At 46.5% G+C, this 69,934-nt stretch overlaps 3 protein-coding genes across 3 annotated transcripts; 2 read left to right on the top strand and 1 right to left on the bottom strand.

Moving 5' to 3' along the window:
* The first annotated feature begins 13,272 nt into the window (after positions 1 to 13,272).
* Gnl2 (G protein nucleolar 2) lies at positions 13,273 to 45,002 on the top strand. Its single transcript, XM_052715703.1, has 16 exons — positions 13,273 to 13,453; positions 19,620 to 19,704; positions 20,625 to 20,719; positions 22,438 to 22,577; positions 26,070 to 26,254; positions 31,188 to 31,254; positions 32,039 to 32,197; positions 32,677 to 32,790; positions 34,841 to 34,969; positions 36,117 to 36,221; positions 36,968 to 37,126; positions 37,287 to 37,400; positions 41,002 to 41,462; positions 41,948 to 42,027; positions 43,308 to 43,393; positions 44,807 to 45,002. The coding sequence occupies exons 1-16, from the start codon at positions 13,390 to 13,392 to the stop codon at positions 44,957 to 44,959; spliced, it is 2,196 nt and encodes a 731-aa protein (XP_052571663.1). The 5' UTR covers positions 13,273 to 13,389; the 3' UTR covers positions 44,960 to 45,002.
* Positions 44,957 to 56,325, bottom strand: Dnali1 (dynein axonemal light intermediate chain 1). The gene is made up of 6 exons (XM_052715705.1): positions 55,233 to 56,325; positions 54,575 to 54,720; positions 52,814 to 52,983; positions 49,202 to 49,380; positions 48,726 to 48,890; positions 44,957 to 46,475 (listed from the first exon to the last, which is right to left on the bottom strand). The coding sequence occupies exons 1-6, from the start codon at positions 55,311 to 55,313 to the stop codon at positions 46,440 to 46,442; spliced, it is 777 nt and encodes a 258-aa protein (XP_052571665.1). The 5' UTR covers positions 55,314 to 56,325; the 3' UTR covers positions 44,957 to 46,439.
* A 103-nt stretch (positions 56,326 to 56,428) lies between these two features.
* Snip1 (Smad nuclear interacting protein 1) lies at positions 56,429 to 64,381 on the top strand. The gene is made up of 4 exons (XM_052715704.1): positions 56,429 to 56,707; positions 58,024 to 58,126; positions 61,411 to 62,000; positions 62,957 to 64,381. The coding sequence occupies exons 1-4, from the start codon at positions 56,496 to 56,498 to the stop codon at positions 63,222 to 63,224; spliced, it is 1,173 nt and encodes a 390-aa protein (XP_052571664.1). The 5' UTR covers positions 56,429 to 56,495; the 3' UTR covers positions 63,225 to 64,381.
* The last annotated feature ends 5,553 nt before the right edge of the window (positions 64,382 to 69,934 follow it).

Here is a 69,934-nt window from a genome sequence, read left to right as displayed (position 1 = left end):
GGAAACCTTCATGGTGGTAGGGAAGGGGGAAACAGAGAACAGGTTCTATCTGGTAGGACTAAACAGATTCACTGGAAAGGGAAGGAGCAGGGTCTGTACTACAGGTGGACGTGATCAAGAACAAAAGCCTTATTATAAGAGAAGGGGGCAACATGGAGAGTGATGGCCTTGGGGGATGCTGAGATACACGCATACCAGGGTTGGGTGCACCTGCTTTGGTGTGGCCTACCTCCCCAACTCTCCCAGAGAAAGAACCAACAGAGTGAAGAATAAACACTTGGTAGAACTCCTCACTGTGGAGTCGATGACCTGCTCTGACAGGAATGAGTTCTCATCGGTGGGATGTGGGAGAACTAGCATTGTGAGCCTCTACCTACCTCCAGTGGGCATTGCCTACCAGGTTGGTGCCTGAGGAGAAGGCACTCTGGCCAGTGGCTGGAGAAGGTAGCTTGGGTTAATGCCCTAGAGCCTTCCAGAACTTAAGTAGGAAATTGCGAAACAAGGCTGCATTTTGAAAGAGAAAGTATGTGAAAAATGGTTCCTCCCTCGCCTGCCCTCCCCGGGGCTTGGTGCAGGGAGGTGGATGAGATGGATTCCTGGCTGCGCTCACTCCTATGTGGGAAAGAGGGCAGGGGCGAACTCCCAGCAGCTGCCAGCCTCTGATTATTGAGTATTGATGGTACGGTGCACTTTCCCCATCTGTTGAACCTGGTCTCCAAACAAGGCCAGCTGCTTCCTCCAGCGGAGTTTTGTGTCTTCCAAAGGATGGCTTCTAGGGGCTCCCTTTCCAACCTCATATGGACCAGAGCTGTCAACTGAGTATTTGGAATGTCTTCAGGTTGAGCCAGGCCTGTCCATAAAATGGGAGGCATTTGGCGGTTCCATTGCCTCTGGCTCCCAGTCTTGGCCCTGGCCTGGCTGTCTTCTTCAAGGAGCTGTGTGGGCCTCCTGCCAGCACGCTTCCCTGGGAAACATTGAAGTGAGTTAAAGGCAACAATGAGTTCATCTCCAAAAAGAGTAAAGCCAGCAGCCCCAGGGCATGGAGACAGAGGAGGCTGACCAGAGACTGGGGACAGAAGAGGGCTTAGGTGACGCGAGGGCAGCCCGACCAGAGCCAAGTCTGGCCAGGGAGGCGGTGGCGCGAGGGACAGCAGAAGCACTTTCTGACACCAGCCCTGGAAGGCAGACTTGGCACAAGTGCTGATGACGAGGGTGTCACATCCCCAGAGACCATGCAAAGTGTTCTTTTAAGGATTGGGTGGGGTGGGGGGGGCAGCGGCTGGGGGAAGGCAGAGAGAAAGAAAGAGGCCGGGGTGATGGGTCAGTGAGTTGTGGCCCAGCTGTCCTCAGGCCTGCCTGGAGGGATGGGCTGTGCACCACCATAGACGTTTGGGCAAGGGCAATGTCCTGCCGCCATCTTCTCTCAAGTGTTAGAACCGGGGGATAATATGACATCAGGGCCAAGGGCAGATTGGCCTCGTGCCTGTTACAAAATCTGACATTTGTGTGCATGCCAGGTGCATGTGTGTGCAGATGTACATGAACGTGTGTGTGTGTGTGTGTGTGTGTGTGTGTGTGTGTGTGTGTAGGCTAGAGGACAACCTTGGTGTTATTCCTCAGGAGTTATTTACCTTGTCTTTTCAGGCAGTCTCTTTACTGGCCTGGAATTCACTAAGCAGGTTAGCCTGGCTAGCCAGAAAGGCCCAGAGACCTGCTTGTCTCAGCCTCCCCAGGGCTGGAATCACAAGTGCGTGCCACTATGCCCGCACTCAGGTCCTCTTCCTTGCAAGGAAAGCAAGCATTTTACTGACCTAGCTGTCTCCCCAGTCCAGAACCTGACATTTAAACCTGGACATCTCTACTTACCGGATATGTCTCTGAGATCCTACCCAGGATTAGGGTTTCTGACTGTGCCAGGGCCTACTTCTGACTGGTCTTACTGAAGGGCACTGGACTGGTCTTGACTCACATGGCCGGAATCACTGTAGCATTCAGAAGTCCCAAGTGGAGAGCCTGGAGCCAGCTGAAGCTGGAGTCATTCTCTGTGGGCACCAGAGTGGCATCCTACCTCTCTCCACTAGCTCAAGGGCTGTGCTCCTACTAAAGGAGGGCGTCCATGCCTCCCTGATAAAAGCTGCTTGTGCCAGGTTGAAATATACATAAGAAACCTGGCTCAGGCCTCCACTATGCCCTGGAGGCTTGGAGACTCTGGCAACGATTGCCTTGAATACACACTTGGCCTCTCTCCCAAGGGCAGGATCGTTGCCGATAGACTATGTTTGATTTCTCTCCTGCCCTCACATTCATTCTCCCAAGATATTTTATTGTACGAGGTATTTGCCTACCACGCATATTTACAATTCTTTCCCTGCCACCAAACCAACAAAGTGTTCACAGACATTGAGTCTCGATTTCTCACAAACACATTCTCGCTGATTCCCATGGCTTACCCTTCTCTAGTTTCCACCATTTCTGTTTTTCAAACATGCTTCATCCTCTGACCCTTCTGAGCCCTCTCCAGGCTGCCTGAGCTGGGCTTCTCATCTCTTCTCAAGAGCTGTTACTGTCCCGTGCACCAGAAGTCTTAGTCTGCCTTTTAATTTTTTTTTTTTAATGTGCACTTGAAAGTTCTTCAGGTTATTTATGGTCATGACTTACCTTCTCCCTATGCCTCCTGGATATTTGACCAATGACATTTGCCTTCTGCTATCATGGACTAAAGAGTGGATGAATGAGAAAAAGGTTCCATTTGAATTGTCTTCTTGTGTACATGGTGTGTGCAGGTGTGCACACCCGCATGTGCACATGCGTGTGGATGATAGAGGTCACCCTTACATGTCATCCTTCAGGAGCCATCCTCTTGGTTTTGGAGATAAGTTCTCTCATTGGCTTGGCACTTGCTAATTAAGCTAGGCTGGCTGGCCGAAACTTCCCAGCACTGGGATGACATGCATGTGCCACCACACCCAGATTTGGGGGGGGGGGGGGCGGTTCTGGGCATTGAACTCAGGTCCTTGTGTTTGCAAGGCAAGCGCTTTATTGGCTGAGCTAGCTCTCTGGCCAGAGTTCTTTTTCTTTTATCATCTGTCACCGGAGATGATAATGGTTGGTAGTTCAGACTCCTTTTCCCTTCTGGGAATAAAGGGATGGGGAAGGAATGGATGGGCTCAGTACTGAAGATTGTTGGAACACTAGTCCCAAAGCAACCTGACTTTCCATGTCCCTGTCCTTTGGCCAGTACTGGTCCTGACAAGCCACCTTTCCGGGGGTACTGCCTGCTGCTCCCATCCCCTGCCCCATCTTCTCCTCTTCTTGTTATTTGCTGGTGCTCAGGACAAAGGGACTGCACTGGTTGGGTTTTTGTTTGTTTAGTGGGTTTTTTTGTCAACTTGACCAAAACAGACTAGAATTATCTGGGAAGAGGACGTCAGTTGAGAGGTTCCATCAGACGGGCCTACACGCAGGTCTGTGGGGGCATTCTCTTGATTAATGATTGACGTGGGAGGTCTAGTCCACTGCGGGTGATGCCACCCCTGGTCGGGTGGTCCTGGGTGCATAAGAAAGCAGGCGGAGCGAGCCCTGGAGACTACGGCAGTACGCAACGCTCTTCCATGACTTTTGCTTCAGTTTCTGCCTCCAGGTTCTTGCCCTGTTTGAGTTCCTGCCTTGATTTCCCTCAATGGACTATGATCAGGACACGTAAGCCAAATAAACCCTTTCCTTCCCAAGTTGGTTTTGATCATGGTGTTTAGCATAGCAATAAGAAAACAAATTAAGACAGGGAACATCACATGTCCATATGTTTCCATCCCATACACATCTGTAGCTAGTCCACTTCTTTTATTTTTATTTATTTTTATTTCTTTTTGAGACAGGGTTTCTCTGTGTAGTTTTGGTTCCTGTCCTGGATCTCGCTCTGTAGACCAGGCTGGCCTCGAACTCACAGAGATCCGCCTGATTCTGCCTCCCAAGTGCTGGGGTTAAACACCGCCCAGCTAGTTCATTCCTTTTTAACATGGAACAAATGATTGTCCTCTGTGAAGTACTCCTGCCCTAGGGAGTAGTCCCCTCTGCATTGCTGTGGATTATCCATCCATTTTCAATTAATCTATAGCTTCACCCTCTAGTTGAATGTCCCTTCCAGAAATCAGTGCTTGAGCCCATTCCTGTTTGGTGGGAGTGGCTTGAGGTGGCAGTCTCAGACACCCAATCTCTTGCTTTCATGGACACCTCTACTGCAAAGATTGTCAATATACCTAAAACCCAAAGGACTTTATGTAAGAACTGTGGCAAGCATCCTCTAATGAACCAGTATAAGAAGGGCTAGGGTTCCCTGTACACCCAAGGAAAGCAGCGCTCCCATTGGAAGCAGAGAGGCTATCACGGCCAACAAAGCCAAGTTTCCAAAAGAAAGCCAAAATCAAAAAGAAGATGGTGCTCAGGGGGAGTGTGCCAAGTCTAACTGAAGCTCAAAGAGGTTGCTGACCCTTAAGAGGTGCAAGCTTTTTGAACTGGGAAGAGACAGGTAGAGAAAGAGCTAAGTGATCCAGTTCTAAAACATGCTGTCTGAGAGGAAACTACCAAGGCAGTAGAAAAAATTACCTGTTAGAGAATAAAATTGTTAGTCATGGAAAGAAAGAAAGGAAGGGAGGGAGGGAGGGAAGAAAGGAAGGAAGGAAGGAAGGAAGAAAGAAAGAAAGAAAGAAAGAAAGAAAGAAAGAAAGAAAGAAAGAAAGAAAGAAAACGAAAGAAAGAGTGCTTGAGGTATTCACTGCTGCCCAGGACTCCCAAGGATATGTAACATAATTCCAACTAACATTTTTATGGTGGTTATCCCTGCTCAACCTGGCTTTACAATGCTTCGCTTAACCCTCAACTCAGCCTTGTGAGGTGGACCACTGTTGTTATGCCTGTTTTATAGATGAGGGAACTGAGACACAGAGGTGCAAAGGGTGGAACCAAAGGCACACAGCTAATGAATGGAGAGGTCAGGACTGGAGCCCAGTTAGCTTGGCCCTGCTCTTGCCTAGCTGGAGGTGATACACTTGCTCTGCCTGTCTCCCTGTCTGCATATGTTAGTATCCTACTTGTCCAGAGTCTCACTCCTTTACAGGAAGAGGGCTTCCAGGGGTTGGATTACTCATGTTCATAAACAATGCCCACAGTTCACAGGGCCTTCTACCAGCCTCCACCTCTCCACTCAAGCCCACCGACATCCATTGCTCATGACTGCTCAAGATGGGCTCACCACAGCTGTAGCTGACAAGATGATGTATTCCGGTGTCGTGTCCCAATGTCTACCTTGACCTGAAGACCCCAATGTGCCAGGACCATGTTAGATAAAACAGTCTCTCAACTTCATGCTTTGACTCAAGGTCACCAAAGTCAGTCTCAGAGAATCCAGCTAAAAGGACTTTTTGAGTCAAGTCCCTTCGTGAAGTTCCCGTCGTCTCTGAGATCAGAGGGGAAAATCCTGGGTCTCCTTGGAGGGCGGGGCACACACCTGACAGACCCTATTTGGCCTTAGGCAGCTTCTCTACCCCTCCCCAGGAAAGCTAAACCTCTACAAAGAGCCCTCTGCTGGCCCACGAAAGCATCAGCTACACTCAGATGTACAGGGGTGCCTGGTTTGAATTTCCAGCGCCTGCGCCTGCGGGGTGTGTGGCGGGGATGGGGTTGGGGTGGGGGGTTGGGGGGTGGAGAGTATTCCATATTGGAATGGGGAACACTCTCAGAGGATGATGGCAGCTGCACCATCTGTCTGTGACATGCCTAGTCAACCCTGGGAATGCACACCAGTGTCCTTGGATGGGGATGTGGGCTAGTGATCTTGTAAAGGACCAAGGAGTAAAACTATTTTTAGGCTCTGCCGACCATATGTTGTCTGTTGCAGCAATTCATCTCTCCCTCGCAGTGCCAAAGCAGCCAAAGGCCATATGTAAACAAATGGTGTGGCTGTGTTCCAGTAAAACTTTATTTATGAACCCTGAAATTTGAATTTCATATCACTTTCATGCGTCATAAAACCTTATTTTTATTTTGACTTTTTCGACCATTTAAGAAACTAAAATCCATTCTTAGCTTTAGGGCCATATAAAAATAGGCGGTGGGTGGGATTTGGCCAGTGGGGTGTAAGTCTGCCTATCCCTGTGCTGGGAAATAAACTAAATAGTTTGGTTCATGTTTTTTTTTTTTTTTTATGGGCACTGATGGTGTGGGAGGCGGGAAGCATGGTGGAAATCCAAGTCCCCAGTCCTGGACAGAGTGGAGAGGCATCCTAGGATCACAGACAACTCTCAATCCTTCCAATTTATTAAAAGTAACTAGAAAGTTCCTCTATCCTGGTTTGTAGGATATGTTGGATAGCTTTTTTTCAAAGATGGAAGAGTGATCATTTTCTAATGATGGATCTTTACCCAAATTACACAGGGGCTGGAAAGCTGTGGTGCACGTATTTTATTCTAACACCTGGGACGCAGAGGCAGGTGGATCTGTCAGTTCAAGGCCAGCCTGGTCTATAGAGTGAGATCCAGGACAGCCAGGGCTACACAGAGAAACTGTCTGACCCCCCCCCCCAAAAAAAATTACATGAGGGCTGGGGAGATGACTCAGGAGATAGAGAGCTTTCACTGTAACGGTGAGGGCCAGAGTTTAGATCCCAGCACCCACCTGAAAGCTAGGCAGGATGGTAGCCTGTGTGTAATTCCAGCTCTCAGAAGGTGGAGATGAGGCCTCTTGAACAAGCTGGCTAGCTCATGATTTTGGTGAGCTCCGGGTTCGACGGAGAGATCCTGCCTCAATATGTAAGATAGATAATGAATGAAAAAAAATGAAATAAAAGGAGGAGGACAGGACTGCTCCTGAAGTAGGGAGAAGATTTTTATTGTAGACGTCATGGAGAAAGTAGGCAGAAGGAAGAGTCCGGGCTGAACATGGCCGGCAGACTGGACTGCACCATGAGAGGACAGTGGGGGAGGGAGACCAAGAGAGGCGGCTCAGGACAAGAGGCCAGAGACCGGTGGAGCCAAAATGGCTGAGTTACACAGGGATCAGTCTGGGAGAAGGGAACCGGAAGCTCAGCCCCTGGAAGGGAGAGGTTCAGGGTAGGGTGTGGAGTGAGAAGTGCTGGGAGGGGCCACAGGTGATGCTGGGAGACCTGGGCAACATCCATTTTGATACGTCCATAGGCACCCCAGTTAGCCCTTTGTCCGGGGTTTTTCCTAAGGTCAACCCGGAGGTCTCCACAATGCATGTGCACACGTATGCAAGAGCACCCACCCCTACATATGCAAACATCCCACCCCATCCCCACACCACCCATATACACGGAAAAAATAAGTGAAAACAGTACAGATAAGGAAAGGTTGGACCACTTTTTCGTCCGCTGCTTGAGAAGTTATTCACCTTAACGTTTCGTCTACACATTGACATAAATTTCTACTTGGCACTTAAGGTTTTGCCCCTCATCTAGACCAGACCAGACACAGGAGCAAGAAGGATGGAGAGGAGGTCACAGAAATCTCAGTGTCTTCTTGGGGAGAAGCTGCCCTTCGGGTAAAATTGACCATCTAATAGTTTCCCGGGACACAATATCTTAAGAGTTGACTGACTCCTCCTACTCTTCAGTGTGACAGTATTCTTCTGGAAACAAGCCAAGGGACCTGGTGGACATTTTTAAAACATGTTTTCCTAAGGAAAAGGGGGGAGGTAGGCAGGGGAGGGGAAGAATTACACAAAGATTAGTCTAACGGCTTAAAAATAAAAAGGATCGCTGGGCAGAGAGATACCAAATATAATAAGAAACACGCTGATCCTGGGGAGATGACTTAGTATGGGCCTCCAGCCTCCTTGGAGCTTAACAGTTGTCTCCAGTTTGGAATTGGACTTTCAATTCCCACAGCAGCATGCATTCTGGATGCACTTCTCAGGATGCAGGCAGCGACGATGAGCTATCTAAACCAGGCTGAAAATGAGAGGCTGTTGACACCTCAGAAAAGCGCTTCTCGGGTGGATCTTAAGCAGCGGGCACCACAGGGACCCAGCAGCAGGAAGGAGCCAAGGCCTCTGTTTTTCCAAAGCTTAATCTAGGGACCTTCTTCTGAAGACCTTCTTAACGCTGAAATTTGAGCGATGCCGAGAGAGTCGTCTTGTCCATCACATTTCATAGGGAGCCAGGCTGGCAGCTTGCTGCGTCCTTGTCTAAAAGCTTCCTGGGCATTTCAATTGACAATGGAGGCATGGAGCTGGAGAGACGGGCCAGCAGTTGGTTAATAAGAGCCCTTGGTACTCTGGCAGAGGACTGGGGTTTGGTTCCCAGCAGCCACACCAGATAGCTCACAACCATCTGTAACTGCAGATCTGATGCCCCCTTCTGGTCTTCATGGGCACTGCATGCACTGGATATGTACATGCCGATAAACATTGATAAAGACTAGGCTGGCCTCGAACTCACAGCCTGCGTCTGCCACCCGAGTGCTGGGATTAAAGGTGTGGACCGCCATGCCCAGCTATAAATCCTATTGTTTTTTAAAGTAAGAAATGGAGGGTGATTTGACCAGTGAACCCCTAACTTAACACATCCTGTTCTTATATTTTCTGGTTAACTGCTTAGATTGTATATAATGGAGTTTTGTTTGTCTGTTTTCTACAGATGAAACAACCCTGAAGCCACACGAAGAATTCTTCGATGCTCAGCACCTCCTGCTTTGGCACTTGGACTGTTTTGCATTGGAGTGGAGCCACCCTAGAGTCCCGCTCTTTTATTTGTTGGTTGGTTGGTTGGTTTGTTTTTAAGCAGAGTCTTATGTATGCCTTGAACTCCTGCCTCTCCTTTCTCCACCTGCTAAGTGTGAGATCACAGGCATACAGTGCCACGCCAGGTTTTACGTGGTCCTGGGGGTGGAGCCTGAGGCTTTGCACACGCTAAGCAAACCCTCTACTACCTGAACTATGTATGTCTCTAGTTCTCTTTGCGAGTGTTTGTTTGATTGAAGGTAAGGTCTCCCTGCGTAGCTCGGGCTGGCTATGAATTTACAGCAATCTTCCTGCTTCAGCCTTCTTCTGATTTCTGGGGTTAGAGACCTATGGCACTCGGCTCTTCTCAGCGGGCAACTTTTGCCCCAGCAGATGGGAATCTGCTGTCGGAGAGGGACTTACAGAGAACAAGTGAGGAATCTGTGTGGCCGTTCAACTGAGGAGCAGAAGCCAGCAAGCTGGCACGAATTAAGAGCTAAGGGCCTGAGAATGCAGCACTGCCAAAGGACGAGGGCCCTGGGCTGCAGCTTAGATACGGACACCCGGACTCCGGGGGCAGAGCCCAGACATGGTTTCAGAGGGCAACAGAGCCCACTCCAGCCTTCCTCACCTTGGCTCTGCTGGAGAAAATGAGAGGATGCAAGACTGGCGAAAAGGGAACCAGGGCTTCATGGGCTAGCTTCCGGTCAGCTCATCAGAGAGCAGCAGGGTGACTTTTAGGGAAGAGTTGGATTTTCAGAGCTAAAACTTCTGTGTGGGGCTGGAGATGTAACTGTTGGCAGAGTGCTTGACCAGCACACAGCAAGTCCTGTGTTTGATTCCAGGCACTGCATACACCACTGCATGCTTCATCACAGAGCTTGGGAGGTGGAGAGGCAGGAGAACCAGAAGTTCCAGGTCATCTTCAGTTCCAGGTCATCCTCAGCTACACACCAAGTTTGAGGCCAGCCTAGGCTTTATGAGAACCAGTGTCAGTAAAATAATAACAGCAAAGAGACTGACATTTCTATGTATACAAGAATCACTAGGGGATCTGGGAATATAGCTTAGTAGTAGAGTGTTTACCTAGCATGGGAGAGCTCCTAGGTTCAATCTCTAGTGCCACCAAAACAATCCCTAGGGTCACTAAGACATGAGCATGTAGCTCGGTGGTGGAGCACTTTCCTAACATGCAGATGATCCTAGTTTGGTCCTAGTGCTGGAGGGGAAAATACATCATTAAAAGGTAGATTATTGCTGGGTGTGGTGGCGCATGCTTTTAACCCCAGAACTTGGGAGGCAGAGGCAAGGGGATCTCTGTGAGTTCTAGGCCACCTTGGTCTACAAAGTGAGTTCTAGGACAGTTCCATAGCTGTTTTCGCAGAGAAACCCTGTCTCAAAAAAAAAAAAAAAAAAAAATGTAGATTGTTTTACATTTGAGCTTCTATCTCCAATCAGGTGGAAGAGAAGGGCTGGGGAGAGGCTCAGGAGGCTGCGTTTTAGACCCACTCCCCCAAGTGAGTCTGATGCTCGTGGTCCTCAGACCACACTGAAAAATTCTTCTTTGGAAGCAAGTGCTGTTTACCCATCTGACACCCATGACAAGATGAAAATGAGGTCAGGATTCTCCGCTTCCTGTGAAGACATCAGTTCGGTATACAGCACAAGCTTTTTTCAGAAATGAGGCATTTCTAGCTGGTCTCTGGGGGACTCTCCCCCTCCACAAGAGCCGTGGCTAAGGAGCAACAGGACTGCTGGTGATGAGGCGCTAACCCTGGGTCTGGAGAAAGAGAGAGAGAGAGAGAGCATTGCATCTGCACAGATGAACTGCGTCTGCGACGTGCTCATGTACCACAACTCATGCAATCACCCTGCAAGTTTTCAGGGGAGTTAAATCATTCTGTCTGCTGTAAAGCTGAGGAATCGTACTCCTGGAGGGGTCTTGCCTCCTCTAGCTGCCATGCATTAGGGGGGGAGGCGGGGAAGAGCGAAGGAACAGTCACTGTATTACAACTGTGGGAAGCGGGACAAACAAAACGCCGCCCCGTAACTTGAGCTTAACTCACCTCCATCATCAGGCTCTGCATCTGCTGGCTGAACCGAGGGTGCTTGTCAGGCCCGGCAAATACTGTTGGGAGGGTTGATAGGTCAGACTGTAAAAGTAGATGGGAAATTTGTACAGTCAACATAAGCAGGGTGAGAGAGTAGGGGAGAAACAACACACCATATCATCTGGGAAAATGAAACTCTTTGGCAAGACTTCACAACAGCCTGATTCAAAATTTCATAATGAAATTATGTCTCTGATCAAAGCCTGCATGAGCTCATGGGCTGATTTCTGCCATTCGTGTTTATTCTGGTTTGCACCAAGTTGAGGCATCAGAAACACATTAATCTAATCTTCTCTCTGGGAGGAGGAGGCTCTTGTACCCTCATTTGGGGATCAAAGGGACAGAGTACAGCAGAAAAGACCATCTTCATTCAGCTCCTCACTGAACGTGCAGTTTTCTTTGATTGATTCTCAGGGTTGCCTTAGGTTCAGGGGTAAAGCCTTCCTAGCAAGGTTGAGAGTTTGTGACACTTGCCCTTGAGGCAATAAAAGCAAAACATAAGGGGAAGGGAGCTGGGTGGTGGTGCACACCTTTCTTCCCCGCACTCAGGAGGCAGAGACAGGCAGATCTCTGAGTTTGAGGCCAGCCTGGTCTACAGAGCGAGTTCCAGGACAGCCAAGGCTACACAGAGAAACTCTTGAAAAACAAACAAGCAAGCAAACAAACAAACAAAAAAGACAATGTCTCCTTCTATAGCCTGGCTTTTCTTTCCTTATATAGCCCAAGCTAGACTAGCCGTGAACTCATGGCAATGCTACTGCCTCAGCCTCTCAACTGCTGAGATTACAGGCTCGCATCACCATACTCAGCTTTGTTTCAGGTTCTGAAGCACAGAAGTAAATTAATGTGCAAGGCTTCCTCTTTCCCGCAGCTTCTGATCTAGATTTGGGTAAACAGCCAATACTCTTGTAAGACCACTTCAACTAGTGGCAGGTGCCGTGAAGTATGGTGGAATGGAATAGCAGGAAGGAAGTGGTTCGTTTAAAACAATAAATCAGGAAAGACTTCTACCAATAGGATAAGTTGCCAGATAAATCAAGGGCATGTAGCTCAATTTGAAAATGACAAGTGAACAATGAAAAAAAATTTTTTGAGGTAGGGTCTCTCTATGTAACTCAGGCTGTCTTTGAACTTGTGACAATCCATCTACCTTAGCCTCTCACGTGTATCATGATTCCTTAGATTCTTTAAGTTGTTCTGAACAATGCTTGAAACATAAACTAGAAAGTATATTTATTTTTTTCTAATCTGAAATTCAAATTTCAGTGTGTACTGTATTTTTCTTGATAATTTTTTGTTTGTTTGTTTGTTTGTTTGTTTTTTGTTTTTTGAAACAGGGTTTCTCTGTGTAGTTTTGGTGCCTGTCCTGGATCTTGCACTGTAGACCAGGCTGGCCTGGAACTCACAGAGATCCAGGTGTCTCTGCCTCCCAAGTGCTGGGATTAAAGGCGTGTGCCATCACCGCCCGGCTCCTCCTCCTCCTCCTCCTCCTCCTCCTCCTCCTCCTCCTCCTCCTTCTTCTTTTTGTTTTTTGAGACAAGGTCTTGCTATATAATCTGGCCTGGCCTGGAACTCATGGCAATCTTCCTTCCTCTGTCTCTGGAGTGCTGGTATTGCAGGTGTGGGCCATCATACTGATTTATTTGCTAGGGTTTGCAATCCTATGGATAGATATTTGATCAAGGAACTGACCAGAAGGAATCTGCTATGCAGATTCTGGGAAAGAGTGATTCAGGCAGAAGAATATCCAGCACAAATGCCAGGAGGGACAAGAGAGGTCAGAGGAAACAGAGCCAGATCACAAGTTTTTGTTTGTTTGTTTGTTGCTTGTTTTTTCGAGACAGGGTTTCTCTGTGTAGTTTCGGTGCCTGTCCTGGATCTCGCTCTGTGGACCAGGCTGTCCTCGAACTCGCTGAGATCCGCCTGGCTCTGCCTCCCGAGTGCTGAGATTAAAGGCGTGCGCCACCACTGCCCGGCAGATCACAAGTTTTGTAGGGATAAAAAGGAGTTTGAATCTCTCTCTCTCTCTTTGTGATAATAAGTTATTAAAGGATTGTCTCTTTTTTTAAAATTAACTAATAAATTTTGAGCTGAGGCTTGAACCCAGAATCTGGTGCGTACTAGATGGCGTGCTCTACCCCAGCCTAAAATTTCAAGGTCGGGGATGGCCTGTACTGATATTTGCCTGCTGCTGCTGGGCAGCTTTTGGAAGGGTTCAGAGAGTAAATTCCGATCAGCTCATGCACTGACCAGAGAAGAGCCCAGGGCTGCCTGGTGACCTGGATGTTGCTATGGAAGGGACGCTTGGCGGTTGCTAGGCCAGGAGGAGGAGGCGGAGACAGCGGGGCGGAGGCGGGGCTGGGCCAGCTCAAGGAAAGCGCCGCGCGCTCTCAGGAAGTCGTTCTGGGCCGCGCGTGGCGCGAGCGGAAGTGACGTCACCGGTGTGCGGGGTCCAACGTGTTTCACGTAGGTCGCTTTCCCGGCTGGGAAGTTCTGAAGTGGTTTACCTTGCGTGTAGCAGAGCGGTGTCGGTACTGTCGCCAGGATGGTGAAGCCCAGGTACAAAGGACGGAGCACCATCAACCGGTCGGCAGCCAGCACCAACCCGGGTACGGCGGGTCGGGCGGAACTAGGCCGCGGGAACCTGGGGGAGGAAGGCCCGGCCTGTGCGGCGAGCCCGGGGTGTAGGCACCTACTCTCAAGTCGGGGGGCGCGTCACGCTAGCCTCTGGCAGCCCTGCGGCCTCTCAGGCCGAGGCATAGAGAAAGGCAGGTAAAAAGTGAACTAGGATCCTGGAGTCCTGGCACACGCCTGTCATCCCAGCACTCGGGAAACTGAGGCAGGAGGATCTCGAGTTGGAGGTCACCTGGGCTACAGGGCACAGACTCTGAAAACACAAAGTGGAGTAGTTGACCCAGGGGACCTTTTACCCTTTACCATACCCTAGCTCTGACCATATAAGTGAGTGGTTAGCTCTGGCCCTTGGAATCAGATGATGTATAGGCAACCCTGCAGGTAGATTTGATGATGATTTCAGTACAGGTGTTTAACACTGGTCAGTTAGAGCGGTCAGCCTGGTCAACATAGTGAGACTGTCTCAAAGACAAAAACATACACAAAAACTTGAGATATGTTCTTGTCTCCATGGAGCTGCAAGGATAGCTGATCTCAGTGTTTTCTTTTAATTTGCATAATTAAGTTTTTAATTAGATTTATAAAAACACTCAAGGAGGCTGGAGAGACCACTCGGAGGTTAAGAGCTCACTCACACTGTTCTTGCAGGAGGAGCAGAGTTCAGTTCTCAGCACCCAGTTCAATTGGCTCTCAACTACCTGTAACTCCAGCTCCAAGGGGTTTCCAAGGTGATGCCTCCGGCCTTCAAGGCAGCTACACTACATATATGCATTTACTCACATACATCCATATAATTAAAAACAAAACAAACAAACCCCAGGCACACTGTTGAGGTAGCAATGCTAAATGAGACTATACGAAAATTTAAAGTTGCTGCATTACTTTGCTATCTTTCATAACAGTATTTAGTCATATATTTATTTGGAAAAATATACTTAGGATTGGTTGGTAATTAGTTTGATGTTGTTTTTAAGTTTATCAGCAGTTTTAAAATACAGATGTAAGTTTTGGGGATTAGTAGAAAGAGATAGTCAGGAAAAGGGCACATAGCCAGGTGGCCAGGTGTGTGTATATTTCTCAATGAAGAGTTCCAGTAATTTAGTTTTATTTTGTGTTTTAAAATTTAGATTATGAGGGGCTGGAGAGATGGCTTAGGGGTTAAGAGCGCTGACTGCTCTTGCAGCGGACCTGGATGTGATTTCCAGCACCTGTGGTGCGACAGCCTTCTGTAACTCCAGTTTCAAGGGATCTGACACCGGACATTCTGTGCATTTGTTACAGTCATTTGGTCAGGATACCCATACATAAAATATAAATAAATAGAATTATTAAAAATTTAGAATAGAAGAACTAGTTATGAGTTCACAAAGAGGGTTTCCAGGTATGCTGCTTCTAAACTCAGAAGCTTCAGGCATCAGCATGCAAGCCATAATTTGTGTGGAAGTTAACTCAGTTTTTAAAAAGCATCATTTCTTGAAAGTTCAAACTACAAATAGTTTCTTTTTTTAATTTATTTGTTTTTATTTTATGAGCATTGGTGTTTTGGCTGCATGTATGTCTGTGTGAGTGTGTCAGATCTTAAAGTTACAGACAGTTGTGAACTTCCATGTGAGTGCTGGGAATTGAACCTGGTCCTCTAGAAGAGAAGTCGGTGCTCTTAACCACCGAGCCATCTCTCCAGCCCTAATAGTTGCTCTAAAAATACTTATTTACACTCTCTCTTGTAGCTAGAGTTTTCCTGCCTGGCCCACAGTCAGGACAAATCTCTATCACCTGCCAGTCCCACAGCCACTCAGACCCAACCAAGTAAACACAGAGACTTATATTGGTTACAAACTGTATGGCCATGGCAGGCTTCTTGCTAACTGTTCTTACAGCTTAAATTAATCCATTTCCATTAATCTATACCTTGCCACATGACTCGTGGCTTACCGGCATCTTCACATGCTGTTTCTCATCATGGCGGCTGGCAGTGTCTCTCTGACTCAGCCTTCCACTTCCCAGCTTTATTCTCCTCCTTGTCCCGCCTACACTTCCTGCCTAGCCAATGGCCAATCAGTGTTTTATTTATTGACCAATCAGCAACACGTTTGCCATACAGAACATCCCACAGCACTTCTCCCCTTTTTTTTTTCAAAAAGGAAGGTTTTAACCTTAACAAAGTAAAATTACATATAATTTGGGAATTTGGGCGTAGCTTCTCTTACTACTTCCTGCTGGAGGGGGGCGCTGTATCTTATGGGGACACAGAAAATTTTAGGATTATGGAATAGTCCATGACGCTGTATTGTCTGAGCCAGTTGCCTTCAAACCATTCTGGATGTTGGATCATCTGGGCCATGGTGTCATCAGAGACCTTTCAGGGGGTCTTGGCTGGTCAAACCTGATGTATCTTAATCTGGAACAAATCCATAGCCTCTGCCTTTCTGTGGAAACAAAAGCAGAGTCTCCTTTCCAAAGCAACATATCCTTATATCCAAATTTTGAAGTCAAGGTACCTTTAAAATATACATTTTGGCATAACTCAACAGCTTTTACAATCAAATGTTTTTCTGCAGTTAAAAATCCCAAAGACAACACAATCCAGATTCTCTGTGTAATATTCATTTTTTTGTGGCTTATTTTTATGTTAATTTTACTGTCTCTTTAAAGACTTTATTTTTTTAAACTATGTATTTCTTTATATAACTGTATATATTCCTTTTTGTCTCTCTTCCAAGCCTACACATATTTTACACACATTGTAAACTATTACATCTGAATCTGTCTTATTGTGAATCTATTACTTTAAACGGCAGCAGCTGTGGCTGCTGGCTCCGCCCACCTCAGTTTCCCAACATGGCTACGTTTACCACCAGCTCTGGGAGCTATCGTGGGTCTATGCTTTTATCCAAGCAGCGTGTAGTCCAGAAACCTCTTTTTTTTGTTGTTTTGTAGTAGCAAAGGCTAAATCCACCATGCAGCTTAATGTGCCACTTGCATAGACCTCATTCCCGCCATAAGGCAGGTTGAGCGTGCACGCTGGGAACCCACCAGTAGCTCAAACCGGCAGCTTTTGCTCATTTGAGAGAGACAATTAGGAACTGTTTTTAGCTCCGTTTTAGAATCTTTTTTCTCAGTTTTTAGGTGGAAACTCTTGCCACCACATTGGACGCCATTTGTAGCTAGAGTTTTCCTGCCTGGCCCACAGTCAGGACAAATCTCTATCACCTGCCAGTCCCACAGCCGCTCAGACCCAACCAAGTAAACACAGAGACTTATATTGGTTACAAACTGTATGGCCATGGCAGGCTTCTTGCTAACTTTTCTTACAGCTTAAATTAATCCATTTCCATTAATCTATACCTTGCCACGTGGCTCGTGGCTTACCGGCATCTTCACATGCTGCTTGTCATCATGGCGGCTGGCAGTGTCTCTCTCTCACTCAGCCTTCCACTTCCCAGCTTTATTCTCCTCCTTGTCCCGCCTACACTTCCTGCCTAGCCAATGGCCAATCAATGTTTTATTTATTGACCAATCAGCAACACATTTGCCATACAGAACATCCCACAGCACTCTCTGTACTTTCCCTCTGCACGGCATCTGTCTCCCTCTGCGTCTCTTTGGCGCTCTCTCTCTCTCTCTCTCTCTCTCTCTCTCTCTCTCTCTCTCTCTCTCTCTCTCTCCTTTTCCTAAAAAAGCTCTAAAAAGGTAAAAAAAAAAAAATACTTATTTACACTGGGCAGTGGTGGCATGCCTTTAAGCCCAGCATTTGGGAGGCAGAGGCAGGTGAATCTCTTGAGTTCCAGGGCAGTGTGGTCTACAGAGCAAATTCCAGGACAGCCAGGGCTACACAAAGAAACTGTCCCCAAAAAATAAGTAAATAAATAAAAAGAAAAATTACTTACTTTATGTATGAGTTTTGCCTACATATACCTGTAACACCTTGTTCATCCCTATAGATGCTTGTGGGTACTGGGAACTAAACCCAGGTCCTGTGCAAAAAATATCAAGTTCTCTTAACTGCTGAACTCTCTCTCTGACCCAGCTCCTTTATTTATTTTTAGACGGGATCTCCAAGCATCATCACTGACTCACTGTGTAGCCAAGGATATCTCTGAATGTTTAGTTCTCCTGGTTCTCTAGTGCTGGAATTACAGGCTGTGCCACAATGGCCGGTTTGTGCAGTACTCGGGATCAAACCCAGGGCTTTGTGTTCGCTAGGCAACCATTTTACCAATTGAGCTACATATCTGTTGTGGACATGGTAGTGTTTGGTCAGACTTGTTAAAGGTGGGTACTGATGCCACCAATGTAGAGTGTGATTGAGGATTAAAGATCAAATGGCTGCCAGGGCATGCTGGTGCACACCTTTGATCTCAGCACTCAGCAGCAGCAAGCGGATCCTTGTGAGCTGAAGGTCAGCCAGTGTTAAATTGTGAAACCCTGTCTCAAACACTTATTAAGAAGACAGAGCCGGGCAGTGGTGGCGCACGCCTTTAATCCCAGCACTTGGGAGGCAGAGCCAGGCGGATCTCTGTGAGTTCGAGGCCAGCCTGGGCTACAGAGTGAGTTCCAGGAAAGGCACAAAGCTACACAGAGAAACCCTGTCTCGAAAAACCTAAAAAAAAAAAAAAAAAAAAAAAAAAAGAAGAAGAAGACAGAGGGTCTGGAGAGTGCATGCTAACCCTGTCTCAAAAAACCAAATCAAATGGCCAACACAATCAGTTCCTCCCACAGTGGCGCTTCCCAAGTTCTTGTCAATTTTTTCATTTTCACTTACATATTCTTTTCTTTAGAGAAATTTTTAAAAAATTCTAGAAAAATTAGTTTGTATAAAGCTGAATGAGAGCTTTGATGTTTGATAGTCCCTTTTATCACAGATATTTTCTTTATTCTGGGGCAAGGCAAGGTGAAACAGGAGGAATAAAATTCCCAGATTGAAGTCTTGAGTTATGAAGTGTCTAGATGCGTGTGCCTGAGCATGCTGTAAAGTTGCCTGGTGGGCTGCTCTGTGTTGCTGCTCATTTTGGTCCTCGAGGTCCTTATTTAAGAGAGGTGGAGCTGAGTGTTATGGCGCATGCTTTTAATCCCAGCAGAGGAGGCAGAGGCAGGAGGATCTCTGTGATTTTTGAGACCAGCCTAGTCTACAGAGTTCCAGGACAAAGAAGCCCAGTCTTGAAAAAAAGGGGGGGGGAGGTCTAGGGATCTGGTAGTACACTGTTTTAATTCCTGTACTTGAGAGACAGAGGCAGGATGATCTCCATGAGTTTGAGGCCAGCGAGACTACATTGTGAGACCCTGTTTCAAACAAACAAAAAGACAGAGGGTCTGAAGAATGCATGCTAGCTGCAGGACGATCCTTTGAGGATTGGCTCTGTGTAGTTTTTTGCTCTCTTTTTCTTTTTTCAGTTTTGCTAATATTGCAACTCTGTTTTTTAAAATTATTTTATGTGTATTTGTGTTTTGCCTGCACACACACACACACACACACACACACACACACACACACACACACATATATGATCTTTGTGTGCCTGGTCCCTACAGAAGCCAGAAGAAAGTGTTGGATCCCCTAGAACTGGAATTACAGACGGTTGTCAATTGTCACTTGGGTGTTGGGAACTGAACCCTAATCCTCTGTAAGAAAAGCCAATATTCTTAACTATGAGCCATCTTTCCTATTGTTCTGTTGTTGTTGTTCTATTTTATTTATTTGTTAAACTGAGACCTAGATTGGTATCCTTTGTGGTTGAGAACACAGACTGTGATCAGATGCTTGTGTTTAAATTCTGACTCTGCCGATTAGCAACCATATGACTCTGGCACAATATGACCACTCAATGTGTCTCAGTTTCTTAGTCTGTAGCACATAACGTAGGCATGTATGACTGTTATGTGAATTGAGATGGTGCCGGTGCTGGAGTTAAAACTGGTGATATTAGCATCCCGTTGTCAATCCCATTCTTTTGGAAGTTTGGTGGTGGACTCCAGCTTTGTCATAGCACATTCTCATAGTCATTTGTTGGAGCAGCATATGGAGAGAACAGACATTCTTTGGTGAGGTTAGCTTGGCTAGTTGAGTAAGCTGGTAGGTGCATTTTAAACAGTGACCGTACTTGCCAATTGTTGATTATCAAATGGTTTATTGTCTGTTTCTAGATCGAGTACAGGGAGCTGGAGGCCAAAACATGAGGGACCGGGCCACAATTCGGCGCCTGAATATGTACAGGCAAAAGGAGCGCAGGTGAGCGTTGGGCACAGCCAGCCTTCCTTTTCCTTCATGCCCTGGATTTAAAACGGAGACTTGGTTATCCCTTGTTCCCACCCCCACTTTCTCCCAATGGGAGTAGGATGCCATTTCCTGTGGGGGTTGCTGTGGTAATACAGCGAATACAGTTCAAGGCTGGGCAGTAGATAGTGAAGCAGTGGTTGTTCCCTAACACTTCCCAGCAAGTGATCATCCTATTTCTCACACACTGATCTCCAACAGTGTACTGTCAAACTCAATTAAATCCCCATCAGATTCAAGTACAGAGTGTATAGACCACTTACGAAAACTGCCAGGAAACTTGACTTTGAGAGCCAGACTTGAGATCACAGCTTTGTGGCACTAGGGCTCATCATAGCCCGGAGTTCTGCTGAGGCAGCCTCCACTCCAGGGACTTGCTGAGAGTGGCATTTTGCTAGCTGGTTTTAATTTGTTTGGTAATTAGATTCATTTCTTCTAAAAGTTGTGTGTAAAACACAAACGTCAGTAACCTAACCTGCCTTGGTCGCCTACTTTGCAGTTTGTTTTAGAATTTTGAGTTCCAGGATAAATCACCCTCTACTTAAAATTCATTTAAACCAGCCTTTAAATAATTACCAAAAAAACTCAAGTATGTGATTTTTTTAAAAAAGCAAACAAACAGTAAATGGATTTTTAAACATCAGCGTTGTTACTCATCTAGCAGAAATCATTACGTGCTCTGTTGCAAGAGGTTAAACGGCTTTTGGGCAATCTGTTTCAAATGTAGAAGGACTTTTTGTTTATTGAAGTCTGTATTTCATGATCATCTTAAATCCCCCAAAGTCCTTTTGATGGAAAGCATGCTCTGTACGCAGCCTGGGCTGTTGCTGCCTTTCTTCTGTCGTCAACCCAAATCTGTTATTTCCTCAACTCAGGAACAGTCGTGGTAAAGTGATTAAGCCGCTGCAGTATCAGTCAACTGTGGCTTCTGGCACAGTGGCGCGAGTAGAGCCGAATATCAAATGGTTTGGTGAGTATCGTCTTATATCTTCTTCTTCTTTTTCTTCTTCTTCTTCTTCTTCTTCTCCTTCTTTTTCTTTTTTTTTTTTGGTTTTTCGAGACAGGGTGTAGCTTTGAAGCCTGTCCTGGATCTCACTCTGTAGCCCAGACTGGCCTCGAACTCACAAAGATCCACCTGCCTCTGCCTCCCGAGTGCTGGGATTAAAGGTGTGCACCACCACCGCCTGGCATCCTGTATCTTCTCTGCACATGTATGTTGAATGGACTCAGACGTTGACATGTCCAAAAGAAGGTTTTAGTGAGTGAGACTGCCAAGGGTTATGAAAAGGAAATACAAAGTACCCACAGAGGGAAAGAAAGGGGCTGCAAAAGTGGTGGGCTCCTCACACTGTTCCTTTGGAAGAGAGCTCATTCTTAGTTGGAAGTGAGCCATCGTGTCCACAGAGGCAGACAGGACCTTCCTCATAAAAGCATCTGTAGACCTTGGACCATTTACCTCTTCATTTCTAGTTGGCTGCAGAGATGGTTGTACGAGAAGTGGCCATGTAGGTGCTCTGGTCCCTTTACCTTGCAGCTGGTTGGATGTCCTTTTTTTTTGGATGTTTATTGGTCCTTGCAGGAGTGAAGAGAGTTTCTCCAGTCACAGAGGGAAGGAGCTAGGACTCTAGGCCTAGAGTATCTGAATTTGGAAGCAAGTTGTATGTGTGGCTAGAGGCAAGTTATTAAGGCTCTGTCCCTTAATTTCCTAATTTCTAAAATGGGAATAAGAATGGTATAGTTTCAAGATGGTCGTGGTGGGGCACACCTATACTCCTAACGCTTGGGAGATGGAGGCAGGAGAATCAGAAATTCAAGGCTAGCCTGGACTGTATGAAACCTTGTCTCCAAAAAAAAGGAGACCAGTGAGATAGTTAGCTCAGTGGTAAAGATGGCTACGCTCCAAGATGGCTTACTTGAGTTTTGTCTCTGGAACCCACATAGTGGGAGGAGGAAAGGAGGTAACTCCAGCAAGTTGTCCTCTAATCTCCACACAAGAGCTGTGGCGCTCCAGAGGTCGTAAGTAAAATTGAAAAGAAATCCATGTATGTGCAGTGCTTAGCATCGTGCCTGGCAAGTAGTGGGTGTACGTCCTTGACTCTGTGTCTGCACGTGCTCTTGTTGACTTGAATGCTTTCTTAGCATCAGAAGTCTGACATTCGCAGGTGCAGTTATCTTCTTAGAGGTGTCCTGAATACCTTAGGAGTCCCTTCAAGCTCTCTTAACTCTGAGTTTTGGGCTTCCCTCTCTGAATGATCAGCTGTGATTGGCTCCATGTTTCTTTGCTGGGACTGGCAGGAACTAAGACATTTGTCAAATCTCAGTTCTATTCAGTGATGTTTAATTTTTTGTTTCATCTAATCAGGAAGTTGGGCTCAGAAAACTGTTGAAACCCATTATGTGTCTGAGTTGGTGGGTGAATCCTAGTGTGTGAGTGCAAGAGAGGCATGTGTCCCCCTTTTCCTAAGTTTGCAGAGTTACAAGGAGTAGATGGATGTGCAGGCACTTAGGGAGTGGAGAATGACCTTGCCTTCCCCTGTCAGTGAAAAGATGAGTGCAGAAGCAAAACCAGTCCCTTAATGAATGGCAATGTTCTTTATCTGTGAAATAGGAAACACTCTTGAGATCAAGCAGGCATCATTACAAAACCAGTCCCTTATTGAATGGCAATGTTCTTTATCTGTGAAATAGGAAACACTCGTGTGATCAAGCAGGCATCATTACAGAAGTTTCAAGAGGAAATGGATAAAGTGATGAAGGACCCATACAAAGTTGTCATGAAACAAAGCAAGTTACCCATGTCTCTTCTGCACGATCGAATCCAGCCTCATGTAAGGGGAAGCGCCGTGTTGGTGGTAGGGTTCTGTGGGCCAGCTTTGGGCAGATACCACTGTTTGTCTTTGGCTTTAGTAGCAGTGGGAGTTTTATGAGACTTGGTTCTTTCCTCTGTCACCCTTTGTATGAATTGAGTTTGGCTCAGGAGGTGCAGCACTGGGTGGATCCAACAAAGCTTTGCAGTGAGACCTGAGTTTTGGTCTTCACTCCTCCCCTCCTCTGTCCTTAGTTGGCTTTCTCCATGATCCATAACTTCCCTGACATAAAGAGAACTTTCCTCTTCGTGTTTGGATACAGCTGAAGCACCTGTGCATGCTGGGCCCAGTAAGCATGCAGCACTCTGCCTATTAAGGTTGAAGAGATGATAGCTCTTCGGAATGTCATTTCTATGTGAACATGCATGTCTTCACGTGTGTGTGTGGAGACTGGAGGACAGCCTTGCTGTCCTTCTCCAGGCACTGTCTACCTTCCCTTCTTTTCTTTTTGAGGCAGGCTCTCTCACTGGCTGGAACCTATTAAGTAGGCCAGACTGGCTAGGAAGCCCCCGGGGAGAGGAGAGTGAAGGTTGGGATGGAAGGAGCCCTTCAGTGTTGTATTATCCCAGGCTCTGGGAGATGCTTGGAGGTTGTGAGCTGAAGGAAAGGATGCTGTTCAGGTTGTCATTGGCTGCAGTTGTGCAGTGCAGTGGGGACTGAGTCTGGCTAGAGTGGAAAGAGTTCACACGGAATAAAGACGGGCCCTAATGTCTGCCTGCACGTTTTTAACTTGCATTGAAGAATTCCCAGAAGCCCCAGTGCAGGGCTTCAGTGCCAGTCTGAGGAGGGGAGGAGACACTGACAAGCATACAAGGATTAAACAGTTCAAAGAAAAGTGTTTACTTAGAGAACAGAAATCAAAAGCAAAGCTGCCTATTGCCTCAGGTTCTGTCAATTATGTCCTGTTTTATGACGGATAGAAGGACGGCACCTATTAGCGCAGCGGCTGTTTTCTTTCAGGGAAGCATGAGCGTCATTCCTGAACCACAGACAAGTTGCTCATTTCCCTCGTCCCTTTGTCTCTTCTCCCTGAAGCCATCCTCTGACCGACTATTGCATGCGTTTCTGGGAAGAACAGAGGCTCCTCTATTGTGGATTTATTGCTTTGTTGCCTCTCCCAGTTGTTCCGAGCTCAGCCATCTGATGTGTGGAGTGAAGGAACCTCCAGTCACAGGAGTCAGCTTGGGTTGTTGTTGTTGGATTTTTGTTTTTGTTTTTGTTTTTTGAGACAGGGTTTCTTTATGTAGCCCTGGATGTCCTGGAACTCGCTCTATAGACCAGGCTGCCCTTGAACTTACAGAGATCTGCCTGCCTCTACCTCCCAAGTGCTAGGATTAAAGGTGTGTGACACCACCACTCAGCCTAGCTTGTGTTTTAATGCAGGAAAATATTCAGAATAATTGGTGGGCTTTCTGCTTTGTCTTTGAAAACCCTTCCTATTTGAATCTGGTGGCTGTGGCATGGTATGGAGTCCAGTTCTGAAATGGTTCTGCACGGGGAAGTTAAATCAGATACGTTTTAACTTTTGCACATTCAGTTCTGTGTGTTAGATGTATTTCTGTAGCAATGTAGTCAAAGTAGTTAACTAACTTTGCATGTACACTGTGTGTAGTATGATAGTAAGCCTATAGGTTCAAAACCATGTGCTTCATAGGTAATGAGATTTTTTTAAAGATTTGATGTGTGTGTGTGTGTGTGTGTGTGTGTGTGCGCGCGCGCGCGCCCTCTGAGGCTAGAGGTGTCAGATCCCTTGGAATTGGAGTTCTGAGCCACGTGATATGGGTGCTGGAAATTGAACTCAGGTCCTCTGGAAGAGTAGTATGTGTTCTTAGTTGCTGAGCCATCTCTCCAGCCCAGTTCTGAGATTTCCAAGGGTAATTTTCTCTCATACTGATTTGTAAAATTGACAGATTGATTTTGTGTGTGTTGTGTGTACTTGCGCATGTGCCGTGAGGCAACTTTTAGAAATGGAGTCTCACTTTCATTCAGCCTTGCTGAAGCGGGGTCTCTCTTGTTTCTCTGTACTGTGTACTCTAGGCCAGCTGACCTGCAGACTTCCCAGGCAAGTCACTTGTCTCACCTGACATCTCCCTGGGATTATAGATTCACACCACTGCCTCTTTTTTTTGTTTGTTTGTTTGTTCGTTTGTTTGTTTTTCAAGACAGGGTTTCTCTGTGTAGCTTAGCTTTGCGCCTTTCCTGGAACTCGCTTTGTAGACCAGGCTGGCCTTGAACTCACAGAGATTCGCCTGCCTCTGCCTCCCGAGTGATGGGATTAAAGGCATGCGCAACCAATGCCCGGCTTCACTGCCTCTTTTTATGTATGTCTTACATGCCTTTCGGGGATAAACTGGCCTTCACTGAGCCATCTCCCCAGCCCAGGCATACTTATTGACTTCAGAACACAGTGCTACAGAAAATGCTGTTTTCCTTGTGGATGTTCCCCCAGTTAGACGATAGCAAGGGAAAATGAACTAAGACCGTTGTGAGTCCAAGTAAATGATGGCCACTTGATACCTTAAAAACCTGAGGAAGTTGGAGGAGCAGTGGACGTTGGGAAGGCATGGGGCTGCCCCATCACTCATGGCTTTCCTAGCTGGTACTTACCTAGGGCTCTGTGCTAAGGGGAGGAAGGTGTGGTTTTTGTTTTGTTTTGTTTTGTTTTAAAGGAGTCTCTGCAGACTCTTAACATTCTGTTACGTGGTAGATCCTAACTCAAACTTTGACTTTTATCTTGCTTCAAGAATTCCTATGCCTGTAACTCCTTTACAGGCGCATCAAGTTCTAGTTAGTATCAGGTTCCTTTATCACATCTAACCTATTATTTTGGACTTTTGCTAGATGTTTTTCATCTGAAGAGTTTCCATGTGCATTTAATAAAAACGTTACCTAAATTAGGGAGAATGTTATCTGAAACTAAAATGCATCTTATAAAACAAGCAGTTCTTTTAGCCATGAGAGAAATTAACTTCCAAGAAAAAGTTGGCATTTACAGTTGGTTTAAAAAAGAAAAAAACACACACACATTTGACTGATTGTCCTTGACAAAACCTGTGAATTTGGCAAATTTTATGCACTTTGTTTGAAAGCTCCCAAGAAGGGTCAGAAAAGATAAGTTAATTTGCATCCTTGTAGTCCTGATTACATTTGACTGGAATCTACGATGAGTGAAGGAAAGCAGAGTTTGGCAAGTCTCACATGGCTGTTCATACTTGGTGTCTGTATTACCTTGAGATTCCTGCAGTGAAGCTCATAGCGTTGCAGAACAGAAGAAGCCCTGTGCGTTTAAACATGCATTGCAGCTGTGAAACCAGTCTTGGTTTGTGCTCTCGTGGGTTTGGTGTAGTCTGGAAAAAATAAGTACAGACACCTTTCCCCAGGTGGTTTTAGCTTTTTTGCTTTGCCTCAGTGTTTTCCTTTCCTAAGTCTTACCTACACTTCTCCTTTCTTTAGAATGCAAAGGTCCACATTCTTGATACCGAAAGTTTTGAAAGTACATTTGGCCCAAAGTCACAGAGAAAGAGGCCAAACTTGTTTGCAAGTGATATGCAGTCCCTTCTGGAAAACGCTGAAATGTCCACTGAGAGCTATGACCAGGGCAAGGACCGTGATTTGGTGACGGAGGACACTGGTGTAAGGTACGCATCTGAGGTTCTCATCTTTGCTGCTGTGCTACAGAATGTTCTCTCTGAGTCCTTTGTGTTGATGTGGGGCATAGTGATTGCACTCAGACTCGAGGCATCAGTGCAATGGAGGACAGACCAAAAATAATTCTACATGGCTTCATCACCGCATACCTCTCTTCATTACTAAAGAAAAGGGAGTAATGTTTTCTTCTTCCGTATGTCAGTGGTGTACACTGTCATTCGAAAATTACAGAATGTAGTTAAGTCGGAAATTGACACTGGCTTCCTGGGTCTCTAGACCACTGTGGTTTATGGTTGATCTTTTTTTATGACCCTCCAAAGACAATATGAAAGAGTGATGAACCTGCATAAAGGTTATGGGGTTGGTTGTCTGTTAAAATTTGTATCATTTTATTTTGTGTCTATATATGTGTGGGTACATGAGGGCCACCATGCTTATATGGAGGTCAGAGGAGTTGATTCCCTCCTTCTCCTACATGGGTCCTGGGATCTGACTCAGGTTGTTGGGCTTAGAGCAAGCCATCTTGCCGCCCTCAGCTTCTTTTTTAAATGATTACACAGAAGAATAGTTTTCATTATGGCATTTTCATATGTGTGTGTCCTACTTCGTGTAGGTAGTTGTTTTAGTTTCATTTTATAATGTTAGAAAGGGAGAGGAAGGATCATAAGCTTTCTTCATTCTCATGGGGATTCATATGCTGAAGTTGACAGATTGCCAGTAGGGATTCCCTGCAACCCCTCTTTTGTGAGATAGGGTCTACTCTTGAGCTCTGGCTAGCCTGGAATTCGATATGTAGAGTTATTATATAGCCTCAAACTCACAGATATCCTCCAGTCTCTGCCTCCTAAGTGCTAGGCTTAAAGGCATGTGCTACCACACCTAGCTATAGTAATTTTTTATTTACAAATACACCTTTTTCAGTAGACTTTCATTGTGGTGAGCTTTGCTATTGGATAGTTGTGCTATTTGTAGGTTTTCCTGTGTTTATCAGTATCACTGAATCTTCCTCATCCTCAAGGATTACTGAGAGGCAAGCTGGGTGGTGTCGTACACTTTTAATCCCAGTACCTGGGAGGCAGAGGCAGGTGGATCTCTGTGAGTTTGAGCTGTCTGGCCTGTATAATGAGTTCCAGAACAGTCAGAGCTACATAGTGAGACCTATCTCACAAAACAAACAAACAAACAAAAACAAGAAAGGATTACTAAGAGGCAAGTCATGATACCCAACCAAAGGGTCTGCCTACTTTTGATAGGCAGCTGCTACCCTGTCCTGCAGAAAGGCTTAGCTTCTCTTGGGCAGTGCTGGAACTCCTGTTCTCGCACGTTCAGCTAATGACGTGCAGGCAGGTTTGACTGTCTTACAGAAACATGTGGACTGAAGACCACAGTGGTGTTACCTCATTGCTAATGCCGCCCCGTCTCACTGGAGATGAGAACGCTTATCACTTGAGACCGAACAGAAAGAAGTAGCATGTTTGTTTATTTTTAGAATCATGTGAATGTTTGTGTGTTTGTGTTCATGTGGAGGAGGTGTGCGTGTGCATATGAAGAGAGGTCAGCCTTCAAAAAAAAATGTTTTTTACCATGTATGGGTATTTTGCATGCCTGTATGTCTGTACCAGGTGTGTGCTTGGCACCCATAGAGGCTGGAAGAGGGCATTGGATCCCCTAGAACTGAAGTTTAAAGATAGTTGTGAGCTGCCATGTGGATACTAGGAATTGAACCTGTGTCCTCTGGAAGAGCAGCCAATGCTCTTAATCTCTGAACCATCCTTCTAGCTTCTGGGTGTCTTCTTCAATTGCTCTCCACTTTGTTTGTTTGTTTGTTTGTTTGTTTGTTTGTTTTGAGACAGTATCTCTTGTACTTGGAGCTTGCTGATTGCTTAGACTAGCTGGCTAGCAAGCTCCAGGGATCTTCCTGTCTATGCTTCCCCTGTGCTGAGGTTATAGGCACACCCACCATGCCCAGCTTTTTACATGTTTTCTGGGGATCTGAACTCAGATCCTCCATGCTTGCGTGGTAAGCACTTTACTGGTAAGCCATCACACTTAACCCTCTATTTGAGCTTTTTTTTTTAATGATTTATTTTATTTTTAACTATGTGTATGTGTGTTAGAGATGGTATGTGAGTACAGGTGCCCGAGAAGGCCAGAGAGAGCATTGGGCCGCCTGGATCAGGAATTACAGGCAGATGTGAGCCACTCAACATAGGTTCTGGGAACCGAATGAACTTGGGTCTTCTGCAGGAGTGGTACACACTCTTAAACCACTGAGCTGTCTCTCCAGCCCCAAAATTAATCTTCCTTAGTTTTGTTTTGCTGAGACAGGGTCTCTCTATGTAACCTTGGCTGGCCTAAAATTCACTATGTAGACCAAGCTGCCTTTGAACTCACAGAGATCCACCTGCTGCTGCCTCCCAGGTGCTGGGATAAAAGGTGTGTGCCACCATCACCTGGCACACTTAATTTCTGCCTTCCTTCCTTCCTTCCTTCCTTCCTTCCTTCCTTCCTTCCTTCCTTCCTTCCTTCCTTCCTCTTTTCTTTTTTTCTTATAAATAGGGTCTCACTGTGTAGACCAGCAGGCTGGACTTGAATTCACAGAGATCAGCCTGAGTCTGCCTTCCAAGAACTAGGATTACAGTTGCTCACCATCAAGCCCAGCTCACTCCCCACTCTCCAAGAGCAATGACTCTGAGAGGCATCCATCTTGCTGTCTACTCAACTGCGGAAGTCACACCTTTGCTGTAGTTCCCCAGTACATTCATTCTCCTGCTCATGACCAGCTGAAACTGCCACCAAATATCTGAAGTCATAGACTGCCACTGAAACAGTTGCTTGTTTAGACCCCAAAACAGGATCAGTCATTTGTTATCATTATCTATCATCCTTTTTAACTAGTTCTTTGGCTTACCAATCAACTTCTGTAACCTGAACTTTTCTCTCTACAAAGGTAGTCTAATTCAGCTATTACTCAATATTTCAATATTGCCTTTTGTTTGTTTGGGTTTTTTTTTTTTTTTTTTTTTGGTTTTTTTTTTTTGTTTGTTTCTTTGCTTTTTCAAGATAGGGTTTTCTCTGTGTAGCCCTGGCTGTCCTGGAACTTGCTCTGTAGACCAGGCTGGCCTGGAACTCACAGAGATCCACCTACCTCTGCCTCCTGGGTGCTGGGATTAAAGGTGTGTGCCACCACCTGGCTAACTTCTTTTATATTTAATGACTATTTGTTTGTATGTACATATGCATATGTGCCGCAGTATACATGTGTGGTCAGAGGACAACTTGGGGGAGTCAGTTTACCTTCCGTCATGTGGGTTCCAGGGTCAAACTCGGGTTGTCAGGCTTGCTTGGCAGCAGGCACCTTTACTGGGCCGTCTCACTGGCCACTATTTGAACTGTGTTGTTGGCTTTGTTGTCATTTGTCGTCTTCCTTCAAAAGGTAAAGCAGATAATTGGGGAAGACAGACTGTTTTTGTTTATTGTTCCTTCAGTAAATGCCCTTGAGGCTAGTAAGTAAGCAATTAGAAACTTTATCCAAAAAAGTGCCTCTCTTGAGAGCCGTGAAGCGTGGATTGTGACACAGGTCCTGCCTGTGCCCTTCTTAATTCTTGGTGACAATGGCTGACGACAGCCCTTTTATGTACTTGTTTTTTTAATTGTAGTAGCATACATGTGGCACAAGATTTGCATTGGTGCACAGCCGTCAGCACTGTCGCTCTAAGAGTCTCATCACCTTGGTTTGATAAGACAAGGGATGGATGCAGGAAACCCCATACTGTTTTTCCTTCTGTGTCTGGCTTATTTCATGTGGCATGATACCTTCAAGGTTCATCAGTGTCGTGGCAGTGTGTCATAATGTCCTTCCTTTTACTTATTTTTTAGTAGCATTCTTTTTGTGCTTTTAAATTTTTATTTATATTATTTTTTAATTATGTGTATATGTGTGTGTTTAGGGTTTGGGGGAGGTTGTTTGTTTTGTTTTTATTGATTGATTATATTATCTTAGTGTGTTTTGCTGGCACATGCGTGTATGGACCACATGTGCACAGTGCCTGCAGAGGCCAGAAAAAGATTTCAGATCTTCCAGGACTAGAGTAACAGACAGTTGTGAACCAGCCGTGTGAGTATTAGGAAATGAACTTAGGTCCTCTGCAAGAGCAGTAAGCACTCTTAACTGTTGCATCATCTCCAGCCCCCTACCTCCCCACTTTTTGATGCAGGGTCTCACTGTGCAACCCTGGCTGGCCCGAAACTCGGAGATCTGCCTGCCTCTGCTTTTCATGGTGCTAGAATTAAAGGCGTGGGTCACCACTCCCGGCAATGTCCTTCCTTTTTAAAGCCGACTTTGCAAATTCACTTAGATATTTGAAGCATGATCCTAATTAGTTTTAGCAGTAAAAACCCGGAGTCAAGGTGAAAGCTGAAAGAGAGAAGCAGAGCCTAGTGCTGGGCGTAAAGGTGTGCGCCACCACTGCCCGGCTCTGTTTCTCTGTTACACTGGTTCAGTCTTGTGTAGCCCAGGGTGGGCCTGAACTCCTCATCTTCCTGCTTCCTCCTCTCCAAGTGCTGGGAGTAAAGGTGTGTGCCACCACTGCCTGGCCTCTACAGTTAACTAGTGGCTAGCTCCGTCCTCTGATCACAAACAAAATACCACACAACAAATATTCTTCCCTTTGTACATTTGTGTGTGTGTGTGTGTGTGTGTGTGTGTGTGTGTGTGTGTGTGTGTCTTTTCATTTTTGAGACAGAGTCTTATTATATAGTCCTTGCTGGCTTGGAAATTAAACTGTGTAGACCAGGCTGTCTTAACTCTCAGAGCTCCATCTACTGGCTCTTGAGTGCTGGGATTATAGGCGTGAACCACCATCGTTTCCTTTTAATCTTGATAGTGCGTCAGTTGCTCATTTCTGGTCCTTTCTTCCTTAGAAATGAAGCTCAAGAAGAGATATATAAGAAGGGGCAGTCGAAGAGAATATGGGGAGAGCTCTACAAGGTAAGACCCATGCCGTTCACTGAGCAGCTCCTCCGACCTTGTGAACTTGGAGGTAGTGACCAACTGAAACTCTCAGAGGACATAACACTCAGCTCCTGGCTTCATCCTCTTTACTCCATGAAGGAACTGATGGAGCCTCACGCATGCTACCACAGTGCTTGAAAGGAAGAGCACTTGTGTTCTGTGTTGCCTGTGAGTCTTGTGTAGACCACCTGTTAGGGTGATGCTCCACATGGTAGTGCTGCGTAAGAATTGTAGGGTATTCAGCCTCGCTATCTCATCCTGTAAATGAGAGCATGTGTCTGGGATGGATTCCTACTTTAGCCAGCTGCCTAGCTCCATGGGGAAGGGAAGGAGGGTTTTCTGTATACTCTTGAGTGCTGGCCTGCTGCTTTTGAACTGGCTGAGCTTTATGTCTGGTAGGGAATAATATCATTAGGAGTTCCAAACATAGCCATGTAATTAAACAGTCACAATAGGAAACTAGTACCATAAAGGTAAACTAGGCAGATTTAATTTTCTGTAAAATACACAAACCCATATGTAATATCTAGTACCTATGAATCTGGTGGCTTTGAAATCTGACAAGTTTTCTATATTCTTGGAATGAAAAGCTTTGGAATTCTGATTATTGGACATTGAGACTGGATGCTACACACCCACTCTCCTCACTAGACTGTTGGCAGTTGCCTCTAAATGCCATTTTGTTCCTTTGAGCTCCCTTAAATGTCCCCTTCATTTTGTATGTGCTGTAGCAAACCATTTCTGCCTCTTCGATTTGCAGGTGATAGACTCATCAGACGTCGTAGTTCAAGTTCTTGACGCTAGAGATCCAATGGGGACTCGTTCCCCTCACATCGAAGCTTACTTGAAAAAGGAAAAACCCTGGAAACACCTCATTTTTGTACTCAATAAGTGTGACCTTGTTCCAACTTGGGCAACAGTAAGTTCAGCATATGACCTAAAACCCACTGTGGAGGCCACTGGGACAAACCTTTGACTGCACATCAGTGCATAGGTTCTCAACACAGCATCGAAGGGTCACACTCTTGGGATTGTAGTCACTGGCATTGTGTGCACTGATGGTGGGCAAACACCTTCTGTCCTCTGCTGGGGACAACTGCAGGATTTTGTGTCCCCTCTGTGGAGGCAGCTGCCCGTCACTAGCTGCTTCTCCATTGTGTTCCATTAACTGCAGTTAGCAGTCATGATAGCTTTTTTGGAATATTGTTTTGCAGTCATTTATTAGACGGAAGACAAAGCACTAACTGTCATACTTGAAAGAACATCTCAAAGAATTACAGCTGGTGTTTCCCTTAGGCAACACTATTTGAAGCCATCCAGTAATTCCAACTCAGAGTCTTCTGGATATTGTAAACAAAGAAGCTGTAATTTACCAGCATGTTTTCTTTTCTCCTTTAGAAACGATGGGTTGCTGTGCTTTCCCAGGACTACCCAACCCTGGCTTTCCACGCGAGTCTCACTAACCCCTTTGGAAAAGGAGCATTCATTCAGCTTCTTCGGCAGTTTGGGAAGGTAGGGAGGCTGCTTCTGCTGGAGTTGTGGAGCTGAGTTTATATAAGGGGCTGGCTTGTGTGTCCAAAGTTGCTAACTTCAGGTCAGCACCTGAGAGGTTGAGGCAGGAGGATCAAAAGTTTGAAGCCAGTATGGACTTCATAATGATATCTGTCTCAAAACAACTTGTTGACTTTACTTCTCACTGATTTCTAAAGGTATAAAAACCCACAGGCCCTCTGGAGTTTGAGGAATCTGAAATGTTTTCTCATTTCTCTTTTGCCCTTCTTTCTGCCATATCCCTGACACCTACTGATTCAGCCTTTGCCAGAGGATATATGCCCAGCCTCACACTCTGTAATCCCCATCACTTCAGGGACATCCTGGAACCAGATCCCCCTCTTTCTGCCTGGCTCTAACAAAAGACTCCTGTCCCACCCTTCCTCATTTCCCAGAAGCAATTTTTGACTCTTAGCAATCATTTCTGGTATTTCCTACATGCTGTTAGAATATACTTATGATTTATTTCTTTATTTCCCCAACTCTTCCCCATAGTTTTACATACTTATTAAATGTTTCCTGCTTTAAAAATTTAGGGCTAAGTTTTTTGTTGGGTGTGTCTTTGTTTTTTGTTTTGCTTTGTGTGTGTGTGTGTGTGTGTGTGTGTGTGCGCGCGTGTGCATGCGCGCACGAGCTAGGCATTGAACCCAGAGCCTTGAACATTCTAATAAATACCTGTTACTACTGAGTTACAAGCTCGGTTAGAAGTAGTGCTCGTGCATGCTCCCTGTCTCTTTCTCTCTCGAGCTCCTTGTTTTATGGGGGAGGGCTGTTTTATTTTATGGCGTTTTGAGACCAGATCTCAGTGTGATCCAGGCTGACTTCATATTCACTGTGTAACCAAGGCTGGCCTGGAATTTGCAGCGGTCTTCCTACCTCAGCATCCTGTTGTCTCCTGACGCTGGGCACAGTTGGGTGACATCTGTTCATGTTCCCTGCACACACCTTTCACTCCCTCTGCTTCCTCTGTACTGTGGGCAGCAGTGTTGGGCTGATTGTACTTGCTCGTCACAGTGTTCTGACTGAAATGCCGTTCCCAGCAGTCCACCCAGGTCCTGTCACTGCAGCTCTCTGATAGAGGTGTTTGTCTCCTCTCCTGCTGATTTTCTCAGTTGTTTCTTTGTGTGTTTGATATGCGGGCAGACCCCTGATAGAGAGAGTAATCGGGCAGGCAAGTAGGTAGTCCACTTTGCAGCCAGCCCTCTCCCCATGGGACCTGGCTGCTCCCAGCCTGTGGTCTGTACTTCAAGTACTATGTTGGGCACCATGGCACAAGCTTGTAATCTCAGCTACTCAAAGACAGGGACCCTCCCCCGCAAAATCACTTTAGCTCTGGAATTTGAAACTGACCTGGGCAACATAAAACTGGTATCAGATTGAAAGCAAAAGTCACCACAACCTTGATAGACTCTCGGTGTCTCTTTTGGTGTGGGGACTGCTGGATTGTTTGGTGGCAGATTTCACTGAAGGATAATACTATTAATTAGGGACACGGGAAGTTTCCTTGGGTTTGTGAGTATCTCCAGAAGAGAGTCTTCCAGTTTCTAGATTGAGCTCTGGGAGCTCTGGGGGAGCAGGGTGCTAGAGGGCTGGTTTCACCATCTGGGTTAGAGTTGGATGGGACTGTGGTCAGACATGCATGTCTGGGGTGAGGATCTGTGAGTTTCCTTCCCTGAAGTTGTCTCTCCAGTGGCTGGTGATGCACTGAGAATACAAGGTGCCCAAGCTACCTCTTCCCAGTTTTGCTCTCCATGCTGTTAACCGAAAGCAAGGATGCTTTATCTGGGTGCCCGAGGACATGGCTCACTCATGACCTGTAAATGCACATGTGGCTGGCTCACTCGGGCTGTGTAGCTGGCTTGTGTATAGCTTCACATCAGGTTGTGTTGTGCTCTGCACTGTAGTAAATAATCTTCCCATTAGCCAAGTAACACAGTCTGACCCAAGGGGATTTTATGGCTGTATGTATGTGATGGATAGTCTTGTCTTGTCTTTTCTTTTTTTTCCACAGTTGCACACAGACAAGAAACAAATCAGTGTTGGGTTCATTGGCTATCCAAATGTAGGCAAGAGCTCTGTGATAAACACATTACGATCCAAAAAAGTTTGCAATGTGGCCCCCATTGCAGGAGAAACAAAGGTGCGTATGGATTCTGCTCTGCGTTTGATTTCTGTGGAGACTTGACTGTTCAAGATGTGGAGGTCTTCCTTCCCTCTCTCCTTCCCTTCCTCCTGTCCTCTTTCTTTCTCTAACAGTACTGGGGATCAAACCCAGGACATCACACACATGCAAGGGAAGTGTCCTGTAGTGAACTTGGCACCCAGTCCTTGTCTGCTTCTCAAGACTGAGCGTGCCTTGTGTGCTAGCTACTAAGTGGCTGTGGTTTGGTTTGGTTGATGTTGTCCTTCATATTTAAGTCTTCTGTAAATTGCCACTCCCACCTTTTTTTTTTTTATATTTTTTTAAGATTTACTTATTTTTATGTGTATAAGTGTTTGGCCTACATGTGTACATGTTCACTATGTGCATGTCTTTTGCCAACAGAGGCCAGAGAGGGCACCAGATCCCCTAGAACTAGAGTGACTGATGGTTGTGAACTGCCATGTGGATGCTGGGAACTGACCCTGGGTCATCTATAGGAGCAGCCAGTGCTTCAAACCACAGAGCCATCCCTCCAGCCCCATCTCCAATCTGTTGCTTTGATAAAATCAACCCAAGAATATTTGGTGTCTGGGTTAAAAAGGAAAGAAAACTTACCTATTTATTTATTTTTGGTTTTTTGAGACAGGGTTTCTCCGTGTAGTTTTGATGCCTGTCCTGGATCTCGCTCTGTAGACCAGGCTGGCCTCGAACTCACAGAGATCCACCTAGCTCTGCCTCCCAAGTGCTGGGATTAAAGAAGAATGCCACCACCGCCACCGGCAGAAAAGTTAGTCTTCAGGTAGATTCTGGTATTTGGAAGTCAGTGACAAAGGCTAACAGCTCTGTGCTTCTGAGCACTTTTAAGACTTAGAGTGGTTCACTGCTGGTTTTGCACAATACTGAATGGAAATCCTGCCTCTGCCTTATTCTTAGACTCTTAGTGATTGAGTTCTAGTTTGTGCTTGGTGGGAATATGTCATGTGTGGCTTAGGTAAAGGATAGAATCTGGCCCTGTTGGTCAGCGGGTTGCTTTTCTTTGGCTCTCCCTTCTTCCCTTTCTAGCTTAATACTGTAACATCACAGATTAGTGAAGTTAAGCTTCCAGTATTTGACTCTGGCAACACATAGAATTTTTTGTCTGCAGGTCTGGCAGTATATTACCTTGATGCGTCGTATATTCCTGATTGACTGCCCTGGCGTGGTTTACCCCTCTGAGGACTCAGAGACCGACATAGTGCTCAAAGGAGTGGTGAGTATTTGGTCTTAACAATCCTGTTTTCTTTTGGGGGAACCCCAAGAGCCTTTGCTACTCCTCATTCAGAAGGCAGTCTGGGGTCAGCCTGTCTAGCCAGACGCAGAAACATGATGCTGAACAGAACAGACTCCCTTCCACTCAGCCTGCCTCAGGAGGTCGAGGGGCTGTGGGCTATCTGGTCAGTGTCATCCTACAATAGTATGTAGTTTCCACATGGGATCCAAAGGGAAGCAGGGCTTGTTTATGCTTAGTGATAATTCATCTCTGTGGGTTTATGGATTGAGTCATCTTGGAACCCAGTCATTTCCTCACTTGTTTCTGAATATGACTGAAAACTTTAAATGATTCCCCTTAACCATAACCATGCTTCTAGCATACATCCTTGGCACATTCCTCCCCTTCCTTCTGAAATTCTTAGATTCTTTTTTGTGTTCTGGGTTGGCAGTTTGCAGACATTTTAACCATTCCTGCCAGTGGGAAACACAAAGCATTCCAACTTCAAGCTGCCTGTGGAGGCCACAGTCAGTTTGTGGTAAAGTAGGATTAGAGTTGATCTCTGGGCTCCATGGCTGTGGTCAGCTCTCAGTGGTGCTCCTAGCTCCTGCCTAGCTAGCTCAGACACAGACTCCAGCAAGGCCCCACTCACCCTGTGATATTGAAATCCATTTCACTTTATAAAGATTACTGAGTTTTCCTGTCTGTTCAGAAGAGTTGAACAGAGCATTTCTATTACTCTCTAGGTTCAAGTTGAAAAAATTAAGGCTCCTCAAGACCACATTGGTGCTGTCCTTGAACGAGCAAAGCCAGAATATATCAGCAAAACATACAAAATTGACTCCTGGGAGAATGCTGAGGACTTTCTTGAGAAGCTCGCTTTCCGCACCGGGAAGTTACTGAAGGTGAGCCAGTAGCTTTGGTGATTGGGACACAGACCTGCCGTCCTGAGAGCAGCAGGAACTGTGTCAGCTGGTGATGAGCAGCCAGGACAGCTGAAGTGGCCCTCGTTGGGAAGTACTCTTGCTCTTTTGGTTTAACTTGGAGTCTATCCTGTCTTCTCAGGGCGGAGAGCCTGACTTGCAGACTGTGGGTAAGATGGTTCTCAACGACTGGCAGAGAGGTCGGATCCCTTTCTTTGTCAAGCCGCCCAATGCGGAGCCCCCAACAGCTCCCCAGGTAAGAACAGGGTGAACACAGCGCCTGGAAAGTGAGTTCTCATGACCTCGCTGTGGTGTAACTTTTGATTGTCTCCCTTCGTGGAACATCGTCTTCATTCTGCTGTGTGTGTATCACTCCAGAGAGCCATTGGGTAGACTTGTTGAGGAGCATTAGAAACAGAAACAGAAGAAAGACCGAGCAGTGAGTGCAGACGCCAGCCTTGGGATGGGAAGAAAACATGACTGTGTGTTAAATGTCGGTCTTCTATGGGAGCATAGGTGTTGCCAAAGTTCGTTCCTGAAGAAACCTTTATGCACACCAGCCCCAGCGTCAGGAACAAGGCAGTGAATAGGAGTCCTTGAACGCTGAGAGCACACGGGAATGGAAGCCCTAGAGGTGGGGATGTTCTGGCCAGGAGGCCTTGGGCTTGGGGACTGCACTGAGACAGGAACAGGAAGCTCTCTGCTGCCCATGGATCTTACCCTGACAGTGGCTTGGCCTAAGGCTCAACCTTAACACTTGACTTCCATGTTTCTAGGGTACCAGAGGGCTTCAGTGAGAATAAGGAGGGTCCCTTCTCTGATGAACTTAGATTCTAGTGGGGGGTGGTAGAGTTCAGGTATGTAAGTGCATATTCATGTATGCAGTGGGTGCCAAGTATGGGCTGTTTTTCCACTCCACTTCTGCAGTTCTCTGACTATTGAGGTTCTGATTTTAACTTCTGGAATTAGTGGAGACCCCACAAGTCAAGTTGGAGGCCCACAGCCTGGTATGGGGCTGTAGCATCACAGTTACACTCAGCCAACTACAAATTCAGGGCCTGTGGGGTGTGATTTGCTAGAGGAATAACACAACTCAGGAAAATACTTCATCTGTGATTACTAGTTCATTACAGAGGCTAACGGTCAGAAGAGCCCAATGGAAGCCATGCCTAGGCCAGGTAGGAATATATAGTGACTACTCCAATAGTTGTCCTTCCCTGAAGAATCTAAGTTTCTTAGCTAACATTCAGGAGGGTTGTAACTGTAACTATCTAGTCTTCAACCCCATCCAAGACCTGAAAAGGAAAGTAATATTACCTGAGTAAGCAGGAAGTGCAAACAAGCGACTTCCAAAAAATATAAGAAATGACAGAAACAGCTGGCTGCCTGGACAGTCACCCAAGGTTCCTCTGCAACATTGGGGCATCCATCTTTGGCCTGCAGGCCTAGCCTATCTGATAGACCTTTTTCAGAAGCAGGAAATGAAGGACTGTCCTACCCTGTCTTGGCAAAGTTTGACAGTTGCTTTTTTGTGTGTCCTACTTGTCCAGATTGGACAGCATACTTCCTGTCAGCACTCAAGGCAAGGTCAGTTTCTTGCCCAATAGGCCAGTTTTGCCAAAAGGAAAACAAACTCCATATGGAGTGTCTTTGGTGCCCATCATCCTTTCTGAAGAAGATTGGTGCTGACAGGGGCAAACGTGTCTCACATCAGAAACATTCTAAGTTATTAAAACATTTTAGCCAGGTGGTGGTGGCACATGCCTTTAATCCCAGCACTTGGGAGGCAGAGGCAGGTGGATCTCTGTGAGTACAAGGCCAGCCTGGGCTACAGAGTGAGTTCCAGGAAAGGTGCAAAGCTACACAGAGAAACCCTGTCTTGAAAAACCAAAAAAAAAAAAAAAAACAACAACCAACTATTTTAAATGCCATATCCTGAAGGTCTTTGAAGTGTTTGAAGATTACCTATCTATTTGGAACATATCTCTGCACACCTAGAAAACCTAACTAACATACCTATAAGTTTGACAAATATGGGTGACTATTAACCTGTAATTCTTTTTTTTTTTTTTTTTAAGATTTATTTATTTATTATGTATATAGAAGAGGGTGCCAGATCTCATTACAGATGGTTATGAGACACCATGTGTGTGCTGGGAATTGAACTCAGGACCTGTGGAAGAGCAGTTGGTGTTCTTAACCTCTGAGCCGTATCTCCAGCCCCTAACCTGTAATTCTTTATAAATCTATATAACTTTAAGGACTAAAATTTCACATTATATAAATAAATAAGCTGTATAGGTAATACCTTATGCAAAAATGCAAACAGATGTACAGTATAAGAACAATAACCTTAAAATTGTGACTATACAAAAATAAATTAAATGGAAGTAGAAAAGCATATACAGTGACAAAAATAACCTTAATTTGTATCAATATGCAAAATTATCTTAAACAGAAGTAGAAACATACACAGTATAACAAAAATAACTACATTTGTATCAATATACAGAAATGTCTTAAACAGAAGTGGGAACTTACATACAATGTAACCAAAATAATTTTGAATTCGTATCAATATATAAAATTATCTTAAACAGAAAAAAAACATATACAGTATAACAAAAATAACTTTGAATTTGTATCAATGGATAAGCATTCATACCAATGTAACTTATTTAAAACTGATAGTTGCAGAGATCTAACTCAATCCCCTACTGGTGTTTGTCCTTTTTTTTTGGTTCATCCTCCTTTTCCTATTGGTGAAGTAGTAATTTCTTGAAGGTCTGAAGGCTAGAAATTGCCAGATGTGATGGCTCATACCTTTAATCTCAGCACTCAGGAGGCAGAGGCAGGTAGATTTCTGAGTTTGAGACCAGCTTGGTCTACAGAGAGAGTTCTAGGACAGCCAAGGCTACACAGAGAAACCCTGTCTCAAAAGAAAAAAAAAGAAATCTAGAAATCACCTCACTACAAAATGTACAAACTTTTAAAGTGTGTGTGTGTGTGTGTGTGTGTGTGTGTGTGTGTGTGTGTGTGTGTGTGCCTATATGCACATGCTTGTACACACATGTACCATGGTGTACATGTGGAGATCTAAGAACTGCTTTGGGGAGCTAGTTCTTGCCTTTACCGTGTGGGTTCTGAGCATTGAACTCAGGGCGTCAGGTTGGACAGCAAGTGCTTTACCTGCTGCGCCAACTTGCCAGCTCAAAATGTACAAACTTTTGTACAGTTTCTTCTGTTTCATGGATTCTGGACTCGTTTAGCATTTTACCCAGCTACTCTTGACTCTGGAGAGTCATTATATGAGTCTAGTCACAGAGATAAAATGATCCACATGAGAAATGCTGTGGAAAGCTTGGCACATGCTGTCTGTGTATGGATACCTATAATAGGCCAGTCATCTCAATGTTTCTAGACTCAGTGCTCATTCAGAATTTGGCTTGGGACTCTTTGAAAAGATGCCTCCTCACATCTCTCCTTACACTTCCTGGTCCTCATTTAACCTGGCTTCCACTTCCTTGGACTTGTGTCTTCCATTTTTTTTACGTGCGTCCTCTGCTCCCTGTTCCTGATACCCAAGGAGGACACTCACTGGTTAGCTGGTTTCCTCGGCATGGTACCTTCCCTCTGGAACCACAGCTCTGTCCCTGTGATCCTTTATAGTACTGCCTGTGGTGTTGAGTTTCGCTGGCTCAGCGTAGATGGACGATGCAGTTCCAGTGTGAGGGTCTTCCCTTCTTTGCCTAGATCGGAGAGGAGGACTGCCCGCCTGAGAGCCGGGTAGGAGCTAAAGCATGGGCTCCTCTTCTGGTTCCCTTGTCTCCTTCTCATGCCTCTTTTGTCCTCACTAGCTTCCACCTCCCTCACCATTGGAAGGTCCCACAGAAACAACCCAGAACAACCCAGAAGAAGAGATCTCGGAGGCCGTCATTAAAAAGTCAGACTCTGTCACTGAACAGGAACCAGAAGCAGACCGTTGCCAGGACTCAAACTCAGAGATGCAACAGATCCTCGCACGTGTTCGCCAGAACTTTGGCAAAATCAATGTGGGGCCTCAGTTTTCTGAGGATGACCTGGTTCCTGTGGAGCTGTCAGACATGGAAGATCTGGAAAGCCTTTCTGCAGAAGAGGAGGAACAGGAGCAGGAAATACCAGGAGAGGATGCTGAGGAAGAGCCTTCCCAGGACTCTCAGGAAGAACCTGACACCAAAGACAAAGACACCAAAGCTGTGATTAGAGCCTTAGATGAAAAGATCGCCAAGTACCAGAAGTTTCTAAATAAAGCCAAAGCTAAAAAGTTCTCAGCCATCAGGTAAGATCATCTTCGTCGTCTTCCTCTTCGTCTTCTTCCTTCTTCTTTCTCTCCTCCCTTCCTCCTTCCTTCTTTCTTTCTTCTCTCTTCTTTCCTCTTCCTGATTAGCATACCTGTTCCTTTCCCACTTGCCGTGAACACTGGCTTTGCTATTAGAGTTTTAAAGTACTCAGGGTGGAAGCCAGGGCCTGTGTCTGCCAGGCAGGTGCTCTACCACTTAGCTGCAATCCCAATCTGAACACTCTTGTTTAAGAAACAAGCTGTAATTTGACATTTTCAGACACCTGAAGTACAAGGACCTTGGTGATCTAGTATTTTAGCCCAGGAGCTGCACAAACTGCTGGGCACTGACTCTGTCACCCAGCGATGACCAAACATCGTGGAATTTGCTTTTCTTCAAGAGTGTTGCACCTCTCCAAGGCAGCCTGCTTAGAGCAGTTAAAGGGAGTGCTGGGCAGCTTTGTGACTTTGCTTTTATTTTTCAGAATATCCAAGGACTTAAGTGAAAAGGTTTTTGCAAAATATGAAGAGGAGAAGAAAAAGTCTGCAGAAGTCAGTGATGCAGGTGAGGTCGATTCTTTGAACCATTTAGACATGTTTTGTAGCTTTAGAATCATTTCCTCCATCCAGGCAGATGCTAGGTGTCTGGTTCCATATCCTACTTACCATGCAAATTGGACTCTCCACTTGAAATCTGCACATTTGTTAAGATAAAAGTTGACAGCTAGGGAAAATTGCTTTTCAAAAGTGCCTATTACAGCCGGGCGGTGGTGGCGCACGCCTTTAATCCCAGCACTCGGGAGGCAGAGGCAGGCGGATCTCTGTGAGTTCGAGGCCAGCCTGGGCTACCAAGTGAGTTCCAGGAAAGGCGCAAAGCTACACAGAGAAACCCTGTCTCGGAAAAACCAAAAAAAAAAAAAAAAAAAAAAGAAAAGTGCCTATTACAGACAGTTGTGGTGCATGCCTTTAATCCCAACATTCGGGCAGCCTATCTCTGTGAGTTCGAGGCCAGCCTAGTCTACAAAGTGAGTTCCAGGGTATCTAGAGCTGTTACACAAAGAAACCCTGTCTTGAAAAAAAAACAAAAAAAGAGAAAGCCTCATTTTTGCCAGGCAATGGTGGTGCATGCCTTTAATCCCAGGACTTGGAAAGTAGAGGCAAGCAGATCTCTGTGAGTTCCAGGCCAGCCTTGTTTACAGAGCTAGTTCCAACAGCCACAGCAACATAGAGAAACCCTGTCTCAAACAAAAACAAAGTGTACATTAATAACTTCACAGTCGAAGAAGAGTCTGCAGACAAATTGAGGCAGGAGGTCTGTCTTAGTTACTTTTCTATTGCTGTGATAAATCACATGACCAAAGCAACTAATAGAAAGAAGGGCTTAATTGGGGCTCACACTTCTAGAGGATAGGAGTTCATCACGGAAGGGACCATGGCAGCAGGCAGGCAGGCATGACACTTACTGGAGCAACAGCTGAGAATTCATGTCCCATCCCACAAACAGGAAGCAGATACCACATTGAGAATGGCTGGACGCTTTTTTAACCTCAGAGTTCACCTCTGTGATACATGTCACCTTTTCCAAGCTGTTCCACCAACTGGGGACCAAGTATTCAAACATTATGAGCCCATGGGGCCATTCTCATTCAAACCACCACAAATGTTTCATAAACTTACTGATAGTTTCTAAGTGATGTAAGTCAGACCCACTGTGACCCTGGCTTCCTGCTGTGACCCTGCTCCTCTCTGCCTCCTTACACAGGGCTTGTACCCACTGTAGTCCTCCAGGTTTTGAAATGGTCTATTTTTAATCTCCTTTGTGTTTTATGTATCATTTGTATCCAGCGCCCACCAAAAAGGGAAGGAAGCGGAATGCACAGATGGAAGAAGAACCTTCAAATAAAACTCAGAGGATGCTGACATGTAAGGAAGTAAGTATTCTGCTTCTTTTAATGAGACAGGGGCATAGACAGCAGAAGTCCAGCCGGGCATGGTGACACATCCCACCATGCCCATCATGCCTTTAGTCTCAGCATTGGGAGGCAGAGGCAGGTGGATATCTGAGTTTGAGGTCAGCCCGGCTTTCATAGTGAGTTCTTGGACAGCCAGAGCTGCATAGTGAAACCTTCTCACAGGGGAAAAAAAAACAAAACAAAAATCAGAAGTTCATTTTGAGGTTGTTTTTTACATTTATTTTGTGTGCGTGCATGTGTGCAGGCACCTCATGACATGGTGAGCACCTGGAGATCAGAGGACAACTTGTCTGTTCTCCATCACATAGGTCCTGGGAATGGAGCTTTAGTCAGGCTTGGCAGCAAACATCTTTACCCCTGAGCCATCCCTTCGGCTTGTTGTTTATTATATTATATTATATTATTATTATTATTATTATTATTATTATTATTTCCTTTGAGGCAGGGTCTTGCTATGCAGGCCCTGGTTACCTTCAAACTCAGGCAGTCCCCTTATCTTAGTCTCTCAAATGCTGAAGTTAGAGCTATCACATCCAACTAGAAGTCCAGTTCTCAAGACCCATTCTTTCTGAAACAAATAAGAATTTAGAGCTAGGCATTCTAGAAACCCCACTTTTTAATGACCTGTGTAGTTGGACGTTTCTCTCCCGCCCACCAGTTTCAAAATAACCAACACAGAGGCTTAATATTATTTATAAATGCTCGGCCGATAGCTCATACTTGTTACTAGCTAACTCTTACACTTAACCCATATTTCTTATCTATGCTTTGCCATGTGGCTCATGGCTTGTTACCTCATTTTCTACACTTCCTGCTGCCTGGCTTCTCTCTTGACTCTTCCCTTCTTCATCCCAGCATCCTCCGTTTGATTGTCCCCCCTAACTTTATCTTGCCTTGCTATAGGCCAGTCAGCTTCTCTATTAACCAATGAGAGTAATACACATTCACAGTGTACTGAAGGATTATTCCACAGCAGACCTGATATAATTTAATTTTGGTCAAGAAGTGGCCCCTTGAGTCTGAGTCTTAGTTTCAGGAGTTCTAGGTTACCATCTTCAAGCCTGTGTCCTGTTGGTCAGAAGAATTGGTTTGTCTGGTTCCAGGGAGGTGACATAGAGTACAGCTGATGAGGCAGGCAGGTACCTGACCTCTGTGAAGGACAGCTTTGCAGAGCTGAAGCAGGCTCCCCGGGTAGAGGGATGAGGGCTCGGCCCAGTGAGTCTGCTGCTGGCCATCAGTCTGGGGTTGACAGTCCCTCAGCTTTGCTTCCCTTGCTGTGGTAGCTGCACAGGCATGGAGAGGCTGGGAAGTGGGCTCCTGTTTCACGACCTTCAGTGTTTGACTGGTTTGCTTTGCTGTTGTGTTTTGCAGCGGAGGAGAGCAGCCCGGCAGCAACAATCCAAAAAAGTTGGTGTGCGCTACTATGAAACACACAATGTGAAAAACAGAAACAGGAACAAAAAGAAGACGGACGACTCGGAGGGACAGAAACACAAACACAAGAAATTCAGACAGAAGCAGTAACATCTAGAACGTTGTTTATTAAATTATACAAAAATGTGCCTTAGGAATTGTGTTCATTTTTCTCGTGCCCAGTTGGCATCTGTAAGACACAACACACTTGGGAAGCTTAGCAGTTGGGGCTGTACCCCAGTGCTAGTGACAAGAGTAAATCCTCAGCCAGAGAGTTTTTCCAGCACTTGACCTGGCCCTCAGTTCCTCCAGAGTGGGACCCTTCTGTGTGTGTCTACTGCAGACGTGTATTTTTTCTCCTGCTCTACTCAGCAGCGCTGGGAACCGAGCCTCCAGGGCGGGAAGGGCACAAGTGCTTCAGAGACGTTCGTGGTGAGGCTGGCAGGAATGATGAGTGCTCAGCAACTGTGATGAGTTTACTTGGGCTTATGAGGGTACAGATGCTTTGCTGTGCAGGCCACAAAGCCAGCACACCACAGGGACCAGGCTCTTCCGGGAAGGTGGCAGCACAGCAGCTTGCTCTAATGGAGACCTAGTTCCTCAGGATACTGGGTGAGAGTCAAAGATGTGACTTGTACTATAAGGTCACAGTGTTGGGATATGGTCAACTCAGAACAGCTCTTGGTATCAGAAGCCTTGCAGTAAGCCTTGACTGGGCTGGAGGGCAAAGCCTCCAGGGAGTGAGTCCTTTCTGGCACCCCTGCAGGGGTGCTGTGTACTTGAGGCAGTCGCACCAAATGGAAGGAAATGTTAGTGCTGCCTTAACTGCCCTTCTGACACCTGACTGAATGATGGGTGTCACCAAGCTCCCTGTCCTCTCCCACCCTGGGCTTCCCTGAGTGGAAATTTGTCTGTAATTTGAGTCTTCTGGATCTACAAACTGTCTAGGCCATAACCTGACTAGAACTGCGTGTGAGATGTGGCTACCTCCCTGGCTGTTCATTATGACTTGTTAGGGGTGGAGTCAGGCTTTGACATCCTTCCTGCAGAAGGCGCAATGGGAGGACCTGGGTGCACACAGCTCTCAGATCCTGGGACTTCGATACCTCTCATCGAGCATGGGTTGTCTGTTTCCTCACGGAGCCAGGCAGACTGAGGACGGGGTCTTATGTCTTGGTGGGTGGGAATGGAGACTAAAAGCAAACTCGGAAATAAGTTGCTAAGTTACACTAGCGAAGTGATGAAGTGGAAGGATGTCCCAGGGAAGCCCAAGAGACAAGGGGAACGTGAACTGAACTTGATGCAAGAGTAGTTTCTCTGGGGAAACACTTGCTTCCTGAGTTGTTGAGATGACACATTCCCCAGGCCAATCTGTAAGATGCACATGGACGCGGAGTTACACCACCTTCCATTGCCCAACCAGGAGCCTGGCTGCTAGACCGTAGGTGTTTCGTGGCACTGGGCAACAGTTCTAACAATTACGTGAGTGGTGATCAGGGGAGGGGATGGGTTGTTCACTCAGGAAACTGGCTTTTTATTACAATGGGCTTAGGATGGGGTGGAGTGCCTGCTGAGACCCATATGGAAATTATCACTTCTTTGGTGCGATAATGCCTTCCAGTTGGGCCTGAAAAACAAAAACAAAACTCCATTAATATTTGCATCTTGCCTGGGAGGAATAGCCCAAAGGCTGCCACTCTGAGCGCCCCCCCACCCCCTTCTGACTCAGCTCCACATTTTCTAGATTAGCTGGATTCAAGCTTGGCATGCTTTTGTTACATGAGCAGAAAACAGAGCTGTCCTGGTTTCCATACAATAATAGTTCAGTGTATAATAGGAAGCACAGAAGGGGACATGGAATAAAAGTTGTTGAAACAGTGGTTTCCCGTTGCTCCTGCTTTAAGTCTGAGTGTGTCCCCAAGTTAAACACTGGGCTCCCTGGCTTAGTATGGTGGAGCTCCCTTGGACCAGAGGTCTAGGAAACGAGACAACTTGACACTCAATTAGAAGAAATTGCTACCAGTGAGTAGGGAAAGCATAAGACACTTGGGGCTTATTTACTGAGTTCCTCTAGCAGCCAGCACAGTGATTTACTGCGGTGATAAGTGAACAGACCCTTAAGGTCCATCCTGGGGACTGGAAACACTGCTTTCTTTGTAGTGCAGCTTTGAGCCAATAAAAAGAGCTTTCGGGTAAAGAATCCTTCGCCCTGGGGATTTCAAGGCTGCCTTTGGATGTCAGAAGGATGCTAAGGTATTCAGCTTTGCTCTTGCTGGAACTAAAGAACCAGCTTTGGAATCTGCTGTGTCAACATTTACATCTGGCTGGGGAAGTCTCCAGCTTTTCTTTTAATAGACTCGAGCAACTAAGCAAAATCTCTCATCCTCTGCTGATGGCTCATACAAAGCCTGCCCTATCTCAAGGGCCAGACCTTTTGGCTTTAAGTTAGGGAGGTAGGAGAGAGCTGGTTTATAGGCACCATTTTTGTTGTTGTTGTTGTTGTTTGGTTAGGTTCCCCCCCCACACCCACCCCACCCCAAGACAGGGTTTCTCTGTGTAGTTTTGGAGCCTATCCTGGATCTCGCTCTGTAGACCAGGCTGGCCTCGAACTCACAGAGATATGTATAGACGCCATATTTAGAAGAGTGATGCTTAAACCTCAGCAAGCCCCAGAACCTTCCGAGGCCTTGTGAAGCTGCGCTGTTGGGCACTAGCCCCATAGCTTCTATTTGGCACATCTAGGGGTGTCCAATAATTATTTATAAGAGTTGCCTTGTGAAAAGGGTGATGCTTGTCTGGGGCTCAGCCTTTGCAGCCAGTGGCCTGGCCTCCTTCCCACTCAGCCCTCTTTGCCAGCACCTCAGTTGGACTGAGGAAAACCACCTCTGGCTGGCTTCCTCTGCCATGCACCTAGCGGGGCTTCCCATATACTCCTTATTTCAAAAGCTTTCTCTGCTTTTGCCACAGTGCATCAAGATGCCAGGGTGAGCAAAAGTAGCTACCACAGTTAGTTAATCTTTCATTCTATTGGGCATGATAAATTTAATTCAATAGTTATATACATTTTGATTGGCTTTGAAAGTTATAAATTTATAAAACTCAAGTTCCATTTGCTTTGGGGATACCATCTTACAAGGACTCCATTTTTCTGTAAGGCTCATTAAAGAAGGGAATGGCTCAGTTGCCTTTAGCCTACTGGCTATGGGTGGGTTAGGACTTCTATTGGTCTTTTCTGTGTCGAACACACAGATTGCAAGCTCAGCGCCACTTTGAGATCTTTGGCAGCAGTTAACTCTGCAGCTTACACACACACACACACACACACACGATTGAACCTGTATGATAATGAGTATTCAGAGACGGGTAATGCCTGTCGGGGGGCACTGACCTTTTTTGAGACAGGGTTTCTCTGTGTAGCTTTGGAGCCTGTCCTGGAACTCTGTAGACCAGGCTAGCCTTGAACTCACAGAGATTCGCCTGCCCCTGACTCCCAAGTGGTGGGATTAAAGGCTTGCACCACCACCTCCCAGCTTTTTAAAAAACTTTTTACAGCCAGGACTGTTACACAGAGAAACCCTGTCTTAAAAAACCCAAAACAAACAACTCTTTAAAAGAAAATTAAAAGGAGAGTTGGGCATGGTGGCACATGCCTATAATCCTGGGAGTACAGAGGCTATGAAGGAAAATGTGAGTTTGAGGCTAGCCTGGGCTACATGAGACCCTGTCTCAAAACTCTAAACAAGAAAAAAAAAGTGAAAAGGAGGGCTAGAGATAGAGTTTAGGGTCTAACACTTGCCCAGTGTCCTTCATGACACTGAATCTCCACTACTACAAACAAAAAAAAAAAAAAACCGAAGACTCCAATGCGCTCCTTTACCTTCAGCTGCTGATTGGTCCGCTTCAGGAACTGGATCTCCTCATTGTGTTTCTTCTCCTCCACCTGTCGCCTTTCGCTCTCCCGCTTCTCAGTGGCCTCGCATTTCGCCTTCTGTTCATTCACTTGCCTCTCCAAATCTCTCTTCTCTGTCTCCAAGTCTGCAATCTGAAGATAGAATGGCCGTCATCCTGGGACATCCCCACGTGCATTGAGTGTTATGAGAGCCTGGGTGGGGAGACTTAGGACACAACAGTCCAACCTAAGACGATGCCAGGGTATGTACTGCCACCCAGTGGGAAGTCAGTGATTGACATGGAGTGTCCTCAGACAAGAAGACCACCTTCTTCTCACTGAGGCCTTGCACTATCAGTGTGGAGGACACCCTCAGGACCAGAATTCGGGGCTGCAATAACAACTGCAAGCCAAGACTAACAGAAAAGCCTGGGAGCCATGGGGACATGGTGAACCCCACTCACTTTCCTCTCCATGTCTGACTTCCCCTGTTCGGCCTGCAGTGCCTTCCTCATGCCAAATGCCACGCTGCTCTCATACAGAGTCTGGTAGGCGGCGATGGTCATGCGGATCTCATCCCGGACCCGCAGCAGCAGCAGCCCCCTCTCTGCACAGTTGATGGTGACCTCCCGGATCAGCTCATCTTCCAACATGCACACAGGGAGATAAAAGGCAGTGGTGAGCGGACAGGCACTTAGTCTATGGCAAGCCACCCTTCCTCCTGGGAAGGACTTGGGATGTGTTCTCAGAGGCATGGATCTGGGGAAATGACAGCTGGTAAAAGGAGGATTCCCAACAGCCAAATAAAAAGCCAGGCACAGTGGCACGCATGTAATTCTAGTCCTGGGGAAGTGGAGACAGAAAATCCACTGGAGCTTGCTGGCCAGTTAGTCTTGCTAAATCAAAGAGCACCAGGTTCAGTGAAAGACCCTGTCTCTAAAACTAAGATAGAGGGGCTGGAGGGATGATTCAGCAGTTAAGATCATTGACTGTTTTTCCAGAAAAATCCATGTTTAGCAGCTAACAACCACCTGTAACTCAGGTTCCAGGGTATCCAATACTCTCTTCCAGCCTCCTTGGGCACTGCATAGATGTGCACAGACATACTTGCAGGTAAAACACCCATCACACAAAGTTTTTCAAAAGATCTCAAAAAGTGGAAAATGAGAGAAGAAGTCATTTGACATTGACTTCTTCTTCTTTTTTTTTTTTTGGTTTTTCGAGACAGGGTTTCTCTGTGTAGCTTTGCGCCTTTCCTGGAACTCACTTGGTAGCACAGGCTGGCCTCAAACTCACAGAGATCCGCCTGGCTCTGCCTCCTGAGTGCTGGGATTAAAGGCCAACTTCTGGTCTTAACACGTGCACACACATTCATGCACAAACACATATGTGCACACATACACATGCATACAGCACACACAAAAAATAAAATATGGTCTATAAGAAGGCACTATGAGAGGGTGTTTTCCATGACCTAAGGAACTGGCCATACAGTCACTCCTCTGAACCTGACTCTTGAAGAAGCATTCTATCAGCAAGCTTAGCATGGAAAGAGAGAGACTAGAGCCCCAGGTTTTTTTTGTGGTAGCTGGTCCCCTCGCTTCCGTGTTCAGGCACAAAGTGGGTACAAGAACTGGCCTTCCCAAATGGTGGTGTTGAAAAACACTCGTGCTAAGCCAGGCAGCAGTAGCACACCTTTAATCCAGCACTCGGGAGGCAGAGGCAGGCGGATCTCTGAGTTCAAGGCCAGCCTGGTCTACAGATCAAGTTCCAGGACAGCCAGGGCTACGCAGAACAAACCCTGACTCCATAAACAAACAAACAAACAGCGTTCCTGTTGGCTAGACTGGTTTGTGACTAAGACTAGCAAGGTCTATATAGAACTTGCTTCTCTCCCTCTGTAAGTACCCAAATTGGAGGGCAAACCACACTCTTTGTATTAGGCAGGCTAAGGCCCACTTGCTGAATCTGCAGCTGCCTGAGAGTTTGGAGGGAGTTTGCAGTTGAGAGCCCTTAGGGCCAGGATGACTGAGCAGAGGGCAGCAGCTGACATCAGTACTCAGTGAGCACATCTTAAATCCTTGTGTCATCCCAACAACAAATGACAAATGACCGAAGTGTTTTTCTGGAATGTGGGTGGAGTGTGGATGGATAGACATAAAGGTAGATATCAATTTTGTGATTAAAATATTTGTACATTGGGCTGGAGAGCTAGCTCAGTGGTTAAGAGCACTTGCTGCTTTTCCATAGGACCAGAGTTTGTTTCCTAACACCCATGTCTGGTGGTTCACAACTGCCTGTAACTCCAGCTCCAGGGCATCCAGTGCCTCTCTGTCCTCCATGGGCACCTGCATGCACATAGCTCACTCGCGGGCTCTTGCTCTCTCTCTCTCTCTCTCTCTCTCTCTCTCTCTCTCTCTCACACACACACACACACACACACACACACACACACACACACAAAATAAAATAAAATAAAATAAATTATGTATTAAAATTATTTTTATGGAGTTAGAGAGTTAAGAGCACTGGCTACTACTCTTCTATAGGACCTGGGTTCAATTCCCAGCACCCACATGGCAGCTCATACCTGTCTGTAACTCCAGTTCCAGGGCTTCTGACACCCTCACACAGACATCCATGCAGGCAAAACACCAATTAACATTAAATAAAAATAAATTATATAAAAAATTATTTTTATTAGCCGGGTGTTGGTGGTGCATACCTTTAATCCCAGCACTGAGGAGGCAGGGCAGGCTGATATCTGAGTTCAGCCTGGTCTACAGATCAAGTTCCAGAACAGCCAGGGCTACATAGAGAAACCCTTTCTCGAAAAAACAAAACAAAAATTATTTTTACTTTTGAGAGTTTTTAAATAATTATATCATTTTTCCTCTTCCCTTTTCTCTCTCTCCTTCCCCCATGTATGCCTCCCCCAGTCTCTTAAATTCATAGACTTTCTTCTTGTTACATATGTGTGTGTGTGTTTTCTCTTTTCTTGTTTTTTGTTTTTTGAGATAGAGTTTCTCTATGTAGCCCTTGCTGTCCCAGAACTTTCTCTGTAGGCCAGGGTGGCCTCCAACTCAGAACTAAGAGATCTGCCTGTCTCTGCCTGGAGCCACCACTGCCCGGCTGCTATATTCTTAAATATATAAATACAACCTGATCACTCCATACCATGTTAGTTGTGTGTATGTGTTTCCAGGGATGATCATTTGGTATTGAAAAATCAATTTAAAAAAATTAAAACTAAGAGTAGTGACGTACACCTTTAACTCTAATACTCAGGAGGCAGAGGCAGCAGATCTTGACTCCAGGCCCACCAGGGCTAGATATTGAAACCCTGACCAAAAAAAAAAAAAAAATAAATAAAGCACAGGCCATTATGGAAATCTTTGAAAAAAAAAAAAAGCAAAGATTCAAAATAAGAAGTCTTTTTTCTTTCTTTTTCTTTTTTTTTTTAATGTAGCCTTGGCTGGCCTGGAATTCACTATGTAGACCAGGTTGACCTCAAACCAGACAGATCTGCCTACTTCTGCCTTCCAAGGGCTTGTATTAAAGGTATGTACCACCATGCCTGGCTAAAACGGAAGTTCTTACCTTACTCCAATACCTATTAAGGGGCCAGTGAAATGGTTCAGTGGGTAAAGGCACTTGCCACCATGCCTGATGACCTGAGCCAATCACCAGAACACACATGGTAGAAGGAGAGAATCAATTCTTGCAAGTTTTCCTCTGACCTCCACACTCATGCCATGGCACATGTGTGCCCCTATAAAAACATGCATGTGCACGTGTGTGCACCCACACCCACACACAAAATAAATCTCAGTCTACATAAAAACCAAACAAACATCTGTGAGGGATAAGGCACCTCAGTGACGATGAACGTCTGGCGTATGGATGACTGGCTGAGGTGGAGACTGGGAAGGGAAGGGAATGTACTCAGCAGCTGTGGGGGAATCAGGAAAAAGAAGAGATGATTTCTAAATGCGGGGTGTAGTTTGGGGGTAACCAGGGCATGTTTTTGTGCTAGAAGGACAGTGTATAGTTCTCACCCCACCAAGCCTACTCACCGAAACACTGAGAGTAGAGTTCCCTGCGCACAGGGCAGATGCCTGTCTCCCTGGCCTGTCTCTGCTGAAGCTTCAGGTCCAGCTGCTCCTGCAAATGCACCACATCCATTCTGGTGCTGGGTGTGCTGGACACCTGCTGGATCCATAGCTGTGTGTCTTCCACCCATTCCCTATGACACAGACACAAGCCACCCAATGTGAGCAAACGGCCCTAGGCACTCTCTGCCTGAGCAGGAGCGAGAGGCAGCATAGCCATCATGCCACCAGAATCCACTTCTCTCTCTTTCCCAAGCCACACCCGCTGCTATGCAGCCTCTACAGGACACCTACCTCGGGGTTGGTTAGATGGGCAATCTGCACTGTCCATGAGACCACAACCCTCTGCTCACCTGCCTAGCATGGTGAGGACAGATGCATGGTCCTGCTGCTTGATTTGAACAGAAGATGCAGTGGGGATTCCCCACACTGGCTTATGGTGGAGACACGGATCATCATAAACCTCACGCAAGCCACTAGGAAGCATTGGTGTGTGTTGGGAGTATAGAGGTTCTTGAAGGGCTGTGTTTGCGATGGCTGCCCATAATGAATTCTGTGCTGGAGGCACAGCCAGTTCCTGCACTGGTGAACTTGCAGGCAGGATAGCAAGGGAGGGAGGATGTCTATGTTGGTGGGAGAGAATCCACTGAAAAATGACACCTCTCTCTTATCTCCATCTCTGGAGATGATCACAGGTTCTCCGTGTTTTCTTTATTCTGAGAGACAGCTTTATTGCCTTGGGTAGAAAAATGTCCATTAGGTGGAGGCTTTTTGAGAATTCTAGCTGGGCTATGTAGCCCAGGGTGGCCTTAAATGTTTATCCTCCTGAGTTTTGGGATTAAAGGTGAGATTCACTGGGCCTTGCTTTATTTGTGGTTTTTTTTTTTTCAAGACAGGGTTTCTCTGTGTAGCTTTGCGCCTTTCCTGGAACTCACCTTTGTAGCCCAGGCTGGCCTCGAACTCATAGAGATCTGCCTGCCTCTGCCTCCCAAGTGCTGGGATTAAAGGCATGCACCACCACCGCCCCGCTACATTTTTTTTAAAGATTTATTTAATATGTATATAGAAGAGGGAGCCAGATCTCATTACAGATGGTTGTGAGCCACCATGTGGGTGCTGGGAATTGAACTCAGGACCTCCATTAGAGCAGTCAGTGCTCTTAACCTCTGAGCCATCTGTCCAGCCCTATTTGTGAGTTTTTTGAGACACAGCCTTGCTATGTAGCACTAGCTGGTCTGGCATTCCCTTTGTGGTCCAGGCTGGTCTTGACTTTGAGGCAACCTTCCTGTGTCCAGCAGAGTGCTGGGATTAAGCACATGCCACCACACCAGGCTCTCTATGGGGGAACCTTGATGGATGTACCAATGGAGCAGAATACTGGGAATGGAGTTTAGGAGGAACAGGGCTCGACTAGAGACCCATATTTGAAAGCTGACTGAATAGCTGCCATCTAAAGTTACGAGACTGCTCAGAACATGGAGGGTATGAGGATGGATTTAGAGGTTTCCTTCCTGGCTGTGAGCATCCAGCCATACTTAGACTCCATGAAATCAAGAAAGCTGAGCAAAAACCCAAGGCAGAAAACAGGTAAACTTCCTGGCCCCACACAGGTAAATTTCCTGGCCCCACACACCCAAGTTCTGGAGACAAGAGCTTGGACCTTTTCCCAGCTACTGTTTCTTCCACCCCACGCCCTTTTTTATTTTTATTATTTTTATTTTTTACCTTGGAGGCAAGATGGCATTCAAGATTTCTTCTGCCTGTTTTGCAGGATCTGGGACACAGGAAGTCGAGGGTAGCTTGGCCTTGGGTGGCTGTGGGACTGGACCCGAGGGTCCAGGCTGCTGGAGGCTGACTTTCAGGGGCCGAGCCTAAGAGACAGGTGAGACAGGACCTCCAGATTGTTCCAGCTCTTGTACAGCCTTCCCCATTTCCAGCCGACCGACTTCCCTCATCTGTGGTCTCAACAGAGTATGAGCTGAAGAGACCAAGAGGGATATCTGGCTCTGGCCCTGTGTTTGAACTGGTGTTTCTTTTTGTCCCCCCCCCCCCCCCCCCCCGAACTGGTGTTTCTAGAGCGAGTGGTCAGTCCTCTGCTCTGACTCTCTAGAGATGGGGAAGTCACTACCTGGCCTATACTTGGACCTGACTACCACAAGCCCACAAGTCCATTTCCCTGTGACTTCTCATCTTAAATCTGTCCTTTAGGGTCACAGCTAGGCATGTCTGATTCCTCTCCCCACCTCCGTCGTCCTTGTCCCAATTCCCTTGGCTGTCAGTCCCAGCAATGCCTGTCTCCTGAAATTCCAGAGATTCTCAAAGCTGGGATGTCTTTCCCCATGGGAATTTGTAGGATCTCGCATCCCCTGAGACCTGTTCATACCTTGGGGCTCCGTTTCTCGGTGTTCCGGCTCACCAATACCGGGGTGTCATATTTGAGCAGAGAGTCTGCGGGGGGTATCATGGTGGCAGCAGGGGTGCCAACTCTGTAGCGGCCCCTCCAGGTGGGGTCTTGTTTGCGGTCACCATGGAAACCCCTCCTCGCCTTGCCCCATGGATGGGGCGGGGCTTCATAGGGAGGTGGAGCTGGCCGCGTGCAAGTTTTGTTCTACTGAGCCCGGCTCCGCACACTCTAGGCTTCTTGGTAAACAAGACTGGAGCCCTACCGCTAGGTCTGATAAGGGATGTGATGACATGGGCAAACCATCTTTCCTGAGCCTTAAAATGGAAGTTATCTCCTGACTCCTTAGATTGTTTGGCAACGATTGGCACTTGGAAGGCGAGGCTGGTGGATCTCTGTGAGTTCCAGGACAGCCAAGGCTACATAAAGACACAGTCTCAAGAAACAAAAAAGAATTTCCTATTATTGAGTATTTGTCTGTGTTTTGTTAACCATCAACAATCCGCCACGAACAGCGTTGGATTAGCTTTCCCACATAAGACTTTTCTTTTTTTAAAAGCCAGGCAGTGGTGGCGCACGCCTTTAATCCCAGGGCTCGGGAGGTAGAGGCAAGCGGATCTTCGAGTTTGAGATCAGCCTGGTCTACAGAGTGAGTGAGTTCTAGGACAGCCAGGGCTGCATATAAAAATCCTGTTTAGAAAAACAAAACAAAACAAATTTTTGGTCATTTCTTGAGGCCCTGGGGATTGCCCTCGGGGCTTCGCACAAGCGAAGCAAAAGCTCACTTTACAACTAAGCTACATCCCCAGGCTTTCCGCCACTTTTAACTTTAATTTCTATTTGGCCGTGCTGCGGATGGAATCCAGGGCTTCGGGCTCGGCGAGGCAATCGCTCTACCGGAGAGACAACTTTTTCAAATTTTGAGACAGAGTCTAAATTGCCCAGGCTGGCCTCGAATTCACAGCGATCCTCCTGCCTCAGCCTTCCGAGGTCTGGCCCTGACTTTTCAGTCCTCCAGTCTCACTTCCCCAGCAGCCGGGATGTCGGGGACCACCAGCCCAGGTGTCCCCAGCGTGTGAACCCAATCGCCTGCGGCCCCGCCCACCGGGGGTGGGGGGAACCTCGCCGTGAGGGCTTCTGGGATAGCAGGCTGCCCGGAAGCAGAAGTGCAAAGGTCGGCCCGTCACTTCCTTCGGCTCGAGTGGCTCAACGGACCGTGCAAGTGGCTCTCGGCCGGGCGGCAGGATGAAGGCGGGGAAGAGCGAGCGGGAGCGAAGCGGCCGGCGGCGACACCGGGCTGACGACGCGCTGGCGACCGTGGTGGTGAAGCAGGAGCGTCTGAGCCCCGAACCTGTCGCGCACCGCCGGCCCGATGCCCCAGCCGCTAGCTCGTCCCCGCCCGCCGCTGAGCCGGGCCGCGCCGGCCACCGCGGGAGTCGAGCCCGGGGAGCGAGCCGGTGAGAGGGACGCGGCCGGGATGGCGCGGGGCCCGGGCGGTGCGAGCGACTCAGGGTGCAGAGCACCTGTTGAGTTGAAACGAGGTTCCCCCGCCTGCCCATGGTGGACGGTAGGAATGTCTTTCCACTTGCCTGCCGCCAAAGAGTGCCTCACGTTGGGTCTTGGCGACTTCTTCGCAGCACTAATTCTCTGATGCCTCCGTCCAGCATCGATTTACTGAGGGCATAGTGTGGGCTAAAGATCAGTTGAGGTATTGGGCCGTATGTGAAGAAGAGAGATGGTTTGACCCTGGCGAAATTGGGCAAGCTCTAACCCTAAGAAGGAAAATAAGTAGATAGATTCAATTAGTGTTAAGGATCAATTAAAACAGTAATGTGCCGGGCGGTGGTGGCGCACGCCTTTAATCCCAGCACTCGGGAGGCAGAGGCAGGCGGATCTCTGTGAGTTCGAGGCCAGCCTGGGCTACCAAGTGAGTTCCAGGAAAGGCGCAAAGCTACACAGAGAAACCCTGTCTCGAAAAACCTAAAAAAAAAAAAAAAAAAAAAAACAGTAATGTGATGGTGAGACGTTGAGTGAAAAGAGGAGAGGGCTCGTACAGAGGTGCCGTTGAAGCTGAGACCTGACCTATAAGATCGATCCATCCTCTTGAGTCAAGAATCTTAACAATCCAGGGAGAACCCAATGTCGTCCTTCGGGCATGCTTGTAATCCAGTAGTGGGGATGCTGAGGCGGGAGGATCTTGAGTTCCAGGCTGGGTTATGTACACACACACACACACACACACACACACACACACACGAGATCATGACAGAGAAAAGTATATACAAAGACTGGAGTGGAATTGTGTTTGTTTTAAAAGTTGAACCAAAACAGCCAGTATATCTGGAATTGAGTGATTGAGCATTGTAGGCTGGTAGGAATGTCGTGGGGTGGAGGACAGGGTGGGACCCTAGGACCTGCCCAGGGATTGGATGTGGTTGTTGGAGAAGGGAGTGTGTTGGTGAGAAAAAAAAAACCCAGACAAGATTGACTTCCTAGATAGTGGTGCCAATTAGTAGGATGACAGACTGGGAGAAGAAAGGTTTTTGAGGCTTTGGGGTTCAAGAATTAGGTTATCTAAGTGAGAAGGCTTAAGCAGGCAGTTTGTGAGTGTGTGTGTGTGTGTTCAGGAGAAGTGACTAGGAAAGTGAAAGCCTGACCCCACTAGTGATCTCACAAATGTGTTGTGTTTAGTAGGCGAGCCTGATCCTTGAAGCTAATTTATTTGGGGGAAGGGACATTGAGGTAAAATCCTGTGTACCATGCTCTGAAAAAGGTCCCCAGCCAAAAAGAAAAACAAGTCCTCAGGGCGAAGAAGCAAGTCTCCACGGACTAAGAGAAGCCGGAGTCCCCACTACTCCACGGTCAAAGTGAAGCAGGTGAGTGAGTGGGCAGGAGCCTCTGATAGGAAGTTCAAATCTAGAGCTGTTGCTGGACCCAAAGAGGGTCTTGCACCTATGTGTGTTCGTGTTTCCTTGTCCTGGCAGTGGGTTTTCCTAAAAACTGGATATGTGTGTGCGGTTGTTCTACATGAAAATTTAAACATGGAGGAAATTACTGATTTGATTCTGATAACTCTTTGTCAGGAATAATACAGAGATGTACATTTCCTTGTTTCTCCCAATGGTAACTTCTCACCCAACTGTGGGCAGTATCATAGTCAGGATATAGACATTTCACGGCTATTAAGATGCCATTCCTTTCTGTCTTTATCCTTCTTTACCTCCGGGCCTCTTCTCTGTTTCTCATGTCTTGGATGCACATCGTTTATGGTACTCTCTAAAGCTTTGACCTGTGAGTGCCCACCTACTCCAGGACCATTTTTTCAAAGGACATTGTTATTTTACTCCACATTGAAGAAAATCAGTCAGCATATGTCTGTCATTCTGCCAATACCATGCTGTCTCAATTACCACATTTAAATAATCTTGAAACTGAGTGTCCTGATTCCTTTTACTTTAGTCTTTCAAAAATGATCTTAGCTGCTCTAGTTCGTTTGTCTGCATCTCTGTAAATGTTACAACAGTCTTAAATGTGTGTGTGTGTGTGATAAATATATATATATTTTTGCATGTGTATGAGTGTTTTGCCTGCCTGCATGTATGTATGTGTACTGTGTGTATGTCTGGTGCCCACAGAGTCCAGAAGAGGGTACCAGATTCCCTAGAACTTGAGTTAAGGATGGCTGTAAGATACCATGTGGGTATTGGGACCTGACCCAGGTCCTCTGGAGAACAAAAAGTACTTTTAGCTGCTGAGTTATCTTCCAGGTTTTCTAGCAATGTCTTGCTCGGGGCAGGTGTGGTGGTATATGCATGTAATCCTACACTGAGTCAGAGGATCACAAGTTCAGGACTGTTTTAAAAGCTTGGTGAGCTTTTCAAAAAGTGACACTGTCTCAAAAGTAAAGAGGGCTGGGGCTAAAGTTTAGAAGTAGAGTGCTTACCTGGCCTGAATTCCAGTCCCATTACCATTATGAATGTATTTATATTAATGGAATATTACTCAGCCATAAAAGGAAGAAAATTCTGACACGTTACAAGATGACTGAACCCTGATGACTTGCTTAATAAACCAGGTAGAAAAAGACAAAAATTGTATGATTCCACATCTTTGTAGTTGAGACAGTTGATCTGCTAATTAGGGCCAGATTGGCCTGAAACTTACTTGGTAGGTAGTCTAGACAGGCCTAGAACTCTGGTTTTTTGTTTTTGTTTTTTTTTTTTTTGGGGGGGGGGGTTCGAGACAGGGTTTCTCTGTGTAGCTTTGTGCCTTTCCTGGAACTTATAGAGATCCGCCTGGCTCTGCCTCCCGATGTGCTGGGATTAAAGGGGTGCGCCCTCACCGCCCAGCAAAGCATGTATCTCTGCAGGCCAGAAGAGGGCACCAGATCTCATTACAGATGGTTGTGAGCCACCATGTGGTTGCTGGGAATTGAACTCAGGACCTCTGGAAGAATAGCCAGTGCTCTTAACCCCTGAGCCATCTCTCCAGTCCTAGAACTCTGGTTTTTTGAGACAGGGTTTCTCTGTGCAGTCCTGGCTATCCTGGAACTCACTCTAGACCAGACTGGCCTCAAACTCACTGGCCTCTGCCTCCCAAGTGCTGGGATTAAAGCCGAGAGCCACCACCACCTGGCTAGGCCTAGAACACTTGATTCTCCTGCCTCGGCCTCCTGAGTGCTGATATTATGGGTGTACCCCATATATCTCAGACTCCACCAGTGGTCTGTCCCCTCCCCTGTGCAGATAGTTTCTCTTCCTCGCTAGATCACTTGGTTGGCATGGAACCCTGCCTCTGCTTCCCGAGTGCTGGCATTAAAGGTGTGCAGCCCAGGCCCTTCTCTTTTGATAGTAGCCATTCCTGACCTTTTTAGTTTTGCTAATCTGAGAAAATGTCTATTCTTTTAGCATTGATGTTCTGGTTCCTAGTGAGATAGGGGTTACTAAGTGTTAGCTTCTTCTGGAGACTGCTGTTAATAGGCTTTGCCTGCAACTGCTTGCCTTACTGATTGATTTCTCATTGGTCTATTTTTGTTGCTGTTTTTTCCAGGCAGGGTTTCTTTGTGTAATAGTCTTGCTGTGTAATAACCTGCTGGAACTCTGTAGACCAGGATGGCCTCAAACTCACCAAGACCCGCCTGCCTCTGCCTCCTGAGTGCTGGGTTCAAAAGCATGTGCCACCACTGGCCGGCTCTCATTGATCTACTGGTGTGTGATGTGTATTGTAGTTTTTGCCAGGGCTGATTTTCAATATGTGTCTCCATTTTGTCAGAAATTTGGAAACTGCCGAGTAATGCCTTCTTGTAGGTTTCTTGAGGCTTTTATGTTTCTGAAGTTTATTCCTAGATGTTTGAATAATCTTTCTAATTGTTGAAATTGGAGCTTTTGAAATTATTTCAGTTTCCTTTTTGACTTATGAGGAAGTTAACTTTTTCCTTTATGTATCTTAAATGTGACTGTTCTAAAGTTTTCTTTTCTTTTATTTACTTCTTTTCTTTTCTTTTTTTTTTTAATTCCTTTTTTTTGGGGGGTGGGTTTCAGGTAGTCCAAGCTGTCCTGGAACTCACTCTGTAGACCAGGCTGGCTTCAAACTCAGTGATTTGCCTGCTCGGCTACTCTGTGCTATTTTCTATACATTGCTGCCTTTTGAGTTTACCTGAAGATGACTGAAGGGAATATTATTTCTCCCTTTCCTATCTATATCAGCCTCTTATTTTGAGGGCTCTGGATGTGGGCTTGGGCTATCAGGCCTTTATTTGAGGAACAGCATGGAATATGTAGTCTTAATGGCCCTCCAGGGGAACAGAACTACCACAGATAGTCTTGTGTGGATAGGAATTTGTTCTGAATACCAGCATCTAGGTCACAGATGTGGTGTTGTTTTTTTGATATTTAATTATTTTATGTGTGGGTGTTTTGCCTGCATGGATGTTTGTGCACTATATAGATGCAGTGTCCACATACACCACAAGAGGGCATTGGATCCCTTTGAAACTGTAGTTACAGATGGTTGTGAACAGCTATGTGGATGTTGGGAACTGAACCTGGGTCCTCTGGAACAGCAGTCAGTGCTCTTAACTGCCAAACCATCTCCCCAGCCCTGGCAGCTTATTCATAGAGTAGAAGCCATCTTTCCTTTACTGAATACATCTTAATTTCAGGAACGTGAGGATCATCCAAGGAGAGGACGAGAGGATCGGCAGCATCGGGAGCCATTAGAACAGGAGCAAAGGAGAGCTCGTAACAGTGAGCGTGAGCGAGACCGGCACCGGGGCCATTCCCGCCAAAAGAGGAGCTCTGATGAGAGGCCTGTCAGTGGGCAGGGTCGGGATCGAGACAGCCAGAATCTCCAGGCCCAGGAAGAAGAGAGGGACTTTCATAATGCCAGGCGCCGGGAGCATCGCCAGCAGAATGAAGGTGCTGGCGGTGAGGCTCAGGAGGTGATCCCTCGTCCTGCTGGTAACAGAGGCAAAGAGGTGCCTGTTAAAGAAAAACCAAGCTTTGAACTCTCTGGAGCACTTCTTGAGGACACCAATACCTTCCGGGGTGTGGTTATTAAGTACAGTGAGCCCCCAGAAGCCCGGATCCCCAAAAAACGGTGGCGTCTCTACCCCTTTAAAAATGATGAGGTACTTCCAGTCATGTACATCCATCGGCAGAGTGCTTACCTTCTGGGTCGACACCGCCGCATCGCCGACATTCCCATCGACCATCCCTCTTGCTCAAAGCAGCATGCAGTCTTCCAGTACCGGTAGGTAGACCAGAGGGAGAGCTGGAAAGGGGGCTGGAGTGAGTTCCTCACTGAGGATTCCTACAGCTGTGCGTGTAGAAATGCAGAAGAGCCCATTACCATTGTAGCTAATGAGCTGGGCTGAAAGAGTCTGGCAGCCCTTGAGTAATCTCTTAACGTTTGTATGAGAGTCTTGAACTTGATATCAGAAACCCAGATATTAGCCCCTACCATTGCGGTGGTGCAGGCCTGTAATCCAAGTCTTAGGAGGCCAAGCAGGAAGATTGGCATACCCTCTAGGCATGGGCTATGTACCAAGACCCCATCTCAAAAAGAAAGAAAGGAAGGAAGGAAAGAAAGAAAGTCATGCCCCACTCTGGACCTGTGTCCACCTGCCCCCGGGGCTGTAATGAGGACCAAGTAGAAGTAGAAGCCGGAGTCAGAATGCCAGGTATACCTTGGCCGAATCTGCTGCTTGGACCTGACACCTTTACCAACTGATCCTAAACACTCCCCTGAGGAAAACAGGACCAGTGTTAACATCCTCATTTGACAGCCGAGACTGTCAGCTAATGTCAGTAAATGATCTTCAGAGCAGAACTCTGTCTCATATCTAGCCCTTGACTCTCAAGTCCTAATTCTGATGTTTTTTTTCCCCATTTGGACTGGTGCTAAAATAGGTTTACAGTACTGGGGAAGTATATTAGTAGCCCTAACAAGAGGCCTTGAGTTCTACACTGGGATCTTTCATGGCCCCCCATCTCTGCCCACCACTTCCAGCCAGCTCTTTCTCTTAGGTATATTTAAACTGCTTCCAGTTTCCCTATCCAGGGCAGTACTTCCCTGTGACCTTCCAGTTTTCATTTGAACCGTGTTCAAGCCAGGTCGGTGACATCTAGATCTGTAGCAGAGAGCTTCAGAGGAGATGGTCTCTGGTAGGACTTGGCTCACGGGCTTCTCTCCCTGGTCTCTTCTAGGCTTGTGGAGCACACTCGTGCTGATGGCACGGTTGGTCGGAGGGTCAAGCCCTACATCATTGACCTCGGCTCAGGCAACGGAACCTTCTTGAACAACAAGCGTATTGAGCCACAGAGATACTATGAACTGAAGGAAAAAGATGTTCTTAAATTTGGGTTCAGCAGCAGAGAATATGTCTTGCTCCACGAGTCTTCAGACACCTCTGAAGTAGACAGGAAGGAAGACGAAGATGAGGAGGAGGAGGAGGAGATGGTGTCCGACAGTTAGCAACTGAGAAGCACCCCACTATTAGAGACCGTTCCTAGTGGAGGCCGTGGGGTTGACTCTCCAGCGCCTCTTCTTGCCTTAAGTCTTTCCTCTGTTGCTGCCCAGCTGTCTTGCAGTATGAGAACTCTCACCTCGTGTTTTGTTGAACTTGGCACAGCAGCCGCCTGCCTGTGGGCGCTTGTTTTCAGAACAATCTCACCAATTACAGCATGTTGAGTTTCGGTCAGAGTGTGTGGCTGTGGTGGGCGCCTTCAGAACTGCTGCACAGGAACATTAAGCCCTTGGAAAGGGGATTGTGGCTTGTTCTCTCTGTACAGTTTCTTATTTATATAGTCGTTGAGCTTTGTGGACCAGGAGTTTTGTTTTGGGGACAAACCCTGGAGCAGAGAATCTCAGTAAGCTTTGGGTGTCACCAAAACAACCTCCAGCAAATACCAAAGCTTTGACCCGGGTCAGCTCTTGAGTCATAGAAGCTGATTTTGCACTTCTTTTTTGGGGGGTGACAATTTACCACACGACCTCATTATTGACTGTCGAAGCTAAACAGACACTCTACAACGCCTGTGTAGACATGACTGTGTAGGGAGGTCATGGCTTCTACCAACGGGTGCTGGTGTCCTATCATGCACTGGGTTGTGGAGCTGCGTCCTGTGAGGATTCCTGATTCCCCATGAAACACGAACATGACAGTTTTGATCATCTGGTCTTTTTCTTCAGCTTTGCATTTTTATTCAGATGTTACCTCTCTTTTCTCGCTTTGAGAAACACACTGATGTTGACTTTGTAGCAGGGGCCTTGCTGTGGCCTAAGGTCGTGTGTATGTGTCTAAAGGAGGTTTGTAGCTTCTACGTTTCTGTTTCATCTTTGACCATGTGTTTGTATTTACTTCCCAAGGGTGGAAAGCTAGGGAAGCCTAGCTTCTGAACTTCCCACCTGGACTCTGTCTGTGTAAGTAGAAAGAAAGTCATTACTTACAGTATGTGTGCTTGTAAATGGTGTGTTTCAGAGCTATGTGCTGATCTTCATATGACACTGTTTTGTGATAGAAATAATACCACATGATAGGCAAAGGCCTGTCTGCATTTGGAGAGCAGGTTTTCATTTATATGTATTTTTGAGATGTAAAAAAAAAAATAAAATTTGTAAATATAGCCCCATTTTAGAGGGTAATACTTTCCTAGCATAAAGGACTTTTGTTCATAGGTATGTTTGTTCCTAAAGGAATCTATCAGTGTTTGAGGTTAAAGGTGTATGTGTGTAGGGAATTGGGGAGAGAGATCCAGAAGTACTGAGGACAGTACTCATATCAGCAAGGAGGGCATGGGTCAGTGAAATCACCAGTGCTTTTTGAACTGTCAGGGAAGGTTTGTGTAGATGGCCCTTCATGTGGTGAAAAACATCAGGACCACTTCATCAGGTCACGGTGATGAGGGTGGGGACACAAAGGGAGGTGATACTACTCAGACTGTTGATGCTCTTAACTTCCTCCTGGGGTTAGACTTTAGGATGCTGATAAGTAGACGTCTTAGCTTTCTGTCGTCACTGACTCACTTGTAGTAAGGGCTAGAGGCTGGCTAGTACAGCAGGGGCGGCTCAGGAATGTACATTCAGAAGAGAGCAACACAGCCCTATTGTGTCCAGAAAGCAGATTGTACTTGGATGGACTTTTCTCAATCCAGACAAGGTTTTCTCTCTGGGATTCCACAAGAATATGCCATCCTACTCCAGGGCCTCCTTGTCCAATGACAGTTTGGGGATTTGCTTTCTTGACAAACACTGGCAGATGACCACTTTGCCTATACCTTTTAGTAAAGAGGTCCCAGTAACCAGAAGTGGTGACTCATGCCTGTAATTATGGCCCTGGAGAGGCTGATTGAAGAGGATTGCTGCAAATGTGAGGAGACATGGAATGTGAGGCAGCCTGGTCTACATAGACTTTCATCTCAGCAACAAAAATGCCCCAATTCTGTCGACGGTGCACGTTTGCTTTAGTGGAGCAGTGGCGTCCTAGGTTAATTTCATGTCAGACTCTATCTGGGAAGGTGTCCTTGCATCTGTCTGCCCTTGCCCTGTTGAAGTGCAGCTGTGTGCGAAACATCTCCTGGCTGTTGAGCTCCTGCACCAAGTTCTCCTTGGGGGTCCCCAGGTCTGCAGAGGTGGGAAAAAGACTTTAGATGTGGGCTACTGGGAGGGCTCAGCTAATAAAGGCGCTTGCCGCCAGGCCTGAAATTGATCCCCAGAACCCATATGATGGAAGGACAAGCAGTTCTCACAAGCTGTCCTCAGACCTCCACGTCTGTGTATGCACCCAAGATACATACTATAAAAGTCCTCACCGATGCTCTCAGCTACAGTTGTTGGCCTTGTTCTGACAATATCCAAGATAGCTCATTAAGTGCAAATGCTGATGGCTCTTTCAGATACTTGTACTGTGTGTTTCAGTGGTATGTGGACAATAGGAATAATCAGTTGAGATTGTGGTATTTGAAACAGGATACTATAGCTCAAGCTGGTCTGGAATTCACCTTGTAGTCCAGTCCATCCTTAAACTATTGGCAGTCCTGTCTCAGCAAGTGTCTCCTCGTCGTCCGGTAACACTTCCAGGTCTTCACTATGGTCTTCCAGCATCAATCTGTGCACCCAAAGGAACTGGCCCTAGAAACAAACCATCAACATTAACAAGGTCCTGTAGTTCATGCACAAACCCCTGGCATCCTTTGAATGCAAGCTCTGCTTGATGCTGCATAATGAGGACAGCTACCTGGCTCATACCCAAGGAAAGAAACAGCAGACCAACTTGGCCCTGCAAGTTGCCAAGGAGGCTTGTACCCTAGGTCAGGGTGGAGGCGAAGTTTATAAAAGTTGACCAGCAGGGCTACCAAGTGATCAAGCAAAGGGACATGGAAATGGATCAGCAGAGCTTGCTATTTCAGATCAGCTACCCTGAGCCCATGGAAAACATGTCACACAGCTGCTTCACGTTCACCTAGTAGCAGAGGATCGAGGCCCATGGAGCCAAGCCCACAGCTTGGCTGGGAGATTGACAAGGCCAAGAATGAGTCCTAAACCCACTGCAGCCTTTAAGACTAAGCAGTTCTACCTCCAGTTTCACATTAAGGTGGAGATGCCCCTGCCTCAATCATGTCAAGCAGTTCCCACTGTTGCTCATGAACTGCTGGTTACCTTGCCTCTAAGCCCTCATCCCCACCCTGTCTGGTGGCCTTTTCCTGCCCCTTCCACATCTTCCTTTGCCCCCTGTGCCTCCCCAAATGATGCAACTGGTTCTGGGTCCACCTTCCAGTAACAGAGTTCCACCCATCAGACCCAGGAGTCGCCCCACTAGCCCCAGGTGTTCACCCTCTCTCATCAGCTGGGATTCACTCCCAGGCTCCAGGAGTACACCTGCTGGCTGTGCAGTCCCCTCTCCTGCCCCAGGAGTATACCCTCCAGCCCTGGACCATCTACAGCTGCGAGGGATACAGTCCCAATCTGCTAGGGTTCATTCACCCCTTGAATCCTAGGGTGTGTCCAACTCTGTGTCTCCCAGGCTAAGTGCCCCCCACCTCCCAGCTACACGCCACCTTCTCTTATGGCCAGTCCTGAGAAAGTTTTTTATTTTGACCTGAGCCCATTAAACAGCCTCCCCTGTGTGTGAGGGTGATTTTAAATGGCTGGGGATTAGTTTAATAGAGTGCCTGCCTGGCATGAGTTCAGTTTCCAGCACTGAAGACTTAAAAAAAAAAAAAACAAAAAAAAAAACAAAAAAAAAACCGATGAGACAGCGGGGTGTGGTGGTCACACCTTTTCTTTTAGTACTTGTGATGCAGAGGCAGGCAGATGTGTTAGAGATCAGTCTGGTCTACATAAGGAGTTTGAAGCCAGCCAGGGCTACAGAGTAAGACCCTGTCTCAAGTAACAATTTCAAAAATGTAGTGTAGGCAGTTTTCTGTCTAGACCACCGACCACTGTCCCGCCAGCCACTCCCCAAATAACCAGAGACTTATTATTAATTATAAATGCTCGCTGATAGCTTAGGCTTGTTTTTAGCTAGGTCTTATAACTTAGATTAACCAATTTCTATTATTCTATGTGCTGCCCCAAGGCTCATTTACCTCATGTACATACTGCTCGCTCTGCGTCTCATGGTGTCTCCTCTGACTCCAAGGTTCTCCCCAGCATCCTGTCTGCCCCGAAAATCCTGCCTACCCATTAACCAATCAGGTTTTTTATTAACAATGAGAGCAACACGTCTTCACAGTGCACAGAACGATTATTCCACAGCAATATAGTTTACAAAGTAACACCAGTTGAGTTCACTGAGAAGCTGGAGTGGCTTAGTTATATGAGCACAGCATGCTAGGAGTTGGCTTGCAAGTGTGGGTTAGACACAGCAACATCGAAGCAGGATGCTCCTGGAAGGGGTGATGAGTCACAATTGTCTGAAAGCAAAGAGGGACTCTGAACAGGCAGGAGAGGGACCGAGGTACCAGCTGGGACCGTCGGGGAAGCAGTGGGACTACAGAGGTGCATGGGAAGAGTGTAAAGGTCATGCTCTGAACTTCGTAGTGGTGAGTGGCACCGAGGTCACAGAGCCACCTGCAGAGCATGACGGACAGAGTGGGGGAGGCATAAGAACTGAGTCAGCTGCTCACATCATGGGAGCCATGGAAATCACACTGGGTGGGACAGAGTTAGGCCCAGGCGAATCCTTGTCTCAATAATAATAATGGTACAGTGCTTGCTTTGCAATCATGGAAACCTGAGTTTGCTTCCCCACCACCCATGGAAAAACCAAGCACAGAAGTATTTGTTTGTAATCCCAGGGTTGGGAATGTGGAGACAGCTGGGTCCTTGGAGTTCACTGGCTAGTCAAATGAGCTTCAGGTTCTGTGAGACTCTGTATCAAAAAAAAAAAAAAAAAAAGGTGGGGAGTGATAAAGGAAGGCACCTGGCGTTGACCTCTGGCCTCCACATGCACTCAATCCATGCACACACATGTGCATGCCCCTGTTATGTGACAAAACTACCCAAGGAGATGCAACACACCGAAGTGTGGATACCACCAAAGTCCAACTTGGTGAACCAAGTTTTGTTTTGTTTGTTTTTGAGATGGTTTCTCTGTGTAGTTTTAGTGCCTGTCCTGGATCTTGCTCTATAGACCAGGCTGGCCTCGAACTCACAGAAATCCGCCTGGCTCTGCCTCCTGAGTGCTGGGATTAAAGGCATGTATCACCACCACCCAGCTTGTTTTTGTTTTTGAGACAGTTTCTCTGTGTAGCCCTGGCTGTCCTGGAACTCATTCTAGACCAGGCTGACCTTGAACTCCTTGAGATCTGCCTGCCTCTGTCTCCCAAGTGCTGGGATGGTAAACCAAGTTTTATTGAGAATACTTACAAGAATATGGGCGAGGTTATTTACAGGAACAGAAAAGGTGCAGACAACTGCATTTCCACAGCTCACCCCAGCATTGGGGACAGCTCACAAAAACTGGGAACCTGGAGGACAATGCGCAGCCTGCAGGCAGCTCAACAGGTTGGAGTGTGCTTTCCAGGGGCCTCAGTTGGTCTAAACCTCTTCCAGGCAGCTGGTCTGGTCTCAGAGTCTTTGCACCTCAGCTTTCCTTCCTTCCAGAGGGACTCTCAGCTTTTATGGTTTACTCGGGCAGGGAGGGGTCAAGTAAGTCTCGTCAGTTTCAGGGACTTCCTAAAGCTAGTTTGATTTGTTTACCTTTCTGTTTTGACTTCCCAGCAGGATGGAATGTTTGAATCTGTTTCAATTTCCTAAAAGTCCTACACAACAACCCTGCCAAACGATGGAATGTAAGAGCACTTTCTAGGAAAATACAATTCTAAACACTTTAAACAAGTACTAGCTCATACTAGAACTCTCCATCCTCAATTAAGCAGGATTTGACTTTTGCAAAGGAGAGAGCTGAAGCATGGAAACAGTAAAAGTCCCAAATTTTGCGTGCGTGAGCCTCTTGCCTATATGTCTGTGTGTGCCTGGTCTCCACGGAGGCCAGAATATGGAATCAGATACACTGGAAATGGAGTTATAGACAGTTGTGAACCACCATGTGGGTGCTGGGAATCTAACTCAGGTCCTCGGTGAGAACCACAAACACTTTTACTGCTGAACCATCTCCACATTTTTTTTTTTTTTTTACACAGACAGGGTTTCTCTCTGTAACAGCTCTGGCTGTCCTGGAACTCTCTCTGTAGACCAGGCTGTCCCTGAACTCAGAGATCCGCCTGCCTCTAGCTCTCGAGTATACCACATTCTTCTTAATGAAATTAATTTTGTGTGATGGGTGTTTTGCCTTCATATGTGTCTGCACATCTCGTGTATCCCAGGAAGGAGTCAGGTCCCCTGGAACTGGAATTAAAGAAAATTGTGAGCCACCATGTGGGTACTGAGAATCAAACCAGGGTCCTCTGGAAGATCAGCCAGTGCTCTTTAACTTCTGAAACATCTTTCCAAGCCCCAATTTGTAGGTTTTTTTGGTTTTCTTCCCTAGTGCTGGGAATCAAACTTTGTGAAAAATCAAAAGCTCTGTTAATTCCAGTTTCCAAGGATTCAACGCCCTCTTCTGCCCTACAAGGGCTCTGCAAGCATGTGCCCAGACATAAAGGCAAACACCTACACACGTGAGAATTAACAAACCTTTAAAATGGCGACAACTCCACAAGGCAGCATCACTTAGGAACTAG

Source organism: Peromyscus californicus, unplaced genomic scaffold (genome assembly GCF_007827085.1).
Source record: "Peromyscus californicus insignis strain IS unplaced genomic scaffold, ASM782708v3 Scaffold_5__1_contigs__length_169319896, whole genome shotgun sequence".
Taxonomy (NCBI): Eukaryota; Metazoa; Chordata; class Mammalia; order Rodentia; family Cricetidae; genus Peromyscus; species Peromyscus californicus.
Note: the sequence above shows the minus strand (reverse complement) of the source record. Positions and strands in the feature narration are given on the sequence as shown.

Coding starts and splice junctions, on each gene's coding strand:
- Gnl2 (XM_052715703.1), top strand. CDS start 13,390: ATGGTGAAGCCCAGGTACAAAGGACGGAGCACCATCAACCGGTCGGCA. Junction 36,222..36,967: donor ACATAGTGCTCAAAGGAGTG/GTGAGTATTTGG, acceptor ATTACTCTCTAG/GTTCAAGTTGAAAAAATTAA. Junction 42,028..43,307: donor TGCAGAAGTCAGTGATGCAG/GTGAGGTCGATT, acceptor ATTTGTATCCAG/CGCCCACCAAAAAGGGAAGG.
- Dnali1 (XM_052715705.1), bottom strand. CDS start 55,313: ATGATACCCCCCGCAGACTCTCTGCTCAAATATGACACCCCGGTATTG. Junction 54,721..55,232: donor CCGAGAAACGGAGCCCCAAG/GTATGAACAGGT, acceptor CCTGTCTCTTAG/GCTCGGCCCCTGAAAGTCAG. Junction 49,381..52,813: donor ACTCTACTCTCAGTGTTTCG/GTGAGTAGGCTT, acceptor GCATGTTGGAAG/ATGAGCTGATCCGGGAGGTC.
- Snip1 (XM_052715704.1), top strand. CDS start 56,496: ATGAAGGCGGGGAAGAGCGAGCGGGAGCGAAGCGGCCGGCGGCGACAC. Junction 58,127..61,410: donor CCACGGTCAAAGTGAAGCAG/GTGAGTGAGTGG, acceptor TCTTAATTTCAG/GAACGTGAGGATCATCCAAG. Junction 62,001..62,956: donor CATGCAGTCTTCCAGTACCG/GTAGGTAGACCA, acceptor GGTCTCTTCTAG/GCTTGTGGAGCACACTCGTG.